This window comes from Drosophila elegans, unplaced genomic scaffold, assembly GCF_018152505.1.
Source record: "Drosophila elegans isolate 14027-0461.03 unplaced genomic scaffold, ASM1815250v1 contig_773, whole genome shotgun sequence".
NCBI classification, from domain to species: Eukaryota; Metazoa; Arthropoda; class Insecta; order Diptera; family Drosophilidae; genus Drosophila; species Drosophila elegans.
Window position 1 is genome coordinate 183,901 of NW_024546126.1, and position 69,006 is coordinate 252,906.

The following is a 69,006-nucleotide window of genomic DNA, read 5'->3' on the forward strand; positions in this document are numbered from 1 at the left end:
CTCAACTCATAAGTTTTTAGTAAATCTTCCTCTAATTCGTCGTTACGTACCTTATCGATTATTTCAGAAACTTCTGGATCTCGCTGTTGTTCGGCGAGTAGCCAGTTGTCGGATACCTCGGTTAAATTTATGCGCTTCTCGACTACCTTTTCTAATTGGGAATCTTTTTCGGCGGATAGAGGATTCCGTGACAGAAAATCAGCATGAGCCACTCTCTTCCCTTTCCTATACTCAAGTCGAAACTGAAAAGCCTGCAAGTATCCCCACCACCGGTGTAACCTTGGCGTCAATATTGCCTTGGAACGGCTCGCAGTCCGTAAAAATCACAAATTCGAGTCCCTAAAAATAATGCCTGAAATTTTTATCATCGTTCACCACTGCAAGAGTTTCTATCTCGTATGAATGTTATTTAGACTCGACTGGAGTTGTGCATTTAATATAATACTCGATTACATACTGCTTTTTATCTATTCGGTGCATCTAAATGACACCATAACCAACCATACTTGCATCTGTATGCAACTCGACAGGGTGTTTGGGATCGAAGATGGTCAATACAGGAAAACTAGTCAAAATTTCTATTACTTTCTGTCTCAGTTGTTCATGTTTGTTTTCCAGGTAAATTCCTTGTATATTTAGGAAGTTAGTAAATATAATGGTTTTAATAACTCTGAAAATGTTGGTACAAACTGCCGGAAGTAGGAAGCCAATCCTATCATATGAACTGCCTTAACTGCGGTACCGTCTGAGGAGGTGGTAGTTCCACAAGTGCTTTTATTTTGCGACCATTTGGTCGTATTTTTCCCGCCCTAACTTTATACCCTAGGTAATTTATTTTCTGTGTGAGAAATGCACAGTTGTTTATGGTAAATGAGAAGCTTCCATTAAGATTTCAAGGGCTTCATCTAATCTTTCCATTGCCTGATCTTTCGTTTCCGCAACTATCAAAACGTCTACAATTTAAGCAATAACATATGTATGGGCTAATGGTCCCAAACCATTAATTATTGCTCGTTGAAACACCGATGGCGCGTTTTTTAACACAAATGACATGGCGAGAAATTTTTACTGTCCCTCGGGCGTTACAAATGCCGTACGCTCGACGGTTTCCGGGTGAACTGGAATTTGATAAAAGCCACTAGCTATGTCTGAGCAAGAAAATAAACCAGCTCGCCTCATACGGGCAATTTGGTCAGCTATAAGTGTTAACGGGTATTTATCTGCCACCGTATTTGTGTTTAGTTCCCTTTAGTCTACGCATAAACGATCTGAACCGTTATTTTTTTTTGACCAGCATCATCGGATTAGCAAAAGGGGAACTACTATGGGTTTATAACTTTTGCCGACAATAATTCGTTAATCATTTCCCTAAAATTAGCCTGTTCTTCTGCACTAAGTCTATATGGGCGACGCTGAACAGTCTTATGTGGATCAATGGGCCGTATGCTGAGCAGCCCTGTTGTTACTCGTGTGTGTGGAATGCCCACTATAAATGATTTTTGAATATTTTCCCAATATTTCACTTAATTTTTCTTTGTCAAACTCACTTAAATCTTTATTAAATCAAAAGTGTTTTCCAGATTTGATTCATAAGACAGATTTGTTTCAAATACAACTCCGAAGCCTTGACCTAAAATATCTCGTCCAATAAGAATATCAAAATTCATAAAAGTATCCATAATAACGTGATACAATATTTCAAGAATATGTTCGTTTACATTAACATTACAAATTATCTGTACTGTGCTCCTCACCGGTTTGTTTCCGATGGCCCTTAAAAACACTGTGCTAGACTGACGCTTTCCTTGTAACTTCGCTGCTAAAGTTTCCTTTACAAGAGAACACTCAGCGCCTGAAACAAAACAAAACAAAATTGACTCACCAAATTGTTTTAAAATTCCCTTTGGTTCTATGGCCACAGAGTTCACTCATTTGAAGCAGGTCCTGTTGTTGACTGCGCGTTGCACAAACAATTCCTGGAATTGTGGCCAGGTCATGTCGTTGAAACAAATTTGCGCCAACCACTGAGAAGCACTTCCTTGCATAGCTTTGCTGAGTGCTTTGACAAGAGTACTGCCTTGTAGAATGTTTTCAGCAAATATTAATGCAACTTTATTGCACCACGGACTTGCATCCGCGCCCGCAATATCAGGGTCAAATTTCGGCAATGATATAGAATTCGTTTGACTTCTGGAATGTTTATTGATTTCACAAGTTCCAACAAGGCACAATTTTGAGCTTCTAATGCAGCTATAACACTTTCATTGTCCTGTGGCAATGCCGATCCCACTTCTGATAACGGAGAAGAAGTATTTTCTTGATCTATTTCTATTTCGATTGAGCAGTCAGTTCCGATCGCGCCAAGAGCCTAATTCAAACCGCCCCCCGCTTCAAATACCAGAAATCATCTTCTTGCAAATTCTTGCTCTCCGGTTCTCTCTCTCTCTTGGGCAACCTCAATCGACAACTACGCCACGAAATCTGCCAAATATCTTTAGCGTTCATCGAATTCACTTCTGAGAACTGCGACATATCATATTCACCCTTTTAAAATCACAAATAAACCAATTAAAATAATCAATTTTTAAATCTAAAATATAAAATAACAAAATTATGTATTAAAGGTTAGATATAAGCGAATAACTCAATTTGTAAACTATAAAATTTCATAATCTTATATGTTAAGTTTAGTAGGGATCTACATAATTTGCTTATTTTGAATCTTGTATTTGTGACTTGTGCATTAATTTATAAGGAAATCCTTGTAGCACCAGGAAATAATTAAGAAATAAATAAATAAAAAATAGATTTTATATTCAAAAGAAACAAAAATTGCGCCATCCTTGCATAAAAACCCCAACTGCTATAGTGGTGGCACTAACTAAATATCGTTAAAAATCAGAATTTTGCGGTATTTTTTCTAAAAATGTTCAGGGCGAATGATTAAGGCTATGGGATTTCTTGTGTAAATAAATGCGCATTAGGCAAAATTCGTTTTAATGCGCCAATGGAATCCGACTGTTGAATTTATAAATTTATACTTGAACAGCTAGTGGAAAGCTAAGGTGGATTTTTAAAATGCTCATCGATATTTTTCAGGAGAATATTGAACAGTTGATGGGAACCCGAAAAAATGTTCATGTCTACATGGAGAAACCCCAGTTCATAATGGAGACTGGGTATGATGTTTCGTATAAGGATGTACGGATGAAAAACCATACGAAGAAATACAGGTAGGTATATTAACGTGCAATAATCTTTAAATATCTCCACCCACACCAAACCAGAATGAAAGCCAAGCGGCTACGTGATGCATAGGAACGAGGTTTCTGCCGTTGGCGAAAACCCGAGAAAGGTAACATTTAAGTAATTGTGAATAAAAATATACATATTCAGGAAGGAAAGCAGGGATGAGAGAGATTTAATATTAAATAACGATAAATTAAATAATATCTGGACCAAGTGCCACAGGCTCCGGACCGGACCACTGCCGGAAGATCTGTAACCTTAACTCTTAACCTAAAAGCCGCACCACACTGGCCCTGGAAGATTTTTAGAAAGTAGATAGTCCTAAAATAATTTTAAAAGGCACCAAAAATAAAAAATTTATACACAATTTTAATGTTAAATTATTTTTTCTTAAATTTATTAAAAAATTTCGTTCGCAATACTTTATATAAGATTTGTCCTTTCACCTTAATATAATTTTATATATTAACTTATTGAAATATTTATACACACATACACATATCTGTCCCACATCTTAATTTATCTGTAGACATATATATACATTCTCCTAGTATTATAAGTACCTATATTATTAAAATTTAGGGAAGCAAAGAAAAAAAATCAGAAATGAACTGAAAGATATTTATACATAAACTAAGAAAAACCATAGGTAAATTTGCGTAGGTATCGCAACAGTTAAGATGTAAAAGAACAACGTGTAAAGTAAATTACACCCACACCTATATGCGAAGGAAGTAAAGAATCTCATATCAATACCATAGAAATCCCGAGATAAAAAGATCTCAATATTTAACCCCTGGTTGGAGCTCCAAGTAGGTAGGGTATTTGAATTGAATAGTTATAAATTAATCAATATTTATATGTTTGTATGTGGGTCGACAAGCGTGTAACAAAAATTTTAATCATATAAAAGGAAAAGTTTTCCGTATAAATTTGGCATCGCAACTGTAGCAAGGGGAAGCAATTAAATAAAATAAATTATCTGAAGTAGTTCAAGACTGACCCTGGAGTAGGCTACCGGAAGCCAACGGAAGGGAGATTTGACGAAGGATGTAAGGATGCTCTCTGGCCGGGGTACAGATCTCAGTCAGATCCAGGAGTCCTTTACAAGAAATTTGTAAATCACCGAAACACCGGACTAGAGAGTTTCATTCAACGAGTGAATGAGTCGAAAGTTCTCATGGACGCCAGGAGAGAGAACGTAATGTCGGAGTTGATTGCGCCGTATCTGGCTCCGGAGTTAAAAATCCCACGGGCTGGACCTTGGGGCGAGGCCAAGGCAGACGAACGACATCACGAGGGTGGGAACGCCGGGTAATCCCACTGGTCACTTCCGCGATTGGGACACGTAAGACGTTTTCCGCGTGCCAGAGGCCAGAAATCCACCGGGACCACCAGCCAAGCCAGGACACTATTTCGCGAGACTGGGGCCGGCAGCAGACGTCACGCGCAAGTCGTTTTCCACGTATCGGAGGTCAAAAATCCACCGAGCTGGACCTTCGGGCGAGGCCAAGCCGGGACACTAATTCGCGAGAGTGGGATCGATGCGTGACGTCACGCGCAAGTCGTTTTCGACGTATGAGGGAAGCTATCGTATCGTAATGCTACGATGAGGGAAGCTAGGATACTAGACCAGATGGGACGGATGTCCGCGTACAGGCACATGCACTACGAGGAGAGAAGCTACTAGTCGACTACGAATAAAAGAATCACAAACGAGGGATTTTACTTTTACTTCTCTTTATTTTTATACCCTTGCAGAGGGTATTATAATTTCAATCAGAAGTTTGCAACGCAGTGAAGGAGACGTTTCCGACCCTATAAAGTATGTATATTCCTGATCAGCATCACTAGTAGAATCGATCTAGCCATGTCCGTGTGTCCGTCCGTCTGTCCGTCCGTTTATATGCAAACTAGTCTCTCAGTTTTGAAGCTATCTGCATGAAACTTTCCCAAAAGTTGTCTTTCTATTGCAGGTAGTATATAAGTCGGAACGAGCCGGATCGGACGACTATAGCATATAGCTCCCATAGGAACAATCGGAAAAATAAATGAAAAAAATATTACTTTGCTGTTTTTCAATTTTTTGTTTACTTCTTCGACATTTAGTAATGGTTAAATATTACCGACTTACGGTTTAAATTTCATCAAAATCGGACGACTATAGCATAAATCTCCCATAGGAACAATCGGATAAATAAATGAAACAAAATTATAACTTTTCTGTTTTTTAATTTTTTGTTTAGTTCTTCGACATATAGCAATGGTTAAATATTTCAGAATTATGGTTTACATTTTATCAAAATCATACGTCTATATCATATAGCTCCCACAGAAATAATTGAGCTACAAATCATCATAGCTTCAATGTTTTTAAACATATACGCAAGTAAATCATAATTTTAATGTTTTCAAAACTGTTTAATTCTTGCAATAGCTGCAAGGGTATATTAACTTCGGCTTGCCGAAGTTTGCTTTATTTCTTGTTTTTTCTAGATTATTTTATTTATCTAATACCCTCCTACGAGTCCGCTAGACCCACCGTCTTTACTTAACGGGGAGGAATATTATATACACTAACCTCAAAACACTGATCAGCTCACTTATTCACTGGTCGCGTGCCGTCGCGCGGTCGAGGCATTACACGGATTACACAGAAAATTACTGCGGGAGATACGTCCGCCCCGTCTTACCATTCCGACACAAGAGAACCTTATTCATTTGTCACGTGCCGTCGCGCGGTCGAGGCGTTACTTGGATTATACGAAAAATTACTGCGGGAGACACGTCCGTCCATTCCGACACCAGAGACCGCTCGCTCGATCGGTGTATGACCGACCACCTTCTCCACGCGGGGTTTCAACTTAATATTTATTATCCATTATGCGTCGCTTACACATATAACCTTAGATACTATTAACTTAATATTTATTATTCATGATAAGTCGCTTACACCTATAACCTTACATACTACTAAAATTTGTATCGTACACCGTCTAGGTGTGTACGTTACACCCCCTTACCCCTCTGGAGTGGCTTCTGCGTAGTATGGTTTGAGCTGGGATATGTTGGCGATCCGCCGCCGTCGATCTCCGGGGCGTTGCAGGCGTACCAAGTTCGGAGATGTGAACTTCGTAACGGTGTAAGGGCCGTCATACTTGGGAGCAAGTTTGGCGGCGAATCCCTCGGCTGCTTTCGATAAGGGATGCTGTCGCAGCCAGACTTGACTGCCGAGCGTGGGTCTCCATTCTCGCCTTCGTAGGTTATAATGTCTCGCCTGGTCTTGAGACGCTCACTGAAGATTCGCTCGTACGATGTCGAAGATTCCTTTGAGGCAAGACGCCTTGTCTTCAGGACCTGTATGCACGACCGCCGATCCGAGGGTGAGTTCATCATACAGCATCGCAGGCAAGCGTGGTCCCCGTCCTTGAGTTAGGAACGCGGGGATATACCCCGTCGAATCCGATATACTGTTATTGATCGCGAGGGATATCTCTGGCAACATATTATCCCACGAACTCTGGTCGCCTTCCGACAGCTGGGATATCGGCGTCTTCACAGTGCGGTTGGTCCTTTCTGTGGGATTCTCCTGTGGGCAATATTGAGACGTGCACTGGATTTATATGCCGAGCTTGGTGAAATAGTCCTTTAGGACCCGGCTTGAGAATTGGGTTCCATTGTCGCATACGAACTTCCGGGGAATGCCCACTCGTGCAAGTATCCGAAACGCTTTCTGCACTTGAGCTGCGGTGGCTTTCCGGAGTGGGATCAGTTCTACCCATTTCGAGAATACGTCGTGAAACACCAGAAGCATATTATTTGCTTGTTTCGACCGGGGTAGTGGGCCTACAAAGTCCGCACAGAGAACGTCGACCCGGGTTAGCATCTTACCTGCCACTTTGGTTTGTTTCGTCTTAAACTTTTGACAAGATTCACAATGGCGAACATGGTGTTTCGCGTCGCGATACATACCGGGCCAGAAATACCTATGGGTCAACGCGTGATCGTTTTTCGGACTCCCAAGTGTCCTGCGGTCGGGGAATCGTGGCACTCACGTAAGACGCGGCCTCTACGGGATGTGGGCACACAGAGCTTCCACGGGAAGTAGTCCTCATCGTCAACTCGGTAGCTTATATTCCTGTAGAGCTGGTCGTTTTCGATCATGTAGTCGGCGAACTTCTCGGGTTCCTCCTGTATTTGGTCTTTCATCCTTTTGATCCAGTCGCAGTGGTCCTCGAGTTCGACAGCGCCTTGCAGTACCTCACAAGGCTGTCGAGAAAGTGCGTCGGCCACGACGTTCAATTTCCCTCGTCGATAGCGTACGTCGAATTGGAATTGCTGCAATTCTAGCGCCCAACGCGCTATTCGGCCAGAAGGACTCTCAATAGAATTAAGCCACTTGAGAGCTAGGTGGTAAGTAACGACCTCGAATCGGTACCCTTCCAGGTAGCACCGCATCTTACTGATTGCCCAGATTATGGCCAGACACCTTTTCTCCGTGGTAGTGTAGTTCTGTTCCGAGGGGGTTAGTCGGCGGCTAGCGTATGCGATGACCTTCTCTTGACTTTCGGAACCCTGTGGTAAAACTACTCCCAAGCCGACGTTACTCGCGTCTGTTTGCAAAATGAACTTCTGGTCGAAATCCGGACAGCCTAATACGGGAGCAGTAGTCAGGCATTTTTTAATTTCTTCCAAGGCGGCTTGTTGTTCTGGTCCACTTCCGTCCTTTCTTTAGTAGCGCAGTCATCGGCTGCACGATAGTCGCGAAACTAAGGACAAATCGTCGATACCACGAGGCCATCCCGATCCATTGACGTAGTTCCTTTAGGCTAGAGGGGGCCTTTAACCCGTTGATCGCAGACACCTTCTCGGGATCAGTCTGAATTCCGTCGTTGCTGATGACGTGGCCGAGGTAAACGAGTTCCTTCTTGAAGAAGCAACACTTCTTTGGATTTATCCTTAAATTAGTCGCCCACAATCTGCGGAAGACTTCCGAGAGATGAGCGAAGTGCTGTTCTTCTGTCGCGCTTATGATAATAATATCGTCTAGGTAAGCGAAGGCGACCGGTTCCATTTCCACGCCGATCACACTATCCAGAGCGCGTTGAAACGTGGCGCTGGCAGAATGCAACCCGAAGGGCATGACCTTCCATTGATACAATCCTCTTCCAGGGACCGTGAACGCTGTATATTGGCGACTATCCTTAGCCATGGGAATTTGCCAATAGCCGTGCTTCAAGTCCAACGTGGAGATATATCGGGCGTGGCGTAATTTCTCCAGAATGTGATTGATTCTCGGGACTGGGTAGGCGTCGGGCACTGAGTGTGCGTTTAACTGACGGTAATCTACACACATGCGCCAATCGCCAGTCTTCTTCTTGACCAATACGATGGGATCGATGACATATTGCACCGCGGGGTTCCGGGGATAATACCTTTGTTTTACGGGCTTATTGTCGCGCATGACGATAGTGTGCTCGGCGACGTGAGACACCCCACGCAGCTTCTCGAATAAGGCCAGTTCCCGATCGATGAAGCTTTGTTGCGCCGGACTCAATAGTGTGCTCTGTCGCTGTTCGTCGTTTTCTACCGTGCCCATCCTAATGGGCGCGCCGGCGTCGATGTTCGGGGCCGTAGCTCGCGTAGGAATAGGACTGGGTGCCTCTGCTTCTTCTGGCCTGGCAGTTCCCAAATGGACCCAAACCTCAACAGGGCGTACCGTTTCCTCCTGGCTGCCCCGCGTCTTTATAAGTACTGGCTGTAAGAGAGGGTCTCCTGCCGCTTGGGATTCATTTTGCAAGTCGAGGGTAGCTCGACCACATCGCACCTGAGTTCCCGCTACTTTGAGAAAGTCCATCCCAAGTATTACGCGATCTAACATGGTGGGCATTACCAACATAGGTAAGAGCACTGTAGTGCCGGCCAACGTAACCGAGGTTCGCCAGAGCTTCGTCTCATCCGGACATGACCGGTCGGCCAACGCTATTCTAGTGACAACATCCTGTAGCTCGCCTGCACTCGCGGCCAGTCGAGTAAAACTTTTACTGACGAAACTCTTCGATGCCCCTGTATCAATGGTGGCGTCCACCCGTTGTCCTCCGACTTCTATCGCTGCTGTGATGAGCCCGCCGTGTAACCTTAACGGGGGGTTTTACTGGGGTCGGGTTGCTGCTCCGGCGGAGGCGTTCTCCGGTTGCCGACACATTTCGACGGCAACATTCTATAGTTAAAACTCCTGGTCGCCCACAGTCCCAACAGAAATCCCGACGTGGGTTGGGGCACTTCCTTTGGAGATGTCCGTTCGCTCCACAGCGATTACAAGCCCGCCGTATGTCCACTCGAGAGGTTTCTTGACCGATCATCTGGTGGATCACGTGTCCTGCCTGCGTTGTATTCACCGGATTCCGGAATGGGTTCGGCGATCGGCGAAGTTGAGGTTCTTCTTGGTTCCTGTCCATGCTTGCTCTTGGCTCGCGTCGAGTTGTCTCGAGTTGTTTGACACTCTCATATTCTGTGGCCATATGGGTCAACTGTGTCAAGGTCACGAATTCACTGCGTTTAATATACAGTCGGTATTCTGGAGCCATGTTTTCGTATGCCCGGTACAATTCTTTCGGCTTGCTGCATCTTGGTTCTGAGCTCGAAGGTCTTGAAAGGCTCTCCTCTCCGCTGCACGTGGGTCCGTATCTCATCTTCCAACCGCTCGAAATATCGAGGTGGTAGGAAGAAGTCGAGGAATTCCCTCCTGAAAGTTCCCCATGAGGCCGACTGTAGGTGGCTCGTGCGAAACCACCGTGCCGCTGGGCCCTCCAAGATCTCGGACATCGCGCGGGGTACCTCCTCTGGATTTATCCTGTACGTCGTCATCTTTTCCTCGAGCGCGGCGATGAGAGTCAACGGATCCGAACTCCCATCTAACCGTAAATTCCATTTGTGCATCTTCTCGGGGAGCAGATGTTGAGTGGGAGCCGTGCTGCTCCGTGTGTCTCGCCCTTGTAGATCGACGGGTAAGCGGACGTCTACCGTTGGCATCCAGGTACCGTGCGTCGATCCTGGGTGAATCCCTCGATGGAGTCCCGATCGGGCTGGAGTCCCGATCGATGTAGCTCCGGAAGTCATGGGAATGGTGAGGGATTCCGTGAGTTGCCCCGTCTCACCGTTCCTGCCTGGAGGATTCGGACTTGGGGCCCGGCTACTATATTGCTCCTGCAACTGAGCCAGTCGGTCCCTGTGTTGAGGAGGTTGGCGAATGCCTTTCTGGTCTCCTCGACGGTACCGTCGGCCTTAAAACCCAACTCCAGGGCGAGAGAGCTGAGTTCGTCTTTTCGACGAGCGTATATCCAGCGGACTCCTATACCTGGATTCTTAATAAAATCGGCTTCTTCGTACTCACCGTCGGATTCCTTGGGGTTACTCATTGTTGGTTGTCCACTTCGATTTAGTTTGGTGTTAACTTCCTTCTCAAGTCTTCTAGGTCCTTCCGGAGATCGGATGTGAACGGTTCGGGTGACTCTACCCTTCTTTATCTTCAGTGGGTCTTTAAGCCACTTGGGTGATTCTCTAGCTAGTCTCGGTGTCCCTGTTCGGGCGCCACTTGTAAGGATGCTCTTTGGCCGGGGTACAGATCTCAGTCAGATCCAGGAGTCCTTTACAAGAAATTTGTAAATCACCGAAACACCGGACTAGAGAGTTTCATTCAACGAGTGAATGAGTGAAATCCACCGGGACCACCAGCCAAGCCAGGACACTATTTCGCGAGACTGGGGCCGGCAGCAGACGTCACGCGCAAGTCGTTTTCGACTTATGGGGGAAGCTATCGTATCGTAATGCTACGATGAGGGAAGCTAGGATACTAGACCAGACGGGCCGGGTGTCCGCGTACAGGTCTCAAATACTACTAAGAGGGAAGCTAGGATACTACACCAGACGGGCCGGGTGTCCGCGTACAGGCCACATGCACTACGAGGAGAGAAGCTACTGATCGACTACGAATAAAAGAATCACAAACGAGGGATTTCACTTTTACTTCTCTTTATTTTTTTTTCTAGATTATTTTATTTATCTAATACCCTCCTACGAGTCCGCTACACCCACCGTCTTTACTTAACGGGGAGGAATATTATATACACTAACCTCAAAACACTGATCAGCTCACTTATTCACTGGTCGCGTGCCGTCGCGCGGTCGAGGCGTTACTCGGATTACACAGAAAATTACTGCGGGAGACACGTCCGCCCCGTCTTACCATTCCGACACAAGAGAGCCTTATTCATTTGTCACGTGCCGTCGCGCGGCCGAGGCGTTACATGGATTATACGAAAAATTACTGCGGGAGACACGTCCGTCCATTCCGACACCTGAGACCGCTCGCTCGATCGGTGTATGACCACCTTCCCCACGCTCCCCTTTTCTCGCTTTCGGGTTTTCTGGTATATTCCTTAATTTCTAGTATTTTCTATTACTCACTAAATATCGGCTGGCGTTGCCACTTGGGTTTGGAACTTAACTACCGCTTAATATTCGGTTTCAACTTATGCGTAGCTTACACCTATAACCTTACATACTATTAACTTAATATTTATTATTCATGACAAGTCACTTACACCTATAACCTTACATACTCCTAAAAATTGTATCGTACACCGTCTAGGTGTGTACGTTACAAGGATGCATGTCAGATCTTAGGTAGGGTGGGGGTGTCGGAATGGATCATATAAACTCAAACTTGTCCAGCGCAAGTAAAGTTTCGAATACCGTCCAACTTGGCTGGTAAGAAACCCACAATGAGCTGGAATGGCTAGCCGGCCTTGCCCTATCGAAAAACCAGGTCCGTAACAATAGATGGCGCCCAAACTAACGACAGTAGTTGGATCCGCTGATCCTCTTACCGTAAGGGACGAAAAGGGTACGAATTGCACGCCGGTGGGAAATATAAATAACCAGCCGAGAGTTAGGATCTCGGAGGGGTCTTGGCGATTCGGGTACGCCGGTGACTGATGGTCAATGAAGGACCAGATGGTTGGTTTATAGTTGGGAAGCAAAGATACCCCAAAGTAAACGTCGGTTTTTTTTTTATGTTTGAGATTGGTACTTATCTGGCGAACGGAAGAGGGTGCCCGGTAAGGGTGGTTCGGCACTGGCAGGGAAAATTTCTTCGGATAGTTAGCTACTATACCGATGCGTGGTGTGCTAGGCGAGCGCCTGGAAAATATAGCAGATTAATAGCCGGAGTCAGATATAGTCCCAATGGGGAAAACTTCCCTTTCTTACCCGTGATGAGGTCAAGATGTGGAGATTCGACTGTGAGTGGCCCGTGAGGAGCAGAGATGTCGGCCACACGATGCACTTACGGCAGTTCCTCGCTTCTGGAACACTTTTTTAGCGATGTAAGCAAGTGGAAAGTGCAGATATTAGAGTGGCGAGCGACCTTGACACCTAGCCTTCTATGGAAGATGGGATGGTCAACAGCGCTCACCGAGAAACTCGTTGGCTCCGGTGAATGTTGAGGATTTCCCTCCCTAATGTATTTGAATTGTGGTTCTTTTTGTTCGAGGTATCATTGTGTGTTGCGGATGCGCAGCCAGTTGAAAACTATTAATATAAAAAGATAAATATTAATAAAACTTCTAATAAAAGATAGAATAGAGAAGGTTTATGAGCAAGTATTTTTTAAGGTCAAAGGGGAAAATGGTAGACAAGACTCCTCCGCCAGGGAATCCTCGGAAGGGGCAACAGGAGGTAGATGATGACAGCTGGAATTTACCAGGAACATCTAATACCTTACCATCCAAAATCACATCGGCTATCAATGTGGCATTAGCCCAGGCTCAGGAGACACAACAAGGAGGAATGATGGAGTCCATAGGCCGATCCTTTCAAGAGGAGATCCGGTCCGATTTTTGGAAATGATGATTGCCGTTACCGAGGCAATGGGCCCATTAAGGCAGCAAGTAGAGTTGCTACAGATCCAGGAGGTCGCAAAGGACAGAGGCGATAGCATAGCAGCCGGCAGGACGAGGAGAAGGACAGGAGAAACACTGGAACTAAGACAAAATATTGCGTCAGCAAGCGGAAAACGAGTCCGAGAGTAGATTTACGAGGTGGGGACGAGTTGAAAAGTGGGAGTTATACTTCGATGGAGACCCAAACCAAAGTGATGGTGGAAGATTTTATTTTCCTTTCGAGTTTCTTCGAAGGCTAAGTCGTTGTTCTTGGGATGAGGTTCTCGACAGTTTTCATCACCTGGTCAGGGGGAAAGCGGACGAGTGGTATTGGCAATATGTCCGTGAGCTACCACCCGTGGTTTGGAAAGATCTGAAAGACCAAATTGTGGCTAGATTCCGAGGCGTCGGTGGTGAGATCGGGCGGCTACGCGCTCTCCATGAACGGCGACAAAGATCTGGGGAATCAGTCGAAGATTATTTAGGAGCTATGCGGAGACTGTCCACCAGACTTACCCAACCCATGTCGGAGTCCGAAATGTTTCGGGTGATTAAGAAGGGACTCGCTGACTCGCTCGGTATGTTTACGCAGTCAGGGTACGAAGCGTGGAGCAGCTTCGCGAGAAATGCTTGGAGGTGGAAGACACTTTTGTCAGGCGAGAGCCCAGGCCAGCATACCGTCCGTCACAGAAGTATTCTTCCTCTGGAATGAGTGTCGAAGAGATAATACCGGAACTGGAATCGCAAGACAAGGAAGAAGCTTTTATTTTAGAGGAGGCTCACCTGTTAACCAAGCCGACGATGTATTGTTGGCCAGTTTGATCACGGATTCCGCGATTGTGAGGACAAGGAACGCAGAATCTTTTGCTACCGCTGTGGAAAACCGGAGCACTTTACTCCGACATGTCCGAATTGTTCGGGAAACGGCCGACCTATCGTGACGAAAGCAGACGAGCAACGCTTGGGCCAAAAACCTGCGTGGAAGTAGAATTTGAGCTTGAAGAAACAGATCAACATAATATAAATCTACAAAATAGATTGGGTGTTAACAATTAAGTTTCCCACCAGCCGAGGAAAGAATGAAAAGATATATTGAAGTACGAAACAGGATTTTCGACGACAGGCAGCTTGAAAGGCTTGAGAGGCTTCGAAAGACCCGTTCACGCTTTAAGAAGAGGCGACAAAGGCGCAAGGAGGTGGCTGAAGCAATCCAACGTGGAACGAAAACGGATCCAAGGGTTTACACTGAGGTGATAAAAATGATCGGAAGTTTGGGGGACTTCTGGATACAGGAGCCTCCGTGAAGACAGGAAGAAGCTTATGGCCAAACTCGGGGTAGATATGGACAGATATGTTTCCGTCGCTCCAGCAGTTCTAGGCGACGAAAACAGCGAATCCAGTCACGCCCAAGTAGCTGAAGTCAAGATGTCCCAGATCAGCCACTATGCGGAAGATAGAAGACGAGAAACGGAGGTAGAAGCTGAGAAGTTGGAAAACGTGAAGAAGGAATTTTTGACTTACGAAGAAGCCGGGCTAGGAACGACTGCAGCAGAACAGCACAATATCCAGTTGATAGAGGGCGCATGTTAGTGACAGTCCGTGGAGCAATAAGACAACGGTCTTGCGAAAGCCAGATAAAAACAGATTCTGGACGCGCGGAAATTTAATCAACTCACCGTAAAGGACGCATCTCCTCTTCGGTGTATCGAAGGCATATTGTCTAGGATCGATCAGACATTCAGCAATTTTGACGATAGGGTTGTTCTTAATCATTAAAATACCTTGGGCCTATCATTGAAGTGTGGAAAGCTGCAAATGGACCCAGAAAGAGTCTTGACTATACAAAGGATTCCTGATCCGCAGAACGTGAAAGAGTTACGAAGCTTCTTAGGTAAAGCAGGGTAAAGCAGATCCATCCATCGCAGCACCGCTAACAGACGCCCTCAAAAAACATAAAAGAAGCAAGTTTTCCTTGACACCTGAGGCCATAAAGCACTTAAAGATGGCGCTGACTACAGCCCCAGTATTAGTCCATGCTGATTTTAAACGCCTCTAACTATGGAGTGGGAGCAGTATTGTTCCAGTAGGACGACGAAAATTCGAAACGTCCTGTAGCTTTCTTCTCTTCCAAGCTTAATAAGCATCAGATTTTGTATTACGTCACGCAGAAAGAATGTCTGTGAGCGGTATTAGCAATTGAAAAGTTTAGCCCTTACGTGGAGCTTATTCCGTTTACCGTGATCACGGACCACGCAAGCCTGAAATGTCTAATGTCCCTCAAGGAGTTAAATGGTGGTCCTTAAGGCTTCAGAGTTTCCACTTTAAAATTTAGCATTGCTGACACCTTGTCACGCTGCATAGCAGAGCTAAGTTTGGATTTATCAGATGCCATTAGATTCCAGACGACGGAATTCGATTGCGTTAAATACCAAGAATTAAAAGAAGAAATTAGTCGAAAAATAGCAACGTTGCCTGACTTACGCGTGGACGGAGGATTTATCTTGAAAAGAACGGCATTCGAACAACTTGACGACCAAGTAGAAGGATCAAATTGGAAACGGTGGATCCGGGCAGGAATAACATCTATACTAATAGCCAACGCGCACGAGGATCACAAAGAAGACACTTCATCGTCTAAAACGCCATTTCTACTGGCCGGTTATGACGACACAAGTGCGGAAGTATGTCCGGTATTGCAGCAAATGCAAGGAATCAAAACCACCAAATTATCGTTGTCAAGTTGGAATTAGTCAAGAAGTAGACACGGAACGGCCTTTCCAGAAGATCTTTATAGATTTTCTTGGAAAATACCCCAGGTCCAAAAGGGGACAAGCCCATATCTTTGTTGTCGAATTCCTGGTAAACGAGGTGTTCTACAAATTTGGAGTACCTAAGGTGATTCATTCCGACAGTGGGAAACAGTTCGTGTCAAAAATATTCCAAGACATGATCACGGCATTCATCACATGCGCACCGCTGTACATTCACCGCAGAGCAATGCAGCCGAGAGGGTAAATCTGACCATTCAAACAAGAAAGGAAGCAAACTTCGGCAAGCCGAAGTTCATATACCCTTGCAGCTATTGCCAAAATTAAATATTCTTGAAAACATTAAAGTTATGATTTACTTGCATTTATGTCTAAAAACATTAAAGCTATGATGACTTGCAGCTCAGTTATTCGATAGTTTCTATGGCAGCTATATGATATCGTTTTCCGATTTTAATAAAATTAAAAGCGTAATTCTAAACTGTCAAATTATTAATTAATCAAAAAGAATTAAAAAAAAAATTACAAAATAAAAAAGTTACATTTTTTTTTAATTTTGTTTTTTTTTATATTTTTATTGTTTCTATGGTCGTCCGATTTTGATTAAAATTAAATCGTAATTCAAAAATATTTTCCATTACCAAATTTTGAAAAACTACAAAAAAATTAAAAAACAGCCAAGTTATAATTTTTTTTCATTTACTTTTCCAATTGTTCCTATGGGAGCTATATGCTATAGTCGTCCGATCCGGCTCGTTCTGACTTATATACAACCTGCAATAGGAAGACAACTTTTGGAAAAGTTTCATGCAGATAGCTTTAATACTGAGAGACTAGTTTGCGTAGAAAAGGACGGACAGACGGACGGACGGACAGACGGACGGACGGACAGACGGACAGACAGTCGGACAGACGGGCAGACGGACGGACGGACAGACGGACGGACGGACAGACGGACATGGATAGATCGACTCTGCTAGTGATGCTGATCAAGAATATATATACTTTATAGGGGTGGAGATGTCACCTTCACTGCGTTGCAAACTTCTGACTGAAATTATAATACCCTCTACAAGGGTATAATGATCATCGAGACTGGGACCTATACTTACCGGCAATAGAAGTGTCGATCCGTTTCCATGATCCATGAGGCCACGGGTGTAACACCGTTATTTGCAGTATTTGGACAGCAGATGTTCCTAAATCTGCTACAAACTGGCAAGAAAACTGCAGTATTTGACAGAACATTAAATAACGACGCTAGATCCAGTAAATAAGCGCCAACTTATCCGCGATCACATCGGGAAAAATCTTCATCGGGCCTATAAACGCAGCAGCCAGCGCTATAACAAACAAGCTCGAGTTTTCCATGCCAAGCCCGGCCATGAAATCTACAGACAAAATGTCACTCAGAGCAATTTTGGAAAGATGTACAATGCCAAGTTTGCTCGAAAATATGTGAAATGCCGAGTCGTACGCCCTATAGGGAAAAAGCCTTTTGGGATTTTCCACGCAAAATACCTAAAAATGTAAATAAAAGCAGTTTGATTATTAAATGTTCATACTATATGCACACTTTTATAGAAAGTTAATCTTTCAATTTTTACAAATAATTCGCTTCGGCCGTCATTCTCGCGAATTTTTTATGGTGTTGCAATTGAAAGCTATCAATAGGGGAATATCGCCCTAGGAGATTGCAGTGTGGCCAGTTTTTCGAAGGTTAGCAGGGCCAGAAAAAGGAGGGGAAGTGTGGAACGTAAAAGGCGCCCCTGGTGGACGATCCGGAAAGAGAACCTTAATCCGCTCTTAGGTTCCACCACCTTCCCAGTGAAGTAATATCCAATTTTCTTAAAAAATGAGCCATCAGTTATTGTGAATATATACATTTTCAGTAAGGAAAGCAGGGACGAGTTTGAACGACGGAAACGGGAAATCGGCAGCCGGAACCGGAAAAGGAAGGTACCGTCAACGAAAAAGTAAGTCCGTTCCAATGAGAGGGAATTAATTAAAAAAAAGGAAAAGATATCCAAAGTTTTTCGGTTAGGGTCCCTAAATATAGATAAATTAAATAATATCTGGACCACGTGCCACCGGCTCCGGACCGAACCACTGCCGGAAGATATGTAACCTTAATCCTAAACCCAAAAGCCATTTAATTCACCGTACCACACTGGCACTGGAAGTTTTTTTTGGATAAATAGAAAAAATTATTATCTTTAGAAATTAGATAGACCTATATTAATTTAAAAAGGCAACATTTAAATGTTAAATTATTCCCTCTTAAATTTATTTAAAATTTCTCCAATAATGTATATAAGATTCGTTCGTCCACCTTAATATAATTTTTTATATTAACTTATTGAAATATTTATACACACATACACATATCTGTCCCGCATGCATACATCTTAATTTATCTGTAGACATATATATATATATATATATACATTCTCCTAATATTATAAGTACCCATAATATTAAAATTTACGGAAGCAAAGAAAAAAAATCAAAAATGAACTGAAAGATATTTATACATAAACTAAGAAAAACCATAGGTAAATTTGCGGAGGAATCGCAACAGTTTAGATGTAAAAGAACAACGTGTAAAGTATATTACACACACACCTATCTGCAAATAAAGTGAAGAATCTCATATCAATACCGTAGAAATGCCGAGATAAAAATATCTCAATATTTAACGCCTGGTTGGAGCTTCAAATAGGTAGGGTAATTGAATTAAATAGCTATGAATTAATGCAGATGCATATGTTCGTATGTGGGTCGACAAGAGTGTAAAAATCCGACTGACCCTGGACTAGGCTGACGGGAGCCAACGGAAGGGAGATTTGAAGAAGGATGCAAGTCAGATATCAGGTAGGTGGGGGTGTCGGAATGCATCATCTAAACTCTAATTTGTCTAGCGCAAGTAAAGTTTCGAGTAACGTCCAATTTGTAACATTATTTGTATACGTTTTGTCTTGTTGTGATTTCGTCGTGAGATGGCTGATCACCTGGGCTGTTGAACGGACTGAGGGCTGGGAAGAACCCCAGGAGATGGACTGGCTAGCCGGTCTTGCCCGATTGAAAAACCAGGTCGGATAACAGGTAATATTCTTTGCAGGCAGAAAAAAAGTAACATGTGGCAACATTATTAGTTGCTAGACTATTCCTTGACTACTTCCGTATCCTCAACATGAAGCAGAACAAATTTTTTAAATATCGTTTCGATGATAGATGCTGTTTAACAGCCGGATTTCATTGGCGCATTAAAACGCATTACGTCTGATTCGGTTTTATTCACAAAGGGCTTCCCATAAGGCTAAATGCCGCATTTAAAATAATTGCGATAAATAAATGTGATTATAAATCATTTTCCCCGAACGTTTCTAGAAAAAATAACGAAAAATACTGATGTTATAGCCTCATTCCATTGCCGCATCAGTGGACTTTTTAAATGTGCCTGATTCCATTGGCGCATTAGCATTTAGCTACTCCGATATGTGAGTGGCACGAACAGTTGATCTGGGCATGTTTACTTTTAAATTGTCGTAAATAAAAACAAAATGAATTAAAAATCATGAATATAAGCGAGTTTACGGAAATCTTTAATGCTGAGCAGGACATCCATAATGCGACCGAGGCATTTGCCAAATTGGACGACAAGGAAGAGGAGCTGATAGTGTTGTTTGACGGGATTGCAAAGGAGACCACCAAAGTTTCGAAAAAAGAGCAAGGATCCCCGTATATGTGGGAGTTATTTCCTGCCAGAGATCCAGCAGTAATGTGTTGTGTTACTGCGACCTGGTTTTGCTGCGTGTACTCTTGTTTTCAGTAATTTGTATGCAAAATGCATATAAAAGCCAGTATTTCTAGTGGTGGCACTAACGAAATATCGTTAAATATCAGTATTTTCCAGTATTTTTTCTTAATACGTTCGCGGCGAAGGACTTTTAGTCGCATTTATATATCGCATTTATTTAAAATGCGGCTTTAGTCTTATGGGATTCCTTGTGTTAATAAATATGCATTAGGCTAAATGCGTTTTAATGCGCCAATGAAATCCGACTATTAAACGATATTTCGTAATGGGCTTTATTTTTATGTAAAGCACGTGCCTCGACTGAGAATAGAAACCGGGACCTTCGCGCTCTTTTACCACTCGTCCACGCTCGTTCTAACTAGTCAACTATTACTTTAAAAAGGCGAATTCGTATTTTAAGCAAAATATTTGTGGTATTTTTTAGAATTGAAAAAGAGTTACACACTCGGAACCTCAGACCGCTAGACCACGGATTTTGAGTACATTTTGCCTCATAATTAGACCATTTTTTCTCAAATTGAGAATATATCAGTTTAAGTATTATTATTAAAATGAGTACAAATATTCTTGAAGTGAGATCTTGGGCAAATCCGTACTAAAATAAGTATATCCTTAAGTTAAGAATTCAAATTCTCAATTTCTGAACGTCAGAATTTTCTCCGTGTACAACTGAAGGAATCAAGGCTAATCCAAATAAGATTCAAGCTATTCAATATTTTAAAATTCCAAACTCTCCGATACTAAAAATTATTCGTTTTAAGGCCTTTGCGGATTTAACGCAAATTTATAAAAGTCTTTGCAAAAATCGCAAAACCAATAACTCTTTGTTAAAAGAAAGGGACCAACAAAATTTTTAGAGATCCACGTTAAAACGAAGCGTTTGAAAAATTAAAAACTTTTAAAAGTAACGACCCAATTCTCACATATCCGGATTTCGGAAAAAAGTTTGATTTAACTCTAGATGCAAGCAATTATGCATTAGGTGCTATGTTATCACAAGAAGGTAAGCCCTTTTGTTTTGCCAGTGGAACTTTAAATGAACATGAGCTAAATTACGTAGCTATTGAAAAATAATTACTAGCTATTGTATGGGCAACCAAATATTTCCGCCACTATCTTTATACCCTTGCAGAGGGTATTATAATTTCAGTCAGAAGTTTGCAAAGCAGCGAAGGAGACATTTCCGACCCTATAAAGTATATATATTCTTGATCAGCATCACTAGGAGAGTCGATCTAGCCATGTCCGTCTGTCCGACCGTCTGTTCATTCCGTTTCTACGCAAACTAGTCTTTCAGTTTTAAAGCTAACTGAAACTTTCCCAAAAGTTGTCTTTCTATTTCTGGTAGTATATAAGTCGGAATGAGCAGGATCGGCCGATTATAGCATATAGCTCCCATAGGAAGAATAGGAAAAATAAATAAAACAAGAAAGAAAGCAAACTTCGACAAGCCGAAGTTCATATACCCTTGCAGCTATTGCAAGAATTAAAAATTTTTGAAAACATTAAAATTATGATTTACTTGCGTATATGTTTAAAAACATTGAAGCTATGATCAATAATCAATAATTAGATAGTTATTATACCCTTGCAGAGGGTATTATAATTTCAGTCAGAAGTTTGCAACGCAGTGAAGGAGACATCTCCGACCCTATAAAGTATATATATTCTTGATCAGCATCACTAGTAGAGTCGATCTAGCCATTTCCGTCTGTCCGTCTGTCCGTCTGTCAGTCTGTCCGTCTGTCAGTCTGTCCGTCTGTCCGTCCGTTTATATGCAAACTAGTCTCTCAGTTTTAAAGCTATCTGCATGAAACTTTCCCAAAAGTTGTCTTTCAATTGCAGGTAGTATATAAGTCGGAACGAGCCGGATCGGACGACTATAGCATATAGCTCCCATAGGAACAATCGGAAAAATAAATGAAAAAAAAATTATAACTTTGCTGCTTTTTAATTTTTTGTTTAGTTCTTCGACTTTTAGTAATGGTTAAATATTTCCGATTTACGGTTTAAATTTCATCAAAATCGGACGACTATAGCATATAGCTCTCATAGGAACAATCGGAAAAATAAATGAAAAAAATTATAACTTTTCTGTTTTTTAATTTTTTGTTTAGTCCTTCGACATTTAGTAATGGTTAAATATTTCCGATTTACGGTTTAAATTATATCAAAATCGAACGACTATAGCATATGGCTCCCATAGGAACAATCGGAAAAAATAAATGAAAAAAAATTATAACTTTGCTGTTTTTTAATTTTTTGTTTAGTCCTTCGACACTTAGTGATGGTTAAATATTTTCCATTTACGGTTTAAATTATATCAAAATCGGACGACTATATCATATAGCTCCCATAGGAACAATCGGAAAAATAAATGAAAAAAAATTATAACTTTGCTGCTTTTTAATTTTTTGTTTAGTTCTTCGACGTTTAGTAATGGTTAAATATTTCCGATTTACGGTTTAAATTTCATCAAAATCGGACGACTATAGCATATAGCTCCCATAGGAACAATCGGAAAAATAATTGAAAAAAAATTATAACTTTTCTGTTTTTTAATTTTTTGTTCAGTTCTTCGACATATAGCAATGGTTAAATATTTCAGAGTAATGGTTTAGATTTTATCAAAATCGGACGTTTATATCATATAGCTCCCATAGAAATAATAAAAATATATAAAATAACTATCAAATAATTGAGCTGCTAATCATCATAGCTTCAATGTTTTTAAACATATACGCAGTAAATCATAATTTTAATGTTTTCAAAAATGTTAAATTCTTGCAATAGCTGCAAGGGTATATGAACTTCGGCTTGCCGAAGTTTGCATTCTTTCTTGTTTTATATATTTTTATTATTTCTATGGGAGCTATATGATATAGTCGTCCGATTTTGATGAAATTTAAACCGCAATTCTAAAATATTTAACCATTACTATATGTCGAAGAACTAAACAAAAAATTAAAAAACAGCAAAGTTATAATTTTTTATCATTTATTTTTCCGATTGTTCCTATGGGAGCTATATGCTATGGTCGTCCGATCCGGCTCGTTCCGACTTATATACTACCTGCAATAGAAAGACAACTTTTGGGAAAGTTTCATGCAGATAGCTTTAAAACTGAGAGACTAGTTTGCATATAAACGGACGGACAGACGGACGGACGGACAGACGGACGGACAGACGGACATGGCTAGATCGACTCTGCTAGTGATGCTGATCAGGAATATATATACTTTATAGGGTCGAAAACGTCTCCTTCTCTGACTGAAATTATAATACCCTCTGCAAGGATATACAAATTTTATTATAACTTTGCTGTTTTTTATATTTTTTTTAATTCTTAGACATATAATAATTATTTAATTTTTCAGAATTACGGTTTAAATTTCATCGAAATCGGACGACTATAACATAAAGCTCCCATGAAAATAATAAAAATATTAAAAAAAATTTTTTTTTTTTAATTAAAATTTTTTTATTTTGTATTTTTTTTAGAAATTCTTTTTGACCAATTAATAATATGCAAGTTCAAAATTACGCTCTTAATTTTATTAAAATCGGTTAACGTATCATATAGCTGCCATAGGAACTTTCGAATTATTGAGCTGCAAATCATCATAGCTTCAATGTTTTTAAACATGTACGCAAGTTATTCATAATTTTAATGTTTTCAAAAACATTTAATTTTTGCAATAGCTGCAAGGGTATATGAACTTCGGCTTGCCAAAGTTTGCTTCCTTTTTTGTTTTGGAAGAAGTTTTACAATATGCTCAGACCAGTGGCGTAGAAAGCTTTTTCATATGGGGTGGGGGGGGGGATATGACTCAGAATAATATTCAGTTTTTTTGTAAGTTTTATTTTACACTGCGATAATAATCCGCGTGCACAGTCGTGTACAGAAATTGGTCACATTTTCCACATTGATAAGTTGCATTATAAACAAGAAAGAAAGCAAACTTCGGCAAGCCGAAGTTCATATACCCTTGCAGCTATTGCAAGAATTAAATACTTTTGAAAACATTAAAATTGCGTTTATGCTGAAAAACATTGAAGCTATGATGACTTGCAGCTCAATAATTCGAAAGTTCCTATGGCATATATAAATATATGTTGAAGAGCTAAAAAAAAAATTAAAAAACAGCTAAGTTATAATTTTTTTTGTATTTATTTTTCCGATTGTTCCTATGAGAGCTATATGCTATAGTCGTCCGATCCGGCTCATTCCGACTTATATACTACCTGCAATAGAAACACAACTTTTGGGAAAGTTTCATGCAGATAGCTTTAAAACTGAGAGACTAGTTTGCATAGAAACGGACGGACAGACGGGCATGGCTAGATCGACTCTACTAGTGATGCCGATCAAGAATATATATACTTTATAGGGTCGAAAACGTCTCCTTCACTGCGTTGCAAACTTCTGACTGAAATTATAATACCATCTGCAAGGGTTTAAAAATTCTCTTATCGAAGAAGAAATTCAAGCTTTTCAGCTTTTCCAGTGGGTGAAAAATCAATTTCAAGATAAAATGATTTTTTCAATATTTCCACTCAATTTATTGAACGTCAACGTCAAAGGTTTTTTGACGGATAAACAAATTCGTGATAATGTCGATCTCTAGTTAGACAAAAAGTAACTTCAAACATAAATTGGAGGTTTTCAGCGAGCAAATTAGGATTCCGAAGTAGCTCAGTTGGTTAGAGCACTCCACGCGAAATTGAGAGGTCCCGGGTTTTCTGGCTCGGATGATAATTATGGTACACACCTCTTTTGCTTTCTTCCAAATATCGAATTTCACTTTCACCAAATGACCTAAAGGTTGTGACCCTTTGTCACCGCTTACAGCAAATGCTACACACGGAACACAAAATGCACCATGATGCAATTCTGAGTAAGCAAGCCAGGAAAATTCATCAAACCATTTGTAACAAAATTTTAATTTTCGAGTTTCGAATTTTTGCAGCAATATAAAAAAGTAATTTTTTGGCGGAACCCAAGCATTTGTTAATAAGTCCAGCCTCTGAGATTCACTAAGTCTGATGCCAATAAAATTTCCGACGTCGTGTTTATTTACATACGTTGTTTAACGTTTTTGTTGCCTTCACTACATGAGCTTTGATCGCCCGTATTTTCACTACCCGATGCAGCATACCGAGGTTTTTCACGGCTGTTTCGACAGATGATTGCGCTTCTTCATTGTCTTCAGATTTTGGAGGTTTGCAAAATGGTTTTACAGGTACTAAAAATCGCTTCATTTTAATAGAATATAAACGAAATGCATACTCGAAACTATTATATGCAGCTGATGCAGCGCCGCAGCACGTAGTAAACTGGGAGGCACTGTGACTGTCTGAAGTATCACTTGGAGGTCGCATGATTGGTCGGTCCGTTAGAAGCACTGGAGTTATCATATTTTCCACGAACCCACCTGATGAACAACAAACCGGCAGGCAGACGCCAAAACTGCTTAAATCCTGGAAAACGCAGCGACCGCTGGCAAGCTAAAAGATTCTAGGAAGAATTTGTCGGTTGACAAGAAGTCAACAGTATTGAACATAACTCGGGCATTCGAAACTTTAATATGCTGTATTGCACAGTCAGAAGAAAAATGTGTTTCTTTTTAAATTTTGAGAATATATCATCTTATAATTCTCAGAGCCAAGGGGGGGGATTGATCCCCCTGATCCCCCTGATCCCCTGATCCCCCTGATCCCCTTGATCCCCCCTATCTACGCTACTGGCTCAGACCATAAGCCGCTGGTTTGGTAACATAACATAAAAGAACCTAATATGAAGTTACAACGTTGGAAAATAAAACTTAGTGAATTTGATTATGAAATAAAATAAAATAAAGGAAAAAAAATCACGTATCAGATGCTTTATCAAGAATTACAAAAAAGGAAAGTAAAAATAACAAAATTAAAGATGTTTTTCAAAATGATGATGAATTAGAAACTACAGCAGCAACGGTGCATAGTGCACAAAAAGTTATGGTAATTGCATACAGATCACTGAACGACCTATTAACGTTTTTAATCACCAATTAATATTTGAAAAAGGAAATAAAGACACTAACGAACTTACTCACTACTTTAACTATTAACAAAATAATTTACAGAGACATGACTGATCGTTTAGCAAAAGATATAATTATAAAATTCATATGTGGACACAATTTTGTTTTGTTCATTAATAATGACGAAGACTTTATCTTTCAACAAGCTTATATGGACTTAATTAAACCAAACACAATACATGAAAATACGATACATTAAGGCAATAAATAAATAAATATTATTTCTAAGACGCACAAAAACTTATTCAAAACATTATAAATAAATGCGAGGTTTATAATTTATGAAAGCAGAGCACAGAAAAGTTGCACTCCCTTTTGAAAAGACTCCTGAAACCCAAAATATTCGTAATAAATATGTTATTGGCTATTATTTTATTGACCAACGCAATTTTTTGACATGTATTGTCATTCATTCAAAATTCATTTCTATTATAGAAACAAAAACCACAGACTGGGTTGAATGTAATAAATCATTACTCAAAATTTTAAAATGATAGGTAAACCAAAAACTATTAGCATGGCTCAAGATCCTGGCCTAGTATCCAAATAATTACAAAACAGAAAGAAAGTATTAATATTGAAATCACTAGTAGTAAAAATGGTATAGCTGATATAGAAAGGGTTCTAAAACAGTTTACGAAAAACTTACAATCATAAATACACTCTCAGATGCTGAATACAAATTAATGAATATAGAAAAGGCAACGTAAGTTTACAATCAACCCATGATGCCACTGGTAAAACCCCTGCTCAAATCTTTCTTTATGGTATGGAACCAATCCAAGTTTATGCAAAAACAAAAAGAAAATAAAATAAATAAAATTAACAAAACCCGCGAAGAAAGCATTGGCAAGAAACTTACAGAGGTCATAATGTAATAAAGCACATAAGTAAATTTAAAAAAGCTAAAGCGCTAAATCATTCTCTAATCATTCCAGGAAAGCTGACAGTACTGACTCTGATTTTGAAAATGATCATGCTAATGGCGTGGACGAAAGTAACATCGACAACAGCTCAACAAATGAGTATTTATTTATTTATTTATTCGCCAATGGATTAATATTTATCTGGCTTATCAGCTAACTTAACTCTAAAACTAATTATTAATTAAAAAACATTCCCTAAGCAATTGCCTAAGCACATCGTTTTTGGATCCCCAACCCAATCGAATACTCGCTGGCAAACAGTTAAACAGTCTTAAAGCTCTTAAAATTGGCTCCTCGCCACACTTTCGTTAAATGGGAAGACGTTACGGAGACTTCTGACTGGGACGTTTATTTGAGTTTAATAGAAAAGGACTATCAATACTACCAATTATTACATCGTTGAGAAAGAGCAGGCTCGCTATCGAACGCCTATCTACAAGAATGCGTGTGTGCCGTAGGCAACATTGCCTAGAGTAAGCTGGCATAGTATTACACCTATAACTTCAAATGATGGTTATTTACTTCTGAAAACAGGGATGTAAACATACCTATAAATTACGAACATAATATGATACAGATTAATCAAACAAAAATATTAGAAACATATCAGGGCTTTATGAAATGCGAAAACCAGTTTAATTACGTATCAGACATTGCCTTATGACTAAAACAACTAAAACATGAAATCAAGGGAATTATTTTTACACAAAGACAAAAATGAGGAACTGCTTATAAACACTTATTTGCAAAATTAACAGAAGACGAAAAAAAGAGTTAGAAGATAATTTAAAAAATTTACAAGTTCCAGTAATTGAAAATAAAGATTTAAATGAAATAGTTACAATAATAAACAGACAATCCGAAGACATAAATACTTGTAAAAGATGAAGAAGAAATGTATGCATTACATATTTTTAGATATTCATTAAATATTTTCCTTGAATATATTGATGATTTACAAATGGGATTGCAATTAACAAGAATAGGAATATATTACAACATGAAGAGTTGAATGACATAGACAAAGAAAAACTTGTATCAATCAAAACTTCAGCTTGGATAAGTAGCCAGACTAAAAACCCTTTTGTTTTAGTTGATATTCCAACTTCATATTAATAAATCCAAAAGTATAGAATTATAAAATAACCAGATAATATTGGCCGACAAATTGACATAGATGACAACTTTGAATAAAAACAATGTTTTTTAAATGGAAAATACAGCAAAAATATTAGACAAAAAATGTATAATCACTGATCAATTTATCTCTTAAATTCTTACGAATCAATAAGCGAATTGTCAACACACAAATTCAACAAGATTGCGAAATATTCAACAAAAGGATACTGGGAAACAACATAACACAATTAGCTCAATGCAATTGTTATGAACCTGGTTAGTCCTGCGTGAGTCGGGCTGCCCCAGCTAGCTCGATTTTCCAGGGCCGTGGTTCCCCTAACCCTGCCCGCTCACACAACAACAGAAAACGTTGAACTCGCGTCCTACGTTTTGCAACACTCTATTCTGCACCGTTGTTTGCGCACTCAGCGCTTGTATTTAAATCACTAGTTGTAGGGCGAGAGCGGGAGTCAATAAAGCTTTCGTCTGTTCGCTCTTGCGAATTCGTCCCGTCTCTCGCCACCGTAGCATAAGTTAGGTTCTAAGAGAAATTATTGAAATATAATTGTTAGTGATCAATCGAACGTCATCGTAGCCACTCCTTTTCGTCGCGCTTTCGACATAGTTTTCATAAAGTTTCGCAAATTAAAATCGCCTCGAACTAATGCGTTCACAAGTTTTCGCGTTATTAATACAAAATAGTATTAAATTTTCATGGTGACCCCGACGTAATTAGCAGTAGAATTCGCGAGTTTTAATTTTTTTCGGTGAAAAACTATAAACATTACCAACATTACCAAAACCAATTTATTCGTGTCGGTTCGGCCAATAAATTAAATTGAACAATATTTCGTCGCTGGAATTTTTCTGCCGTTCCTGAAGTTGCGCCCGATGTTTCGCCAAATTTAATTGCTTAATTTGCTGCTGCCGCCAAATGGAAGTTAAGAAGGAAGTTGCAATTATCAAGTCGGCCATCCAGGTATAGAGTGCCAAAAGTTGGCCCATCTTTCAACTTTTTAAATTCGTGTAAAAATCGGTAGATAGTGAGCATTCTAACCAAGAAATAAAAATTTGCATGTACTAACAACCAAAATTCTACAATAAACATAATATATTTCGAATTATATGTGAATCGCTTTGGCCAAAATACAAGCAAATAAAATACTCGTCGTCGACCCAATTAGTGCGAACTTAATTCCCCCAACTTTCGTCGTAGTGAGCACCAATTTAGGGTATAAATAAAACAGCTGGAAAAAAGTGCAAATTGTGAAAAGTGTAGCTCTCAAAAATTAGCGGCAATAACTTTCGCCGCAGTTTGTCCGAACATTTCCCGCGCTTTTCAGAATTTTCCCGCGCTTTTCCAATTTTTCCGAGCTTTTCATAATTTTGCGCGCATTTTGGCGTCAGGCTTATATAGTCGTTGCCCTTAGTTATCGGTCAGTGTATCATTCTCCGTTAGCATTTGCATAGGAAGAGCCGCGTACACATACACACGCACACCGACACCGCTGCCGCTATTTCGAGTTATCTTTTGTCGTTTTCGTTCACGATCGCTGCAGCAGTGCAATTTTCGGTCTGCCTAAACGTTTGTTCGTTTTTTCGGTACGCTTGAGCTTGAGCGGTAGCTCCCCTACAGTGCGTGCGTGCGGCATATACTGTCGCAGGGTTTATATAAAAAAAATATAAAAACCCTATTTAGATATTTTTCGCTGTAATTCTCTCGGCACTTAGCTCCCTTACACAGTGTGCGATCGGTATATTACTCGTTGATTTTTTATTATATTATTTAACAAATAAATAATTTAATAAAAATAAATATTTAACACCTCTTCGATACCAACCAAATAAATACAAATAAACGAAATGGCAACTAAGGATATCGAAGAGCTTAAACACCAACGGGATGTTTGCATGAAAAGTATTAATCGAACTTATCGCCACTTAAAAGAAGCTAAATTATCAGTAAATCCGGTCGAGCTTGAGTGTCGATTAGAGATTCTAAATACGCACATTGAAAATGCTTCCCTTTTGCAAAACCAAATAGAAGTGAAAGATACAAAAGACGTATACCGCGAAGAGTTGGAAAAGAGGGCCGTAATGACAAAGTCATTGCTGATTTCAATTTTAAATAAGTGCAAACAAAATAATATCGAGAAATCCGCTCCGCCAGCAAATCGCCCGCCTCAATGCCGTCTGCCGAGCGTTGCTCTCCCAACTTTTAGCGGAAAACACTCCGAATTTAAAAATTTTATAAGCCTTTTCGAAACTTTCGTTGACAAAGATGACACTTTACACGATATTGAAAAATTCAATCATTTAATTTCGTGTTTAGCTGGAGACGCTTTAGGAACAGTTAGGGCCTTTCAAGTCACTGCGGAAAATTATCCCAAAGCCTTTGCTAGCCTGAAGCGGGTGTACGATAATCATTGTCTTATTTTTTTTAACAACATATCGACACTTTTTAATTTGCAAAAAATTTCCCAGCCTTCAGCTACAGCCTTGAGAACCCTCATCGACACGGTCACAGCCTTGTAAGACTCCTTGCTGTCTATTGGGGATGATAGACGAATTACTAATGCTATTTTAATACATCTGGTAATGAGCAAGGTCGATGCAGGAACTAAAAGAAAATGGAAAGAACAGTTAGATTATACTTCGCTTCCACTTTGGAGCGAATGTGAGGCGGCCCTCAACAGGCGATACCAACACATGGTAGCAGAAGAGGCTTCCAAGCCCAAAACTGTTCAGCAGACCCAATCTAACCCTAAGAAGAATGGAAATAGTAGTTTTTCGTTTGTCGCTGCCAGGAACGACTCTGTTCAATGCATGTATTGCAACTCAGCTGAACATCAGATTGGAAACTGCGCTTCCTTCGCAGCCCTAACAGTTCAGCAAAGATTCGATTTCGCTAAAAGAGCACCCTTATGCATTAACTGCTTAAGAAAGGGTCACACTGTCAAAAAATGCAAATCGAACAGATGTAGAGTGTGCAATTCCTAACATCACACTTTGCTACACATATATGCCCCAAACACAAATCTCGCGTTGCCACCTCCTTCTCAGCCCACGCTCATGCAGCAGTCTCCATCCACGTCGCATGTTTTGCATGCGAATGCATCGGATCGAGTCATTCTTGCAACTGCTGTTGTGAGCGTCCAAACAAAAAGCGGCGAGTTTGTACCAGCTCGAGCGTTGCTCGACTCTGGTTCACAAATAAACTTTGTAACCGACGAGCTCGCTCAGAGGCTCAAAATAACAAGAGAGGACGTGTGCATGAGCTTGCGAGGCATTGGTAGAACTAATGCCCAAGACACAAAAAAAATACACACGATTGTGAAGTCGCGAGTAGGGAACAGCCAATTGTCGTCCGATTTTTGGATTATGAAAAATATTTCTGGCTATCATCCGGATCACGCGGTGAACACCAGCGGGTGGAGGGTGCCTGAAAATATTCAGTTGGCAGATCCATTCTTCTTCAAGCCCCAAAAAATAGATATGCTTATCGGCGCTGAAACATTCTTTGAACTTTTATCTATTGGCCAGATAAAGCAGGGGCCTGAATTCCCCATCCTACAAAAGACAGTTCTCGGCTGGATAGTGTCAGGCAGATGTGCCTCTGAAAATAATAAAAACGCTGAAAAAATGGTACATCTCAGCTGCCAGGAGGAAGCGTTGGAGTCAATTGACACAACCCTGCAGAAATTTTGGTCTGTGGAGGACTTGCCGCCCAAGGCTAAAGTCCATACTCCTGAGCAACAACTCTGTCAACAACACTTTGAGAAAAATACTCAAAGATTGTCGTCCGGAAGATTTTCGGTTCGTTTGCCGTTTAAATCTGACTCAAATATTCTTGGTTCGTCATACGAAGTTGCGAAACGTAGATTTTTTTCGCTAGAAATTGTCAAAGGACCCTTCGCTGAAGAAGATGTATATTGAATTCATGGAGGAATATGTTTCACTGGGCCACATGTCCTCCACCAATGACAAAATTCCGAATACTCCGCACTATTTCATTCCGCACCAATGCGTTTTACGGCCACAAAGTACTTCAACTAAGTTGAGAGTAGTTTTCGATGCATCGAGCCGTACTTCTACGCAGGTAGCGTTGAATGACATCTTGATGGTAGGCCCGACTATTCAAGAGGAGCTGTACTCGACTCTGCTTCGGCTTAGATTGCATAAGTTTGCCCTTGCGGCCGACGTCAAAAAGATGTATCGCCAAGTGATGGTGGATGAAGCTGATCGTAACTTCCAGCTCATAGTATGGAGACGAGATCCTTCTGAGTCCCTGAAAATCTTTAAGTTGAACACCGTTACATATGGAACTTCGCCAGCCCCGGAGAGATGGCGCAAGCAATTCATCCAAAAGCCGCAAAGGTTATTCAGAATGATTTTTATGTTGACGATTTGTTGACTGGCGCCGGATGCGTTGAGGACCTGCAAAGCCTTCGAGACGAGGTTTCTCAGGTCTTGCAAGAGGCAGGCTTTGAATTGGCAAAGTGGCTTTCAAACTGCCCAGAGTTATCCGCATCTGATAGCGCTGTAATGCCACTTATGGCAGACTCAGACGTAACCAAGACCCTTGGCGTGATTTGGTTACCGGTTAAAGATTACTTTCAATTTCGGTTGGATGACTTTCCTGGATTTTGGCGCGACAAAACGAAATATTTTGTCGGTGACTGCTCGAGTTTTCGACCCACTTGGCCTCTTGTGTCCTTTGGTCACAAAGGCAAAGATGTTGTTGCAGGAACTGTGGCTTCGAAAATTAGATTGGGACGAGTCGCTACCGATGCAGTTGCTCAAGTCGTGGAAGACGTTTAAAGCGACGCTTCTGCAGCTGCCTAAAATTAAGGTATGGCGATTCGTCAACACAGATCCACAAGTCCCGATTCAAATACATGGTTTCGCTGACGCTTCCATGCGAGCGTATGGAGCGTGCATCTACGTTCGGACTCAAACTGCTGAAGGTTTGAAAGTGTCTTTATTGACCGCCAAATCGAAAGTAGCTCCCCTCAAGACGAAAACTTTGCCTCGCCTTGAGCTACGTGCAGCTCACCTTTTAGCAGATCTCTTTAATCGTATCAGGCCATTGCTCAATTCTCCCATTGAGAATGTTTTCCTGTGGACAGACTCCGAGATCACTTTACACTGTATTAAAACCCATCCCTCGTCGTTGTCGGTTTTTGTTTCGAACCGGGTTGCAGAAATTCAGGAGTGGTCGGAGAAAGCAATTTGGAGACACGTTCCCACGAAAGTCAACCCAGCAGATATAGTGTCCCGAGGATGTGACGTAGAGGAGCTTACAACGTCCATTTGGTTCGGTGGACCTTCGTTCTTGCTAGACTCAGAAAATAATTGGTCTGTAAATAAACATTTCGAACTGCCAGCTGATGTAATCGATGGAGCTACGCAAATCGGCAATAGCTCTCGTAGTCAGCCAAATTATGTGCTTCAGAAAATAGAGTCCTTTTCGTCGCACCTGAAGCTTCTGAGAGTTTTCGTGTGGGTTTTTCGTTTCATTCAAAAGTGCAGAAAGGTGTCGAAGCACTTTGAAAAAAGTATTTCGCCAAGAGAACTGGATTTCGCTTTTGATAAAATTGTCGAAGTTGTCCAATTTCACGAGTTCAGGGACGACATAAGTAAAATTCGGAAGAATAAACCGGTAGCAACGAATATTCAAAAGTTAAACCCTTTTCTTCAGGAAAATAAATTAGATTGGTGCTCCTCGTTATTGCTACGAGTTGGTGGTCGGTTATTGAATGCTCCTATCCCGTACGAAGCCAAATTCCCGTTGTTGCTGTCTAAAAGCTCACAGTTCGTCAGATCCTATATACCTGCACGTTACGAACTGTCACGCTGGCCCACGAGCTCTCGTAAGTCGTCTGCGCGAGAAAACCTGGCTAGTTAATGCTCAAGAAGTCTGCCGACGAACAGTTCAGTCGTGCATGCGCTGCTTTCGCTGTAAGCGGCAACTCTTGACGCAAATTATGGGAAACTTGCCAGCAGATAGACTTCGAGCTCTCCGCCCGTTCAATATTTGTGGCGTTGATTTTTGTGGTCCCTTCAGCACAACGTATCGTATCCTGTAGCCTTGTTCGTCCTGTTTGCGTCCAAAGCGGTCCACTTAGAATTAGTGTCTGACCTAACCACTGATGCGTTCTTGTTGGCATTTCAAAGGTTCGTGAGTCGTCGCGTGATTCCGGAGAAGGTGTGGTGCGACAACGCCACCAATTTCGTCGGCGCAGATCGCCACATGAGAGAGTTCCGAGCCCGTCTGGAGGAGCAGGGGGGCGGTATCGAAACATTCGCATCAAAAAAAGGATGCGAGTTTGCGTTCATACCGCCCAGAGCACCGCACTTCGGCGGACTATGGGAGGCAGGTGTGAAGTCTGCAAAGCACCTGTTCCTTCGGACGGTAGGCCAAGACCTCTTGACCGCGGAGGAGCTCGAAACTCTGCTCACCAGCGTGGAGGCCGTGCTCAACTCCAGGCCCCTCGGCGCTCTAAGCAGCGACCCGAACGACGGCGAGGCCCTGACCCCCGGGCATCTGCTCATCGGCGGCCCTCTTCTGGCCCCACCATCAGCTCCCGGACCAGATCAGCCTGACCTGCTTGCGACGATGGCGAGGTGTCTCGTCTCTCAGGCACAGGTTTTGGCAGCGATGGTCCCGGGGTCATCTCCAGCCTCCAACAGCGGTCCAAGTGGCACCAGGGGGAGCCCAACCTCGTCGTGGGAGCGCTCGTCGTCGTCGCAGAAGACAATCTTCCGCCCCAGCAGTGGAGGATCGGACGAGTGGTAGCGGTGCACGCCGGCGCCGATAGCAAGGTTCGCGTGGCGGACGTCAGGACGCAGGACGGCGAATATCGGCGAGCTGTTCACCGACTGGCCCTGTTGCCCGTTCTGGGCTGAAGGACGTCGTCCCTTCAGAGGGGGCGGTGTTTGCGCACTCAGCGCTTGTATTTAAATCACTAGTTGAAGGGCGAGAGCGGGAGCCAATAAAGCTTTCGTCTGTTCGCTCTTGCTTATTCGCCCCGTCTCTCGCCACCGTAGCATAAGTTAGGTTCTAAGAGAAATTATTGAAATATAATTGTTAGTGATCAATCGAACGTCATCGTAGCCACTCCTTTTCGTCGCGCTTTCGACATAGTTTTCACAAAGTTTCGCAAATTAAAATCGTCTCGATTTCACAAGTTTTCGCGTTATTAATACAAAATAGTATTAAATTTTCAACCGTCATATTCGAATTTAAATGTCAATTAACAAACACAAACAAGAAAGGAAGCAAACTTCGGCAAGCCGAAGTTCATATACCCTTGCAGCTATTGCAAAAATTAAATATTTTTTAAAACATTAAAATTATGATTTACTTGCGTATATGTCTAAAAACATTGAAGCTATGATGATTTGCAGCTCAATTATTATATAGTTATTTTATATATTTTTATTATTTCTATGGGAGCTATATGATATACTCGTCCGATTTTGATGAAATTAAAACCGTAATTCTGAAATATTTAACCATTACTATATGTCGAAGAACTAAAAGAAAAAATTTAAAAACAGCGAAGTTATATTTTTTTTGTATTTGTTTTGCGATTGTTCCTATGGGAGCTATATGCTATAGTCGTCCGATCCGGTTCGTTCCGACTTATATACTACCTGCAATATAAAGACAACTTTTGGGAAAGTTTTATGCAGATAGCTTTGAAACTGAGAGACTAGTTTGCGTAGAAACGGACGGACAGACGGACAGACAGACGGACATGGCTAGATCGACTCGCCTAGTGATGCTGATCAAGAATATAGATACTTTATAGGGTCGGAGATGTCTCCTTCACTGCGTTGCAAACTTCTGACTGAAATTATAATACCCTCTGAAAGGGTATACAAAAAATACACAAATATTAGACTTCTCAAACCTACACATATTTGGCAATTCTTTGGGTTCGTCCTGGTGAACTGGAGGTCACCTGCTCTTCCCTCCCTACCATGCAGACTGCCTTGAGCCAAATACTTGCAGCTGCCCCCATCACATTTGTTTAATTTATTTACTCTTTTTTTTTTATTGCACCATTATATACCCCTTTTACTAATAAATTAATTTATCTTTACTCTATGTTCATCTTTCTTATTTTCATTTAATAATTCTTATTTAATAGTTTTCATAACATATCAACCCAGTGTACGTTCTCGGGTTTCCCAAAATTTGTATACTCCTCGACCCTGACCTACCGTAAGAGCACTTAAGGTTGTTTATTCTTTCTTTACCAGGGGGGTTAAACAAAATGTTACGGTATACGCATGAATTTACATAAATAAAAAATATAAAAAAAAGACATACAAATGAACCAAGCACTTGACAAATTTTAAATATAAATAATATGGATATGAGATGTTATTAAACGTTTATGTGTAAGCATAATGCGTGTATATAATATGCATTCAAATATAAATTAAGAGAAATGCTTAAAGAAGATGTAGATATTTTGGTATATGTGTAAATAAAAAATAATCAAAAAAAAAATGATAGTAATCAATAAATAAATAACTATACGAATTTACAACAACAACTACACGGTAAAAATATTTAATTATTCTAAAAATCGAATAACAACAATAAAAAAAAATCTGGCTCTCCCGTTGCCGCCTCTTGGTAAGCGTGACGGTCCTCCACGCCGTAATAATTTTCTGAACTAATCTCTGGCCGTCTTTCTTGTCCAGACCACACAAAAAAAGAATCGCCAGGCCAACTTCGGTGACCTGGCTGATTTTTTAAACTGGTAACTGGGTCTGATCGGCTCTGGAACACTCACTCTCGAACACCGATTACCAAGATTTTCCGCCGCTTCAGGCTTCCCAGTCCTGCTTTTTGTTGCCTGTGGACACTGGCTCGCTGCTGCAGCTCAAAAAAAGTTATGTTGCACCAAGGTACCGGGATTATGTAGTCCGCACGTGCACCCAAAAAAAAACTTTTCTTCGGCGAGCGGAGCGCAGCAGTCTTAACGCCTTGACCGTGAATTTCTCCTATCGCATTCCCGAACTCCGGCTCTCGTGTTTTAAATTTGCCGGGTCAACGGCCTTTTAACATTTGGGGTGACCATAAAAAAAACTGCAGTATTTCTCAGTATAAAATCATCCCTACGCCGACATTCGATATGGCTATCGATAGCCCGGCCACAACACAATTTAGAAATAAGAAACATTAATTTTACTACTTCTCATTGTGAAAGTCTAGTGTGAGTAGTGTAACTGAAAATTCATCAGTAGACCAAATTTCAAGCTCAACCAAAAATCTGATAAATGGAGTGAGAAATTAAATTTTACTACAAACAAGACTCTTTGCAGAGGTTGGAAAGAGAAAATTAAGTCTATATGTTTTTTACTCTATGACTTAAGCAGAATTTTTTAAGGGAGGTTCTTTAACTCTATCAAACTTTTTGAAAATACTTGTCGCTGAATTCGTTTAGCATCGGTTAGCTTATTAAAGGAGTATAGCTAAGTTCGTTAGTAAAATTTTTTTTTATTCAAATATTTGATTTGCGTTATTTAATACTTACCTAAATATAAATACATTTTATTTGAATAGGTTCTGACTTAATAGTAAATTAGTATTTAAACGCATTGTTGTATAAACAGATATACATTTTTCTGTATGAATGTTTTTCCTGCGCAGATTCTTACGTATTTGCCTTTCAGATTCGGTCGCCTCCGTATCATCCCGTTCGTCTTTTAATCCATTTCATTGTCTAAAATTTGGGCAAGGAAATTGTCTATAACACTTAGATGTACTATGCCATATACATATTATTAGTACATATATGTGCGTTAATAACTAAAGGTAATTTGAAGTATATTTTACAAGCTACAAAATAAATTATGTCCAATCGTTTTTTTAACATAAAAAGGGCTGTTGGGGTGCGCCACATGTTTCAAAAAGCCTACAGAGTAGCCTGCTGTTATAATAATGCGATGCTTAGTTATTCAGTACTAATGATGGATTTTCGTTGGTCCACCCCTCAATATCTCTGAGAAAAAGCAGCGTTCCGTGTTGGATTTTGCGCTAGTAAAGGCAACTGGTAGTAATATCCTCCAGAATATGGCTGAGCAGAATTTGCCCCTGTCTCATATTCTGAAAACAAGCCCTGCTCTGCTAGCTTCGCTAAGTTGCCTATCGCCTTTGGATTTGCACCAGTTGGTCTTATCTATAACCCGCCGATGATCACCTCCTGTTGGGCTTCGTCATCCATGTCAGGAATCTCCTGCTTGTGCACTATCATTCCATCGCTACTGGTCTGACGAGGCGCCGTCTGACCGTACTTTTGGTGTATGCCGCGATGACGCTTAAGCGCAAATCGATCAGCAAACGCAGCCGAACAGATCTCGCACTTGTAGGGTTTTTCCCCTGAGTGCACTTTTGCATGGTTTTTAAGGTGGGCAGCCTGAGAAAAAGCCGAACCGCAAATTTCACACTTGTACGGCTTCTCGCCCGTGTGGATGCGCCTGTGGTTCCAAAGCGTAGCGTGGCGAGCAAATCCTTTGTCGCACACCCCGCACACATAGGGCCGTTCGCCGCTGTGCGTGCGTTCATGGTTCTTGAGATGTGGCGACTGTGAGAACTGCATACCGCAGGTTTGACATCTGTATAAAGACAAAAAAATTAAGTAATTTGAATCAAGACCAAAAAATATTGTTATTACTTATAGGGTTTTTCGCCCGTGTGAATACGCGCGTGGTTTTTCAAATAAACGGCCTTCGCAAAGGCCAGTCCACAGATGCTGCATTTGTAGTTTTTTTCGCCGCTGTGAAGCTTTTTGTGCGACCAAAGACTTGAGTAGCGTGAGAAAAGACCACCACAAATATTGCAACTGAAGGGTTTTGACGGATTCCTGCAGGACAAACACCTTGGTTTTGTTAGCGTAGAATTGGTTTGCACTTAGATTTTATACTCACTCAGTTTTGACAGTGACCGATTGCTTTACCGTTCCGCCAGCTCCGCTGTGTCCGGCGTGAGAGTGCTGCCCCACCAGCACCACCCCGGAGCCATTGCACTTCTGGCACTTGGTCATCTGCTGGGAATTTCTTTTTTTTACTGGGTGATGGCCAGACCCAACGCTCGGTTCCCTCTTGGGCGTCGAGCCGCCTGTCTGCGCGGCTACAATTTGTTGCAGCTGTGCCTGGGCCTGGGGAGTAGTTGATATGATCTGCACGGGATGCGCCATTTGACCTGTACAAAATAAAAAGCTTATGACTTTTCAAAAATGTTTGACACCACAATTACCGTCCTGCGCCACGAAAAGTTGTTGCTGCGCCGCCTGTTCTGCCTGCATGCAGGACTCGCAACGCACCTGCTTTGAACCTTTGCGTTTGGACTGCTGCAGTATGGGGCTGCCACAGTTAATGCACTTGCTTGCTTTGGATTCGTGTTGCTGCTGTTGCATCACAGATTGTTGCACAGGCTCCAAAGTATCGGAAGACACTATCTGTATCTGGCCCATCTGGCCATTGCCAATGATGTTCTGCGCCTGGACTAAGCCCTGAGCGCTGACCACAGCAATAGACTCGCTGCCCCCTTGCTGGGTGTTGTGCTGCTGTTGCTGCTCCCCGTCTGTATGCATCCGCTTGTGGGCGTTAAGCAGGGCTAGGTGGGGAAACATATCCGAGCAGACGTCACATTTGAAGCTAATGTTGGATATGGTGTTCTGCAAAGGAAAAGGGCTTTGAGCTCTACCGAATTCTACATGTTTTGTACCATCTAAACTAACTGCTGCAATTGGCTTGTTCTGGTTTACGATCTGGATGCGGCCTTGAGCGTCTACTGTGGCGATTCCTAGTGCTGCGCCCTGGTTGAGCGGCATTCCATTGACTAGAGCATAGTTGTAGCCGCCCACTGGCTGAGCTATGTAGCACGTCTTGTTGTCATCCGTGGTAGCCAACTGGGCGAGATTTACGGTGCCGCCATTACCCTAGAAAAAATCAAACATGAGAAGCGAACTCTCGGAATTGCTTTTACATACATATATAAAATTTAGCACTTACATTTGTCGTGTAGTAGAAGGTCGGTTGCTGCTCCGTTTTTTGACCCTCGATTTTAGGCTGTTTAAGAATGGTGCCATCCGCCGTCTGGTATTGAATTGTGGCAGGTTGTCCATTAATAGCATTTGCGAAGATAATGTTTTTGGTGAGGTCTTCCATATTGAGCGTAATAATGTATTTTAAATTAAAAACGATGTCTTGCTATTTTATGGCAGCTGCGACGCGCTTTTCAACACTGAAACACGATTCTCCAGAATGTGCGAGCGAGCTGCATGTAGTGTAGCCCGTGAAAAAACAACTGATTAAAAATGGCGACGATGAGACAGAAAATATGTATGTATGTGAGATGGAAAACCCGAATTCCCGCAGTACTTTTCTTTTTTTTAGGCCACAACAAATTTGTTTATGTGCTGACTCCTTGGCAAACACGATTTGTGCTTGGCAATTCTTGGGTTTGACAATTACTTTTTACGGAACCAGAGCACACCAAAAATCCGTCTAAGCTGACTATCACAACGCTAAGGCAACGGTTAAAATTGGTGATGCTGATTCAGATGTTTTAACTGCATTAGTTTTAAAAGTTACTCTTGACCCGCGACGTGTTTGTATATGCACTTCTACTTTGTTTAGAATGAAAGCAAACTATTTATTATTGTTTTTTCTTTCTCTAACAAATTTCACCTTTAGAACTTTCTGGCTATTCGTTCTTACGCTTGCTGAAGAGAGATGGAGAGAACAACTTTGAGGGAGAGAGCAGTCGAGCAGGAGTTTTCATTAGAGGTGGAGAAACATTGATGCATCGATGTATTTTAATTTTTTGGAAACATCGATGTTTTGTGGCGGCTATCGATGTAGCGACCATTCAAACAGGCACCCGGTATTGCAAAAGCAGCTGTTCAAAAGATGAAAAAAATAACACAAAATTAAATTTTTCCCGTCAATAAAATGGATAACGCAAATTCCCGTTAATTCATTTTGCACCGCAAGTCAAATGGGGGTCAACACTTCTCTAGTCTTTCAAATTTGCATTGGCATTGGTTCAGTTAGTTACATACATTCAAAGTCACATCTCCAAAAATCCTAATAGAGCCAAGTAAAAATCATCTAAGTACTTCAAAGATACAAGGGATGTTAAAAATTTAGTAAATTTCGTATCAACGATAGTCTCTGTTTTAATATCCTATTTTCACAGAGATCCATCCACCATCCGTTAAAGGGATGGTCCATAAGGTTTGCCGTTCCAAAAACTTCCCAGTTAGTCCGCCGTTAAATTTGACGGACTAATGCCCTCTTTCCACACAGTCCATCGGTTGGAAACGGTTGGAATTTTCAAGAAATATGAAAATCCGATTTCCAGAGAGCATATCCACCTTCCGATTTCAGCTGATCTGAACAACCGTGGCTCGTCAAAACGTGAACAATGTCAACAGGTCAACCATCTTTGTTTATGTTTTGGTGAGCTACAGCAGTTAAGATCAGCTGAAATCGGAAGGTGGAAGGCTGATGTGCTCTGTGGAGGACGAAGTTTCATATTTCTTGAAAATTCTAACCGTTTCCAACGGATGGACTGTGTGGAAAGCGGGCATTAGTCCGTCAAATTTAACGGCGGACTAACTGGAAAGTTTTTGGATCGGCATAACCCTTTGGACCATCCCTTCAACGGATGGTCGAAGGAGGATGGATCTTTGTGGAAATACGCTATAAAAGAATATATCGCCTTGAAATATCGATATGTCGATATAATTGATATTTGTCCCAACCATCTGATTTTCTGAATTGCTGAAAATTCAGCAGCAATATACTGAATTTCGGTCAGCTGTTTCATACCGAATATTTTCAGCAGGCACTGCTGAATCTAGTCAAAAAATCATTAGTAGCCAAAAATAACAAATTCTACTTATTTCAGAGGCAGTGATGGAAACGGACCTACAAAACTGTCGAACAACTCGGGTGAATCACCTGCTTGGCACCAGTGTTCGGGACCAAAGTTGCCAATGTCGATGAAAAAGGTCCCAACATAACATGTTTTGCACAATAAGTACATTAAATGAAGGGGTAATAAGCACAAAAATACTTTTAAACTTAACTTAGATAATTTACACTTCTTAAAAATAAGTCCCAAGAAAATAATTATTTTGTATCATACAATGACAACCCTTGCTTTGTTTCTATAAAATTCGTACGGAAACTGGAACAGGAGCGTCGGATTTGCAAATAATTTTTAAAAAGTCAACTATGTTACTACAACCCAACCTGTTATGCAACAATGTTAACATTTTTAAGTGGTTTAAATTTGTTTGATTTGTTGTATCTTGTCCTTAAATGTGTGTTAATATGAACTGACTCCGGTTTCTACTTGTTTTCTAGGAATAAAATATGCAAAAAATAGAAATATTTTCCGACTTTGGTTTGGAATAACTATATCTTTTAAAAACCCTTAAAATTTTATTTTAAGTTGGTTAAAAAGATCAATCTCTTAAAATAATATTCAGCTTTATTTTGGGCTTCCTAGCTGCACAGGAAAAGAAATGACAGATTTTTGGCCTAAAAATTAGATTGCTGACCCACTGTGCAATGGATGTAGTGGATAAACTTGTGTTTATTAAAAAATAAACAACAAAGATAAGTTTATATGAAATAGTTGACGAATAAATAAATTCCACCGAGGGATTCATTGGCGAAATAGTCTTTTTTTCCAGCTAGTAATTTCCTTTCTTCGGTCCTAAAGACGAGTTTAGTGAACCAGGCGCCATCTATTGGATTATGATCGGATATATGCCGAATTTAAAAAAAAAATTTTGAAGACGCTCAATCCTATTATCGTGATATGCTGCCGTGGGACTCCATAGAAAGACAGCTTATTTCAGTTTTGACGGACATATGTATGTATGCCGAACATTTACTTGGCATAAGAGTTGGGAATAATAATATTTAAATACTTGGCAAAGTTAAATTTGCCATCGAATAATACTTCAAGGACCAACGACTCATCTTGGTGTGACAAACCCTGCATATACATATAAAAAATTCGATATTGAGACATAAAACAGGCTTTTGCTGTACCTGGCAGAAAGTTTTGACAACACCAAACACTGATTAAATTTAAGTCGGATTGTATTAACTTTGCGTCAGCTGGTGATCGAACGGATCTAAAAACTTTAAGATTGTCAGCATTGAGGAGGTATTCTGAATTTTGTTAAGGAATAGTAAATATCATGGATGTAAATTAAGAAAAGGAAAGGGACAAGGGTGTTATGAACCTAGTTTTTCGAAGGGACAAGGCCGGCTAGCCAGTCCTGATGGTAAGGTTCTTCCCAGCCCTCAGTCCGCACAACAGCCCAGCTGATCGGCCATCTCAGTCCGACGAAATCATAACAAGACAAAATGAATACAAAAATAAAATGTAAACAAAAATAAAATAAATAATGTTACTGGAAACTTTACTTGCGATGAACAAATTGGAGTTTAGGTGATGTACTCCGACACCCCCACCCTACCTGAGATCTGGCATACATCCTTCGTTAAATCTCCCTTCCGCTGGCTCCCGTCAGCCTACTCCAGGGTCAGTCTCATTTCCCCTCCCCATAGACGAACATTGCGCACATCATCCTCACGTTATAATGTTATTATTATTAACTATAAATATTCATCTTCACTCCTTGCATTAAATATCTTTAGTTAATTTATTTTCATTTATTTGCTTCCCCTTGCTACAGCTGCGATGACAAATTCATAGGAAAAACACTTCATTTTAATTGATTTAAATTTTTGTCACACGATTGTTGACCCACATACGAACATATAAATATTGATTAATTCATAACTATACAATTAAATTACCCTACCTATTTGGAGCTAGGGGTTAAATATTGAGATGTTTTTATCTCGGGATTTCTAAAGTTATTTATACATATACGATTTTTTTTCTCTCTACATTCGCATATACATATGTAGTTGTGTATGTGATTTACTTTACTCGTTATTTTACATCTCAACTGTTGCGAGACCTCCGCAAATTTACATTAGGTTATGTTTTGCTTATGTAAATGTATATTCTTTTCTTTCCCTTAATTCTAATTATATAAAATTTTATCTTTTACTTATAGGTACTGCTTATAATATTTAGAAATGGTATATATGGATATATGTTAATAAACAATTCACGATATATGCATGTTGGATAGATATGTTTAGGTCTGCATAAATATTTCAATAAATTAACATACAAAATTATACTAAGGTGGACGAACAAATTTTATATAAATTATTGGGGACGAAATTTTAAATAAACTCAAGAAGGAATAATTTAAATAAATTAAATTAAAAATTGCTTTGTAAATCTTTCATTATTGCTGCGTTTATAAATTAAATTATGTCAATATACTTTCTGTAGAGCAATAATTGTTTTATATTCAACAAAAAGAAATAATATTCAAATAAAAAAATCCAGTGCCAGTGTGGTGCGGTGAATTAAACGGCTTTAAGGTATATGAATACGGCAATAAATCTTCCTGCAGTGGTCTGGCCCGGAGCCGGTGGCACGTGGTCCAGATATTGCATAATGTATCTTTATTTATTTTATTTATTTATTTATTTCGCCAACGGTAAACCTACTCGAAATATTTTAGATTCTATTTTCCCCTACTTTTTTAAATTAATTTTTTCTCATTGGAACGGACCTACTTTTTCGGTGCCTTCTTTTTCCGGTCCCGGCTGCTGATTTCGTCCCGTCTTCCTTCCGTCTTCCTGATATATATATGATGATTACCGACTTTTTCTATTTTTTTGGGAAGTAGCCAAGTCGTGTAGTCCCGTTAAAGAGTTTACAAATTACCTCAACTGCACAGTTTGGGAGTTCAATGAGCATCTTAGGAGTTATTAGATCACCATCTGGGTCCTTTTTTGTTTTTAATTGCTCGCTAATGACTTTTGCAAGTTCGTTTGGTTGAAACAGAATTGGCGCCGTCTCAGTTCCAATTTGAATTGACGGCGACGGTAATGTGAGTGAATAATTTGCAGGCTTTGGCTGAAAAACATTTCGAAGGTGTAAAGCAAATGTACAAGCTCTGTCTTTGCCGCTTCTGGCCCAGCTGCCTGAAGAGTCTCTTATGGGAGTTACTCTTTCGGCCGGCGCACTTAGATTTGGGTGGGCCCTTCACAAGGGATGCTTGGTGCTGGTGGGTGAAAGTTTCTCAATGTACTGGCGTTGTGCTTTTTCTTCTTCGTGCCTTAGAGCCCTGGTAAGTCTGCGACCAGCTTCATTAAGGATATGTTTTGAGGATGGCGATCTGCTGGTTTGCCAAGCACGCCTCAAACGTCTTTTCTCCAAAACAAGTTGTTCGATTTCAAGGTTAGTCTTTTGCTGGTGTGTGCCCATTCCTCCCTTGCGGTGTAGAGACTTTGGCTGCTGCGACGAGTACAGACTCCAGTGCATCGGCATAGCGGTCGATGTCCTCCTTGATGTTGAGCTGCGGAGTTAGTTCAATGTGGGAACTAACGTACTTTTTGAACTTCAGCCAGTTAGTTCGATGCGACGTCAGCCTGCAAGGGTGCTCGATAAATTCCGGGCTTTGAAGAAGAGTTATTAGCACTGGTGAGTGGTCCGATGATAGATCCAAAAGCGATTTTGCAGATATTAGATTGCGGGGAATGTTTTTTGTCACAGCAATCAATTAAATCAGGTAGTTTCCTAGGATCTGTATGCCTGTATGTAGGACTGCCTGGTGAAACGTAGTTCAGTTTGTTGCATGTTTTGATGAGTGCATTATATAGTTACCTTCCTTGGGGATCACAAGGCGGGATCCCCAGTGCGTGTACTAGGCGTTGTAATCACCTGCTGCTATAAATCGCTCTCCAAGTAAATTGTAGAAGTCCATGAATTGGTCTTCGGTGACTGTAAAGCGGGGTGGGCAGTAGACAGCGGCAATGGCAAGGTTGCAGTTGCCCAATTGTAATTTTATCGATGTAGCTTGCAGATAATTTTTTGCAAACCGTTGGTGAAAGTGGTGTTTGATGCGGTCTCTTATTAAGATGCCGGTTCCGCCATGTGCTTTATTATCTGGATGATCGGTGCCGTAGAACGTGTATCCCCGTATTTGAAAGTTATATTTGCTGGTGAGATGCGTTTCTGCCAGCAACATAACGTCGATGTGGTTTTCGTTTAGAAATTGATTTATTTCAGGTATATGCCGTGAAACACCGTTGGCGTTCCACAGAGTTATTCGAAGGCTAGGCATAATTTATTTGGACTGCTGAGCTGCAAGCATTTGTAACAAGATATTTTGGTTTTGCATTAGCGTTTGCATGGTGGTTTTCATGAAGGATATAAATTCCATCATATTTTGTTGCAAAGTTATCATCGTAGTTTCCATGTTACTTTGTGTCTGCCCCATGGCCTGCTGTATGTTATCGATTTTCGGGTCTATTTGTGCTGTGCCTGATCTTAGAGCACTGGCGTAGGAAATGCCGTTGGTGGCAATTGATGGCCCAAATGATGACCTGGCTGCTTTTGCAAAGAAAACTTCCGGTGTCGTTTGTGATTTCATGAAGATGTTCTGGCGTTCCGTCGTCGCTCGTTGCATACGACTTTTCATCTCCTTGTAGACTGGACAGCCTCTGTAGTTTTCTGTGTGGTTTCCTTGGCAGTTTATACACTTTTTAGTGAGAGTCTTCCTTGTTGGCAGGGCAGGGTTCGGAGCCGTAACAGTTTCCACAAGCTACACAAACTGACCTGAGGGTGCAGTAAGTCCTGGTGTGTCCGTATTTCTGGCAGTTTGTGCATTGCACTGGCCCGTTCCGTTTGTGCGGCTCTTCTACTGTGATCCTACGGTGCAGAAGGTACTGCAACTTGTAGATTGGGTGCATTGCGTTTTTTTTTTCAAAGTTCTGGTGTCTGGCTCCAGCTCGACCTTGAAAAGTGGTTGCGGCTTCTTGTTTTTGTTTATAATATTTATAACATGCTTTGCGTAAAAACCGTTTTCTTTTAAAGCCTCTATAATTTCGGAGGGGGTCACATCAGGTTCTATTCCCTTGAGCAGAACTTGTAAGCCCTTGCAACTTTTCAGCTGGTACGTGTAGTAATTCTTTTTGACATCGTTTAAGTACTTCGACACTGCTCGGAAATCTTCTTCTGTTTTGGTTTGAAGTTTGGTTTCGCTTATATTCCCTTTCATAAGCGGAATAACATGAAAGTTATCTTTTCCGACAAGCTCAACTATTTTGTTGACTATGACGTTGGAGATCTTCTCCCGAACAAAGATAGGTGGTGGCTTAAGTTTCTTTGGGGCTAGTTCTTCAGACTCTGTTTCAGGCTCCGCCAGAATGGAAAATGGAAAATGGATGGTCTTAAAGTTGTCCTGTAGAGTTTTCGCATATAAAATACTTGTATGCTCTATTATATTTGTGCGTATAATAATAAACGTCTTTTGCTTTATGATATGCCATATAGTTCGGAAGGATTAGTAATTTTGACTTGTTTCTGCGTAGGGGGATGATGTGTATGAATTGGTAATTGTGTTGCTTAAAAGTAGGTATTTTTATTCTAAAATGGATTTTAATTCCACTTATAAGGTATCTAAATCTAACATTTCAAATATGTGTTCGTATCCCATATTACTTAATTGTGAATCATTTATTTCTTGACTTCTGGGCACATTTTTTATTCTGGCTAATAAGATGCTTTCTTCTATATTATTTACATAATTAGATAGCAAGTCTATACTCATGTTGATTCGCGCTGCGTGTTGAATCGTATGTAACATTTGGTGTTCCTCGTTTACAGTCATAGAGATAGTGTTTTTGTAGTTGTTTAGGAAATAATTATTTAATTGCTTCTCTATTGATGTGGTTTGTTATGTTATCAAATCTGGCTTTAATGTCGTTGTTGAATATTTCTTGTTTGATTACATTTAGGGTAAGCTCTCTCTGATTTTCGATTTTACGTCCGTCCGCGTCATCCAATTTTCCTGTAATTACTTTAATAGCTTCGTCTAATCCATTGATAAGTCCACGTATTTGTATTTTCTTTGTTAATAATCTTTCTAACCTGTCTTTTAATTGCATAAGTTTAGTCGCTAGACTTTCAAATGTGTGTCTGTGTCTGACCCTGAATTTCATTTAAACTGATTGATTGCCCTAAGAAAGTTTACAACACCATCAATAAAATCTTGTAAATTAAGTTTGTGTGTGAGGTGTTTGTGAGACTGGACGATCTTTGCCTGTCCAAGGTTTATTTTTAATAAAGGGGTATTATTTTGTAATTGTTGGACCCTTAAGTCCTAAGCTGCGATGAGCTTGAATCTGTAAGATTAAGATTGTTTTAAGCCGGTTTCTTGTTTTGGCGTTGTGTAGTTTCTGATTTCTAGTAGATAATCTTGTTGTCATATATCTGTAAAGAAGGATTTTGTTTAAGAAGTAAAAGTATTTCATTGGTTGGGGTAGTGAAAGTAAGATGTGGGATAATGATTACTGCCGGGAGTTGGCTTAGGATGTTCATACCAATTAGCCCATCGAAGAATTTTTAAAGTCAAATAGCAGAAAAGGGAATTTTCTGTGCTCATTAAATTTCTCAAAGATGGGTAATATTATCATGTGCAGGACCGGGTGTTCTTGTAAAACGGACGTGATTGAGATTGGACTTTCAAGTGTGATCTTTTTCTAGTCCGATACCAATTTAGGGTGGATGGAGCCCTCTGCGCCAGTGTCTACAAGAACTTTTAGGGTATGGTTCTTTTGAAATGATAGCCGGGTACTACGAGTTACGATTATTATTATCGTTGTTTGTTCAGGTTTAGGAAGGTCTATTGAATCGGTTAAAGTCCCTGTTTTGATATTGATTATAGTTCCTGTTTTGATACTGATTAAAGTGCCTATTTTGGTATTGGTTATGATTTGACCGGAAACGGTCATTTTGCCTAATTGGTTGTCTATTTTGTGGCTCTTTTCTTTAATTGCCATATCATATGCTTCTTCCAGTTCTGCAGTTTCTGCAAGATCTGACTATGCCGCCTAGGTTTCCCCTAAGTCCCGCAAGGAATGTCGTTAAGCAAGTCTTTGACTCTAACTCTAACTGGTAGTGGTTCTGTCTCTTCTGTGTCAATTAGTCTGAACAGTGCTAGTTTGATCTTTGTGATCTGGTCATATTAATTTTGCAACTACAATTGTTTGTGTCGTAACTTAATCTCTCTTCATCCCTTCTATCTCTACAATGTCTCAATAAAGCGTCCTTGATTTCGTCCCAATTGAGGTTAGTCCCTGACGCAATAACTGCTTCGTTCGCCTTTCCTATTATCTTTTGCCTGATTGCTTTAAGTAGCATTTGGCCGTAAGGGGTCTGATCCGTGCCTCTGATCATTAAAATTAAATCTTCTACATTGTTAATAAATTCGTTTAGAGAGTAACATCCGGAATCCTCATTGAAGCATACAATTCAGCAGGATTGACGACCACATTGCTGGGGTGACATGGTGACGAATTGTTACTCGAGTCCATGGGTGACATTGAAGGTGTATTGATTGGTCTTAAGAACACAGAATTTGTCTGAAGTGCCTGTTCGCTAGCAGTCTGTTTCTTAGAACCACCTCTAGTAGTTACTTTGTTGGATGGTAATAGACTTCTGACTTTGGAAATCTTAAACATCAATTTAATTTATTGTTACTTTTGGAAAAAAGTATGCTCTTTCTTTCTTTCAGATATTACGAGTATACTTAAGGTTATTGTTTGTTTTTATACTTAAAGTAATTACAGTAGCTTGTTGTGTCGTGTTGAAGCTTAGCTTGTAGTGTAGTGTAGTTCCCCAGGTGTTTTTATCTTGTGGAAATTACAGTGTAACTATTATCCTAAGATCCATCCTGTTTCGTTGCTCGGCTGGGCCAGTTATGGTATGTCTTCGGGGGGTGGTGGTTCAAGGTTCTCTTCAAGGCTAGTGGTCGGTGGCATCCTGTTGCGATGTCAGCAAAAGTAGCGGGGGAACGACTTGAGTGGGTTGTGTTTACAGATTGCAACATAGTTACGTCCAAATGTGTGGACGTATGTGACCGCCCAGTAAGCGTACCATTTCTAGGGTAGCTCTGGGTGGTCGGGGCCGGGGCCTACCGTCTGGTCGGTAACACTTGCACATTGAAGCCAAAGGAACACACCTAAAGCTATAAAGCTATATAGCTCGATACTTAAACCTATATGGATGTACGGCTCTCAGTTATGGGGGAATGCCAGCATAATCAACATAGTCCATCGAGCTCAGTCGAAAATCTTAAGAACAATCATCGGGGCACCGTGGTACGTTTGCAACGAAAACATACACCGTGACTTAAACATTCTACCAGTCAAAGAAGTGATCGCAGAACAGAAGGAAAAGTACTTTACCCAGCTATTTTTGCACCCTAACCACCTGGCGAGAGGTCTAACAAGGTTGAATTTCACTTTCTTTTGAGCACTCGGAAGAAGATGACATTAACGGTCTACGGTGGCAGGCAATTTCAGCAAGTGTAATTTGTATGGATCAGCTGACGTGAAGCTGACCGAATTTCAGTATATTTATGCTGAATTTTCAAACAAAATGTACTAAATATACGGAATGAAAGAGCGTAAGATAGGAACAGCAGAAGTTGACGGAAAAATATTTTGGAATAGAATAGCAGAATAGCATATTACCATCAAAAACACATTATTATTTTTATATATAGATAAGAGCACGCTTCATCATACAACATTTAATTATGCTATACGAATTCCATTATACAATGACCACTTTCGTATTTTTAGGGTTATAGTGGCGCAAATGCACAGCAACAGGATACATTTTTTTTATTATAAATTATCTTATCATTAAATAATATCAAAAAATGTCGATATGTCGATATTTTTTGACTATATACTCTATTCTCAAATATCAAATTGATATTTTTTTATAGCCTGATTCCATTGCCGCATTAGTGACCTTCCAGTGGCGCAATACCACTTAGCTATGCTACTCCGACTTGTGAGTGGCACGAACAGCTGATCTGGGCTTGTTTACTTTTGAATTGTCGCATATAAAAATGAAATTAATTAAAAATCATGAATATGAGCGAGCTTACGAAAATCTTAAATGCTCAGCAGGATATCCATAAAGCGACCGAGGCATTTGTCAACCTGAACGAGAAGGAAGTGGAGCTGATCCTGCGACCAGCTTTAAGTTCTTGCTTTAAGTAATTTGTAAATCATCATAAAATTGGGTTGTCTTTACATATAAAAACCAGCTTAGCTAACTAAATATCATTTAAGATCAGTATTTTTCGGTATTTTTTCTAGAAACGTTCGTGGCAAATGATTTTTAGTCACATTTGTTTATCGCATTTATTTTAAATGCGTCAATTAGCCTTATGGGAAGCCCTGTGTGAATGAATCCGAATTAGGCTTAATGCGATTTATGCACCAATGATATCCAGCTATTAAACAGCATCTGTTATATTTAAAATTTGTTCTGCTCCATGTTGTGGATACGGAAGGAGTCAAGGAATAAGTTTAGCAACTAATAATGTTGAAGCCCCACCGCTTGGCCCCATATTACTTTTTTCTTGCCTGCAAAATATATGATTGCACGCGTAATATACCTACCTGTATTTCTTCGTGATGTTTGTCATTTTCATCCGTACATCCCTATATGAAACATCATACCCAGCCTCCGTTATGGACTGGGGGTAGGCATAGACATTTATTCGGGATCCCATCAACTGTTCAATATTCTCCTGCCAAGTATCGATAAGCATTTCAAAAGTCCACCTTAGCTTGCCACTAGCTGTCCATGTATAATCGACAATAAAATTAAAAACATTGAATTATAAATTTAATCCACTTGCTGCATACTTGTTGCTTCAGCGTCCTACATTTTCAATTGTTCCTCACGTTTTCGTCCTCAATCAGTGTTAAATAGTATTAGAGTGGTGACAGACGCGCGGCCTTTTTTGTGTTATTGTTGATTTTCCCTCCATTTCGCTTGTAAGTTCAAATCCAAAAACACCAAAGATGACATTTTTATTCTTTTCTCCAGACCTGGCAAACATTCATCGAGAGTTCATCTCAGGCGTCTGGCAAGGCTCTGCACAATTCTTATATTTTCCGTCGACCTTAGTACCTTCGTGCAAAAAGGCACTGTCGAAAAGTTTTTCGCCTCTCGCTCTCTCTCATAGGCGGCGAACAGTATTCGTTGATCTGAGTATTAGGCTAAATTTACGTAATTTTAGATTGTTCCGAACATCTGGCAACTTCAGGAATTTTGTATACTACTTGGTGCTATTTTCTCCATTCGAATCGCAAAAAAATATCGACAAGCCAAGCACAATAAAGCCTAGTACTCAGATCGACGAACGTCAGCCTCAAAAGTTTATTCTTTCTAGTGCGGCCGAAGTTTTGGTCTTACAATCTTACTGTCAGTCAAGTGGGCTTGTTGACAAACGGAAAACAATTCAAAATTAACCCGCCAGCTTCCAACTATATTAATCAAACAAACAAAAGTGGCATAAAAATGGATTGGGAATATTTAGTCGTCAATATTGTCTTACTGAAGTAAACTTTGCAGAGGCTTTTGGGCTTTTACGTCCATGCTCTCCAACTCCAACCTCCAAAAACAGATAAAATTTTTTATTCTTTACGTCGGGGCCTGGCGTACGTTCACCCAAAAAAATCTGGCAACGCCTTGCAATTTTCTGGTATGTTATCTGTCGATTTGAGTACCGACGTGAAAAGGGCACTGTCGTGAAAAGGGCACTGTCGAAAAGTGTTTGCGGTGTTCTCTCAGAGGCGGCGAACGGTTTTTGTCGATCTGAATACTAAGCTTAAAGCAAAACTAAATACAATTTTGACATTCGCAAGTGGAAAGTTTTTCCTGTGCTAATGATTTGTCCACTAATGTTGGCCTATGATGCTTGATAAGGTAACCAGTCGTTCCATTAATTCCTGCTGGAATTCCCTAAACTATAATTGTTTTTCCACACTAATTTTAGGTCGTCCAGCCCCGCATGTTAAATGGAATATACAATAGATCCCTATTTTGACATATTATCGAATTGGCATTTGGTTATTTAATTACATTCAAAGGCATTACCCTTAAAACCGCCTACTTGGCCAAAATGCATCTCCACTTCCAAAAAATCGCAAAATGGCCAAGTAATAATCATATAAATACTTCCAAAATACTGCATCGCCACCGAAGTTTTACCAAGTTTCAAATTTTTTTCTACTTGCAAAAACTAGTTAAAGCGACTTTTCTCCGTCTCTTGCTATGGAAGAAAAAGTCGCTGTAGCGGAACTTGGTTGATAAAGCAGAAAAACTGCCTGTCTTTGGATTCTAACTTACCGCTGATTACAAGTGTTGCACTTGGCGAAACTAAGTGTTGTTGGATGTGCTTATGTGATTATGTGTTGTGGCTTAATTCTCTATTGCCTGTACACGGCAAGCTTACGACATTTAAAAATGAATTTCCAAGAAAACGACTGTTTTTATTCGTTCCAATGTGAAAGTCGTAATAAATAAATAAATAAAGCGTGCCTTTTTCATAAGGTTAATGTCATGGATGGAGCGTGGAAAAACGACAGTTGTAAAAACAATTAATTACCGAGAAATCTTTCGGGTTATTCACCCTGTGATAAATGTGTAAATTATTAAAAAAAATAAATTTGTTTCATTGGGTTAATGTAATCAAGCAATTTTAAGCAATTTTCTCATAAACGGTCGGTTTTGTTTTACATAACTTTTTCTCAAAACGTTATTTAGACAATCCCCAATCTGCCTATGTACAAGTGTAGCTCTTTGTTGTTTAATTTTGTATGGTAAAATCCATAGGTTAATTTATTGTTAGCCGATTTTCTCAAAAACTGTTGGTTTCATTTTAAGAAAACATTCTGACAAGTAGCTTGTATTAACGCTTAAACGTCAAGTTTATCATGCATATTTGCATAACGTTTGTGAGGGCAGTAATTGGCAAAATAGTGTAGACTCTATTTTTCAATTGCATATTTCAAATACTTGCAGGCTTTGATTGTGCTCAGATCTTATATACATATATTGTAAGATCGTTCTATATTAATATTTTTTCGCTAACATTTTTTTATATACTCTCTTCCCGCAGAAATAAATCAACCATCCGCTGAACGGATGGTCCGTAAGGTTTTGCCTTCAGTTCTGCTAAGCCGATTTCGGTCACCGATAGCACAATTCTCTAGAAATAGATTGTTATTCAACATTTCCGTCCATGTTAATAGGAAAGGTTTCCTTATATACATAGATGATAAAGCTCGACAAAGTTTAAATAACTTGCTAAAAGTTCCGATAACATAAATTAATTCTTTTATAATAATTTTATCTTTGTCGTGAAGATGGCACTTTCTAACAAGCTATTAACTTCAACAATCCGCAAGTAAACCGATTTTATACGGATTTTTCTGTCTGCGAAAAAGGTTATTTTTCGACTGTTAGACCCCTGTTGCCTTCGTAACATCTACAAATAGCACTTAACAGCCCTAATTGATAGACCCACGTGAGACTCGAGGGAGTCCGGGGGATACTTAAGCTAATGAAGCAAAAACCAACCGTCTTCTTGCGGTACTAAAAGTGAAGTTCTTTATTCTTACTTATTCAACAGCCTTCGTGGTGAAATTACTTGTTTATGAGTACGAAAGCTTTACCACCAACGCACAGTGAATCCGCTTGTATGGAGCCGTGGCCATAAATACTTATGTGCTATCGCTATGAAACTTTCAGTAAAAAACCTATAAAAATATTATAACTATATATATGGGAACATTTAAAAAGTGTATTTATTTAGCCGAATGCTTATTCATTGGTCGTCACAAATTTTGATGTCAGATATTTTTTATGCTGAAGGAGCGATCGTCACGAATTATTTACCTCGTTAAGAGTTGTTTTGTTTGATATCAGAAGTTTTTGTTTGAAATATAGTCAAAGTATCCCAATATTGTGACCATGGTTTTTAAAAAAAAACTTTTACCTATACTTCAGTACTAATTTTGTTTTAACAAACTTCGTTTGGCAAGACTATAAAGCTTAACTAACAAGAAAGGAAGCAAACTTCGGCAAGTCCAAGTTTTTATACTCTTGCAACTATTTTTTATATTATTCCCGATTGTTCCCATGGGAGCTGTATGATATAGTCGTCCGATCCGGCTCGTTCAACTTCTACTAATAGCTCTAAAATTGATGGGCTAGCTTGCGTATAAACGAGCGGACAAACAATCGGACATGATGACTTGATGACTTACGGTATATCTTATTTTATCAACATTGTATATATTAATTATTTATTGTTAATATTAATATGTTGTATTCATCTTTCCGATATAGCTACTTTTAATTTAAAAATTTTGTTTTAGATACTGTTCACACATGAACATGACATTGTATTTAAGATCACATTGTTTACCTAAATCTAAAAATACCAATCTGCTCCCATGGGAGCTGTATGATATAGTCGTCCGATCCGGCTCGTTCAACTTCTACTAATAGCTCTAAAATTGATGGGCTAGCTTGCGTATAAATGAGCGGACAAACAATCGGACATGATGACTTGATGACTTACGGTATATCTTATTTTATCAACATTGTATATATTAAATATTTATTGTTAATATTAATATGTTGTATTCATCTTTCCGATATAGCTACTTTTAATTTAAAAATTTTGTTTTAGATACTGTTCACACATGAACATGACATTGTATTTAAGATCACATTGTTTACCTAAATCTAAAAATACCAATCTGTAAACCAAAACCTTTCATCACTTGATAAGTTCGTGACCTCCTGTGAAGGGTTGTAGTATATATTTAGAGATAAGTGCTGCCTATCACACTTAGAATGATCCCACGCTCGGGTCACAACAGACCCGATTGTAAGAATCTCATGTAACCTTTATAAGCTCCAACTTATTCAAAATAAGAATCAATTTGAAATTATAACTCAACAAATATGGTCGTCTTTTATTAGACAGCTCTAACATTTTGGTCCTTCGAGGCACTCTGTAGTTTTCCCCCACCAATGGTAGGAAACTCAGAGTTTTAAACCAGCACCTTAGAGTTTGATTTGTTGCGGGCGCACTATCAGCTTAAAGTTGCAAAAATAAAAAAAACAAACTTAAATCTTGTTAATAAAAGGCCAAACGGGCACAATTCTGCAAAGTTGGCGTTACCAAGGCCAAATACATTGGTAAATTGTAAAAAAGGAGGTGTTCGGTTAAACGAAAGCAATGCTTAAAAGGACGAACTCTACAGCTCGAACCTAAAGTGGTTGAAAATTTAATACTATTTTGTATTAACAACGCGAAAAACTTTGTGAACGCAGTAGTTCTGGCGATTTTAATTTGCGAAAAATTGTGAAACTATGTCGAAAGCGCGACGAAAAGGAGTGGCTACGATGGTGTTCGATGGATCACTAACAATTATATTTCAATAATTTCTCTTAGAACCTAACTTATGCTACGGTGGCGAGAGACGGGGCGAATTCGCAAGAGCGAACAGACGAAAGCTTTATTGGCTCCCGCTCTCGCCCTACAACTAGTGATTTACATGCAAGCGCTGAGTGCGCAAACACCGCCCCCTCTGAAGGGACGACGTCCTTCAGCCCAGAACGGGCAACAGGGCCAGTCGGTGAACAGCTCGCCGATATTCGCCGTCCTGCGTCCTGACGTCCGCCACGCGAACCTTGCTATCGGCGCCGGCGTGCACCGCTACCACTCGTCCGATCCTCCACTGCTGGGGCGGAAGATTGTCTTCTGCGACGACGACGAGCGCTCCCACGACGAGGTTGGGCTCCCCCTGGTGCCACTTGGACCGCTGTTGGAGGCTGGAGATGTACTCCCGGGACCATCGCTGCCAAAACCTGTGCCTGAGAGACGAGACACCTCGCCATCGTCGCAAGCAGGTCAGGCTGATCTGGTCCGGGAGCGCCGCTGATGGAGGGGCAAGAAGAGGGCCGCCGATGAGCAGGTGCCCGGGGGTCAGGGCCTCGCCGTCGTTCGGGTCGCTGCTTAGGGCGCCGAGGGGCCTGGAGTTGAGCACGGCCTCCACGCTGGTGAGCAGAGTTTCGAGCTCCTCCGCGGTCAAGAGGTCTTGGCCTACCGTCCGAAGGAACAGGTGATTTGCAGACTTCACACCTGCCTCCCATAGTCCGCCGAAGTGCGGTGCTCTGGGCGGTATGAACGCAAACTCGCATCCTTTTTTTGATGCGAATGTTTCGATACCGCCCCCCTGCTCCTCCAGACGGGCTCGGAACTCTCTCATGTGGCGATCTGCGCCGACGAAATTGGTGGCGTTGTCGCACCACACCTTCTCCGGAATCCCGCGACGACTCACGAACCTTTGAAATGCCAACAAGAACGCATCAGTGGTTAGGTCAGACACTAATTCTAAGTGGACCGCTTTGGACGCAAACAGGACGAACAAGGCCACGTACGACTTGTACGGTGGCTTACCACGGATACGATACGTTGTGCTGAAGGGACCACAAAAATCAACGCCACAAATATTGAACGGGCGGAGAGCTCGAAGTCTATCTGCTGGCAAGTTTCCCATAATTTGCGTCAAAAGTTGCGGCTTACAGCGAAAGCAGCGCATGCACGACCGAACTGTTCGTCGGCAGACTTCTTGAGCATTAACTAGCCAGATTTTCTCGCGCAGACGACTTACGAGAGCTCGTGGGCCAGCGTGACAGTTCGTAACGTGCAGGTATGACACATAGGATCTGACGAACTGTGAGCTTTTAGACAGCAACAACGGGAATTTGGCTTCGTACGGGATAGGAGCATTCAATAACCGACCCCCAACTCGTAGCAATGTCGAGGAGCACCAATCCAATTTATTTTCCTGAAGAAAAGGGTTTAACTTTTGAATATTCGTTGCTACCGGTTTATTCTTCCGAATTTTACTTATGTCGTCCCTGAACTCGTGAAATTGGACAACTTCGACAATTTTATCAAAAGCGAAATCCAGTTCTCTTGGCGAAATACTTTTTTCAAAGGGCTTCGACACCTTTCTGCACCTTTGAATAAAACGAAAAACCCACACGAAAACTCTCAGAAGCTTCAGGTGCGACGAAAAGGACTCTATTTTCTGAAGCACATAATTTGGCTCTGGGCTGACTACGAGAGCTATTGCCGATTTGCGTAGCTCCATCGCCATTACATCAGCCGGCAGTTCGAAATGTTTATTTACAGGCCAATTATTTTCTGAGTCTAGCAAGAACGAAGGCCCACCGAACCAAATGGACGTTGTAAGCTCCTCTACGTCACATCCTCGGGACACTATATCTGCTGGGTTGACTTTCGTGGGAACGTGTCTCCAAATTGCTTTCTCCGACCACTCCTGAATTTCTGCAACCCGGTTCGAAACAAAAACCGACAACGACGAGGGATGGGTTTTCATCCAGTGTAAAGTGATCTCGGAGTCTGTCCACAGGAAAACATTCTCAATGGGAGAATTTAGCAATGGCCTGACACGATTATAGAGATCTGCTAAAAGGTGAGCTGCACACAGCTCAAGGCGAGGCAAAGTTTTCGTCTTGAGGGGAGCTACTTTCGATTTGGCGGTCAGTAAAGACACTTTCAAACCTTCAGCAGTTTGAGTCCGAACGTAGATGCACGCTCCATACGCTCGCATGGAAGCGTCAGCGAAACCATGTAATTGAATCGGGACTTGTGGATCTGTGTTGACGGACTATGGGAGGCAGGTGTGAAGTCTGCAAAGCACCTGTTCCTTCGGACGGTAGGCCAAGACCTCTTGACCGCGGAGGAGCTCGGAACTCTGCTCACCAGCGTGGAGGCCGTGCTCAACTCCAGGCCCCTCGGCGCTCTAAGCAGCGACCCGAACGACGGCGAGGCCCTGACCCCCGGGCACCTGCTCATCGGCGGCCCTCTTCTGGCCCCACCATCAGCGGCGCTCCCGGACCAGATCAGCCTGACCTGTTTGCGACGATGGCGAGGTGTCTCGTCTCTCAGGCACAGGTTTTGGCAGCGATGGTCCCGGGAGTACATCTCCAGCCTCCAACAGCGGTCCAAGTGGCACCAGGGGGAGCCCAACCTCGTCGTGGGAGCGCTCGTCGTCGTCGCAGAAGACAATCTTCCGCCCCAGCAGTGGAGGATCGGACGAGTGGTAGCGGTGCACGCCGGCGCCGATAGCAAGGTTCGCGTGGCGGACGTCAGGACGCAGGACGGCGAATATCGGCGAGCTGTTCACCGACTGGCCCTGATGCCCGTTCTGGGCTGAAGGACGTCGTCCCTTCAGAGGGGGCGGTGTTTGCGCACTCAGCGCTTGTATGTAAATCACTAGTTGTAGGGCGAGAGCGGGAGCCAATAAAGCTTTCGTCTGTTCGCTCTTGCGAATTCGCCCCGTCTCTCGCCACCGTAGCATAAGTTAGGTTCTAAGAGAAATTATTGAAATATAATTGTTAATGATCCATCGAACATCATCGTAGCCACTCCCTTTCGTCGCGCTTTCGACATAGTTTCACAATTTTTCGCAAATTAAAATCGCCAGAACTACTGCGTTCACAAAGTTTTTCGCTTTGTTAATACAAAATAGTATTAAATTTTCATGGTGACCCCGACGTGGTGACCCCGACAATAAATTAATTAAATAAACAACCACATCGGAGCAAAAACCAAATAAGCAGTTACATCAAAATAAACAACCACATCGAAGCAACGACCAAATCTCGCAGATAAGCAGAAACATGAAAATAACTACAATATCTCAGACGACATCGAAACTACAATCTCACATCAAAGCAGCAGATAAGTTACCTTAAATTTTTTCTTTTTAAACATTTAAAAATTATTGCATATATATATATGTATAGCTAAATACCATAAGCCAAATATAAGAAAAAATGATGTCCGAAACAATTATAAAGCTCCTTGAAGCACAGGCGAGTCTAACAAAAGAAATTAGAATAATTGATGCAGGTCAATTAACAAGCGAAGCAATTACAAAATTAAAGCGAGATTTGTTGCCAATCATGCAACATTACTAAAATGTAGAGTTGTCGAAAGTGACCCAAACAAATTGGCAGAGCTGTTCGACTAAAACGTGGAACAATTGAAAAATTATTTAATGGAATGTATTCAGGAGCTCAATAAGGCTAGCCGGGAAGACTGCTTACTTAGAGCTAATAAAATAGAATTTTTATGGAACAGAGCAAATGCTAAAATAAAAGAGTTATACAAAAGACATGAAAATAACATATCTTTCGACGAAACCGTCGAAAAACTAGAATTTGACGTCAAAAACATTTTAAACATCCTAGACGAAAGTAATAATTGGGTATTGGTACGGGGTAGAGTTGATGACCTTTCCCTATTGCCAAAAATACAAGTTCCCACCTTTACTGGAGACGGAAAAGTGTGGGACTTATTTTCTGAATTATTTAAAGAAATAATTAATAATAGAGATAACCTAAGCACATCTTTAAAATTTAATTATTTAAAAGCCGCTCTTAAAGCAACGTGTTAGTTCTCTTAGCTCAAGACTAAATGATAAATAGAAAGTTTTTAAAAAAGTGGTAAATACCACTTTTAAGGAAAGTTGACTACTTTGTTATATTTGCGTTACTAAGGAACAAGCATTTCTAGCTACGGCATTGATTAAAGTAAAATCATATAAAGGTGGGTATGAGAATCTAAGCGCATTAATTGATAGTGGATCACAATGCACAATTATTTCAGAGAAGCTCTAAATATTAAATTTATCTCGTAAACAGATTATCACCGACAAAGTTAATTTAAGTATAAAAGTGCGCGTCAATACAGAAAGTCTCCTTAAGTAGGTTAAATATTATTATAGGAGTAGATTTATATTCCTATATTGTAAAAGGTGGAGTAGTTAATATAGACGGACTCCAAAGCGCAAGCAATAGCGCAATTTTATAAATTAGAGAGAAATTTAAATAGAAATATGAAACTTAAAGAAAATTATATAAAATTCATGCATGTATAATTCATGAATATATAAACTTGGCACACATGATAGAAACCAAGAAAGAAGGAAAATATTATTTACCCCATCAAGGTGTTGTAAGAGAATCCAGCCTTACCACAAAATTAAGGGTAGCTTTCGATGCCTCAGGGAAAACTAAAAACATCAAAAGTCTAAATGACAAAAAGATATCTTTGATATCATCGTCAAATGGCGTAAATGGCCATTTGTATAATCGGCGGACATTGAAAAAATGTACCGGCAAATAAACGTGGATGAAGAAGATCAATTATATTTGCACATTATTTGGAGAGGCTCTTTAAACAAAATACTAAAAAATTAAAAAACTAACAACGGTTACTTACAGTACAGCATCGGCAGCCTGTTTAGTGCTTGCCGAAATTTCAAATCAATGCGAAAATTTGTCAATAAAAGAAATAATTAAAAATGATTTTAAATGGCTGACCTTATGATAGGTGCTATTTCCATACAGGAAGCCAAAAAACAGGTTGAAAATATAACCATTGAATTAGAAAAGAAAAGTTTTAATCTAAGAAAATGGATTTATAATATCTCAGAAACATTGGAAAGCAAAGAATAAAATAAAATATCAAAGATTCAATGAATCCATTAAAACACTGGGTCTTCAATGGGAACCGATTAAAGGAGAATTAAATTTTAGTAGTGAACCCTGTAGTAAAGTTAATAAGCGAATAGTGTTATCGACACTTGCAAAAATGTATGACCCCTTAGCCTGGTTGTCTCCAGCGACAATATTTGAAAAATTATTTATGCAACAGCTTTGGTTAACAGAGCAAAAATGGGATCAGAACTTGTCAGATGCAGATGCCATTAAATGGAAATGCTTTAAAGAAAATTTAACATCTCTTGAAAATATAAGAATCCCATTATAAATTGTCAGTTCAAATTCACGGATTTTCTGATGCGTCCGTTAAAACATATGCAGCTGTTGTATATGCTAAGATGGGAACCTCTTCGATGATCATAGCTAGCAAAAGCAAAGTTAATCTTAAGAAAAAATGGAAAAAAATCTTTCTAAGTTAGAACTTTGTGCTGCACTTCTTTTCTCGAAGTTAATAGAAAGAGTGAGGCCAGAAATTTGGGAGTCAAGCGAAGGCATATGCCTGGAGTGATTCAACAATCACACTTGCATGGATTAAACATGGGAATAATAAAGACAAATTTATTCGACGGCGAACCGACGAAATAAGAAAAATTAAGGAGAACGAGAAATGATCGATCAGAAGATAACCCAGCAGACGTAGCATCAGGGGGAATAACACCGGAAAATTACTAGAATGTGAAATTTGGGGTAACGGACATCAATGGTTGACCAAGTTGGAAAAATATTGGCTAATAGAAGATGAATCAGATATTATAATATAATATACTACCTTAACAGAGAGACTGAGCCACTTAATACTATCAATAATAGAAGAGTACTCTTGTATGCGAAAATTGGAAAGGGTTATTGCATATATCCTAAGATTTTTTGAAATTAAATTAAAAAATAAATCTTTTCCCGCATATCTAACAGTAAATGAAATAAAGTTAGCAAGCGTATTAATAATTAAGAATCAACAAAAAATTCAGATTTTTGGACAAAGACGTCCTTTTAAGAGTAGGAGGTAGATTACAGAACTCCAGCGCCGAATTTCATACAAAACGACCTATAATTTTAAATAAGTGTTATTTAACTTTACTAATTATCAAAAATTGACATAAAGAATTGAATGAATATTTACAGAAAGTACTTTGAAAATTTAATTCTGTTTTGTATTAACAACGCGAAAACTTGTGACTGCAGTTGTGAGGACGCTTAAGGCGCCTCACATCTTCCCCACTTGAAAACACAGCATCTCAGCCATTGAAGACAGTATTATGTTAAGTTCTCATTGCATGTTAAGTATCCAAATAGATTTAAGCTTAAAACCTAAGTTATCCTTGTTTCAAATATAAGCACGCGAGGTTGCCAGAGTTAATCAGCAAGATCGGTCAGTTGGCCAGTCGGGTCGAAAGTCGATAGTATCGATAAGTTATCGCAATCACCCGTGCGAGCGTGCTGTTAAGCGCAAGCGTGCTGTTAAAGGCAAGCTTAGTGCTGATGGAGCAAGCGTGCTGTTAAGCGCGAGCGTGCTGTTATAGGCAAGCTTAGTGCTGATAGCGCGAGCGTGCTGTAAAGCGCAAAACAAGCGTGTCGACGTGGAACAGCGATCCGCTAAGATCGCTCTCTTTCTTTTGCGGCAGCCGAACAGAACGGACCACCAGGAAACTCAGCGGAAGGATCCAGCAGACGGCGACATCAGACCAAGCTCCGGAGTGAGATAAGCAGCAGAGATCAGAGACAGACAGTACTGAGTGCGAAGGTTAGGGAGATTAAAAGAAATAAATAAAAGGAAGATAAACTTGTGAAATTAAAAACCCCAAGTGCTGGTAGTAAAATTTAGTGAACTTCGCGGAGTGTTTTTTTCGGTTTGACCAGGTTGCCGTATTGCGTCTCCGAGGTCTGTTTTCACTACGCAACGCGGACACCAAAGCTACCCACGTGCTACTCCAGGTCGGGCAATACTCTCCGACCTCTCCGAGGTCTGTTTTCTCTACGCAATACGAACGCTTACCAGCCCGGAGAAAAGCGCGGGAAACTATCGCTAGCTTTCCCTACTCACGTCCAGGTTAGGGACAGGCTAGTAAAATTTAGTGAATTTCACGGAGGAGCTTTTCGGGCCAGTGAGGCTTCTGAGTTGCGTCTCCGAGGTTTGTTTTCTCTACGCAACATGGACGCCAAAGCTGCCCGCGTGCCCATTAACGCTCCATTAACAAGCTCCCGTATTTCGTATCCGAGGTATACTCTCCGCAATCCGAACGCTTGCTGGACGGGCAAATTTCCGTTGATTTCACCGCTCCCTCCCCTTCGCTCCGCGTAGGGCCCTGTCGAAATCTCCGCAACTTAAATATACGCCGGTCCCGTTTTCGTATTGCGTCTACGCAACACGGACGACGAGGCCGGCCACGTGATCCCGATAACAAAATCCCACTCCCACCTCATCATCCAACAGCATCCGCGCGACGCCCACTCAGAGGCTCTACAGCAGCGGACACCCAGCCGCACCGTTCACCGGGTCGACCAATGAAAACGGACCTGGAACGGAAAGCGTCGGAGGACGCAGAAGAAAAACCAGCTTCGTCAACCGCCGGACAGATCGAGAAGGGGAGCTTCTCCGAATCCGACGACGCATCCGCGACCCAAGCCATGTGGGTCAGGTGGATTTCCTACCGGCGAAAGGACGAACTCCAAGCTCTACTCAAGGAGTTTGGTTTGAACACCCACGGCCAGGTGGACGAACTGCTACCCCGGCTCGCATCGTTCATCGGAGGGTCCAACCACAGTCCGGCGCTCCGGGAACGCTTCGCCGCAATGGAGGCTATCTACCCGAAGGCTCCTACATCAAAAGTAGTGACCAACCGGTCCACCTCACCGATGCCCGGCGCAGGTGGCACCCTGCGAACCCACCAGTCCTATACTGCTGGGACTGCTGCCGCCAGTCGGGAAACAGCCGGGTTCCTCGCACACACAGGGAGCAGGCAGCGACCCACCCAGCGCTCCCCCACCATTAAATCCACCTCTCCGTTTGACGGGAGGCCGGATAATCGCCACGGTTTCCATCGAGGGACAACTCTTCTTGGCAACAATCGACACGGGAGCCTCCAGAAGCTTTGTCAGCGAAGCGGTCGCTAATCGACTCGATTCGGGTCGAAACATCAAAGAGGTTCGCACCCAAATATCCCTGGCGGACGGATCCCCGAAGGAAGTCACCAAGGCCCTGCACGCACAAGTGCGCCTAGATCAACAACATGTTCCCATGACCCTCCTGGTCCTGCCAATGATATTGGACGAGGTGATCCTCGGGATTGACTTCCTCTGCAGCCTCCGGGCAACCCTAATCTGCGGTCAAGTGTGTCTCCAGCTAGCCCCGCCTGCCACACGAAGAGCCGACCCAGGCCCAGCCATCCGAGCGGCGCCCACAGCGGCGATCGCCCACCTTTCGGACCCACCACCCATCACATCACGTCGACCGCGGGTAGAACCCAGCCCCAATTCCATCGGAGCACTCGCCACTACCGTTCCTCCCCGACACTACCACGGAAATCACAACAGCCGATGTCACCATCAAGGAAAACAAGTACAGCCTCGAGCCAGTACCGGATGCCGCCGTGGCATAGAAAAGGAGGCCCACAGGGGATCAGGAAGTACCAGCTACCCGCCCAACCGGACACAGAGATCGCTCAGAGGCGCAATCCGTTCCGGAAGCCTTGCCCTCACGGACACCTGGCCACAGTCGCCGAATCCCCGCCGGGAACGCTAGTGTCTGAAGAACCTCTCGACGCAGTAACCCTCCGGTTCCTTCAAGAGGAGCGGTACTATCCCAAGAACCCGGCCATGCAGCGTATCATCAACGAGCAGATGGACGAACTGCTGCAGGGCGGACGAATCGAACCCTCTCGAAGTCCGCACAGCGCACCGATGGTGCTGGTCCGAAAGAAGACAGGGGACATGCGGATGTTGACTATCGTTCACTCAACGCACACTCCATACCCGACGCGTACCCGCTTCCGCGCATCAACCATATCCTGGACCGTCTACGGAACGCCCGGTTCATCTCCACATTGGACTTCAAAAACGGGTATTGGCAGATTCCCATGGCGGAAGCCAGTCGAGAATGCACAGTCACTCCGCCCCAGCGACTTTCCAACGAGCCCTGGACAGCGTCATCGGCCCCGATATGATGCCCCACGCCTTCGCTTATTTAGACGACATTATCGTCATGCGCGCAATCTGAGGGAAATCTTCCGGTGCCTTCGAGAAGTTCTTTCAAAGAAGATTAGTGTATTTGGGTCACCTGATCAGCGAGGAAGGCATCAGGACAGACCCCGACAAAATAGCGGCAATCCGGGGCTTCATCCACCGACTAACGTCAAGGAACTTCGCCGCCATCTCGGAGTCGCATCTTGGTACAGACGTTTTGTCCAAGACTTTGCCTCTCTAGTGCAACCAATTCTAAGGAAGGGAGTAAAGTGGACCTGGGAAGAACCCCAACAGCAGGCATTCGATTCACTTAAGGCGCGACTGACATCCGCCCCGGTATTTGCCTGAGTATAATTTCCAAGTTTGAGTATAAGTTCCAGCTTTAGACGGACGCCAGCGACAAAGGACTCGGCGCGGTCCTCACCCAGAACATTGAGGGCGACGAACGAGTAAACGCCTACGTGAGCCGTCGACTCGAGCGGGCGGAGGAGAACTACTCGGCCACGGAAAAGGAGTGCCTCGCCATTGTGTGGGCCACCCGAAAGTTACGTTGCTACCTGGAGGGTTATAAGTTCGACGTGATCACGGATCACCTGGCTGTCAAATGGTTGAATTCCATTAACAATCCCACGGGACGGATAGCCCGGTGGGCATTGGAACTCCAACAGTACCAGTTCGACGTACTTTACCGGAAGGGTAAGTACAACGTGGTCGCCAACGCCCTCTCCCGGCAACCACTCGGAAGACTCCAGTTACTGGGTACGAAAGATGCAGGAGCAGGTCCAAAGACGTCCCGAAAAATTTCCGGACTACTTCCTGGATAATGGACAGCTCTATAGACACATAGGTCATCCCATAGGCGTCAGGGTATGCAACTCCTGCAAGCTGTGCGTACCCCGAGAACAGCGTCAACGCGTTTTAAGAGAATGCCACGACCATCCCTCCGCCGGGCACCCGGGCATCCTGAAGACGCTCAGGAGGATCGCCCAGCGTTATTTCTGGCCTGAACTTCATCGGGACGTGCCAACAGTACAAGGTTAGTCAGCGTAAACCAGCCGGCAAGATGCTCACTCGCCAACCTACGGAGCCGTTCGCGCTCGTCGGAACCGACTTCGTTGGACCCCTTCCCCGGACCCGGCCGGTTTTCATCGATATATTCTCCAAGTGGGTAGAGCTCATCCCATTGCTCCCCAACTGGAGTTCGGATTCCGAGAAAGGATCCTCTCTCGCTTTGGAGCCCCCAGGAGGTTGATTTGCGACAACGGCACGCAATTCACCAGCCGAAGCTTCCGGGCGTTCTGCCGGAACAACGGTATTCAACTGGAGTACACCGCTCCGTACTCCCCCAGCAAAATCCGACGGAGCGCGCCAACCGTAATATCAAGACAATGATAGCACAATATGTGAATCAGGATCATCGGACATGCCCGAGATCTCCCTCGCCATAAACACCAGCATCTCAGATAGCACGGGGTTTAGTCCGGCATATCTAGTACAAGGTCGGGAGCCTAGGTTGCCAGGTGCCCTCTTCGATGCGGTCGCACCCGACTTTCATGCCACGCCATTGGACCCAGCGGAACGAGCCAAAGGGCTTCAGGAAGCGTTCCGCACCGCCCTGGAAACCATTCAGATAGCTTCTCAGGAACAAAGTCGACACTACAACCTAAGGCGAAGCGGGTGGCGACCCCAAATAGGTTCACAGGTGCTAGTCCGTCTTCACCATCTCTCCAAGGCCAGCGAGGGCTTTAACGCAAAATTTGCACCGAAGTACGCGGGCCCGTTTAAGGTGGTGAAATTTCTATCAACAAATGTCGTGCGGCTACAGCAGGTAGAGGGCCGGAAGAGGCGTACAGCTGGCATAGGCGACCTGAAGGAATATCATCCGCGCGAAGAACAACACGACGACTCTACAGAAGACCCCAGACGGAGCGGTTCTCAACCCACACTTGATGACGTACCCGATACAAATCTACCAGGGTATACGTAAGCGGCGAACAAGTTACCTTTAAGCGGGAAAAATTGTATCGAATAGGCTAGTTAAAGATAGTTGGATCTTCGCACTCAAGCTAGGCAAGTTAGGTAACGTAGTACTAGGATAACTATTTGGACGCCTACAGCAATGCCTCTGGGAGGCCAGCGGAACCCCCCAGCGAGCCCAACATCCACTGACGTCTCGGACGTCGGAGCAGACGATCGGTTTTGGAGAGACGGCCCTCGAGCCCCAATCGAACGCGCCATAGCGGAGGCGAACCAGGCCTGGGAGGATTACGCTGGCGACATCGCCCCAGCTCCGGAGGACTCCGAGCCCGAGAGTGGCCTCAGCTCAGTCGCCCCTGACTTAGAAGTCCCAGAGGAGCACGAACCCGAAATGAATGAAATGAAATTAAAAACCCCAAGTGCTGGTAGTAAAATTTAGTGAATTTCGCGGAGTGTTTATTTCAGTTTGGCCAGGTTGCTGTATTGCGTCTCCGAGGTCTGTTTTCACTACGCAACGCGGACACCAAAGCTATCCACGTGCTACTCCAGGTCGGGCAAGTTCTCGTGTTGCGTCTCCGAGGTCTGTTTTCTCTACCCAACACGAACGCTTACCAGACAAGAGAAAATCGAGGGAAACTACCGCCGGCCTTTTCTACTCACGTCCACGCTAGGCGCAGGCTAATAAAATTTAGTGAACTTCAGGGAGTGCTTTTTCGGGTTGGCCAGGTTGCCGCATTGCGTTTCCGAGGTCTATTTCTCTACGCAACGCGGACACCAAAGCTACCCACGTGCTTCTCCAGGTCGGGCAAGTTCTCGTGTTGCGTCTCCGAGGTTTGTTTTCTCTACGCAATACGAACGCTTACCAGACCGGAGAAAAGCGCGGGAAACTATCTCCGGGTTTCCCTTCTCACGTCCAGGTTAGGGACATGCTAGTAAAATTTAGTGAATTTCACGGAGGGGCTTTTCGGGACAGTGAGGCTTCTGAGTTGCGTCTCCGAGGTTTGTTTTCTCTACGCAACACGGGCGCCAAAGCTGCCCGCGTGCCCATTTACGTCGGACAAGCTCCCGTATTTCGTAACCGAGGTTTACTCTGCGCAATCCGAACGCTTGCCGGACGGGCAAATTCCCGTCGATTTCCCCGCGCCCTCCCCTTCGTTCCGCGTAGGGCCTAGTCGAAATCTCCGCAATTTAAATCTACGCCGGTCTCGTTTTCGTATTGCGTCTCCGAGATTTTGTTTTCTCTACGCAACACGGACGACGAGGCCGGCCACGTGATCCCGATAACAAAATCCCGGCGGCAACTCCCA

The 69,006-nt window shown here is 41.7% G+C and overlaps 1 protein-coding gene and 2 long non-coding RNA genes across 7 annotated transcripts; 2 read left to right on the forward strand and 1 right to left on the reverse strand.

The window, feature by feature from the left end:
• Positions 1–37,692: 37,692 nt before the first annotated feature.
• LOC108137945 (zinc finger protein 429) lies at positions 37,693–40,711 on the reverse strand. Of its 5 annotated transcripts, none has more exons than XM_041710128.1 (7): positions 40,621–40,711; positions 39,943–40,207; positions 39,669–39,869; positions 39,185–39,605; positions 38,857–39,130; positions 38,604–38,807; positions 37,693–38,544 (listed from the first exon to the last, which is right to left on the reverse strand). In XM_041710128.1, the coding sequence occupies exons 2-7, from the start codon at positions 40,096–40,098 to the stop codon at positions 38,109–38,111; spliced, it is 1,692 nt and encodes a 563-aa protein (XP_041566062.1). In that variant the 5' UTR covers positions 40,099–40,207; positions 40,621–40,711; the 3' UTR covers positions 37,693–38,108. The 5 variants fall into 5 exon arrangements, with proteins under 5 accessions (XP_041566062.1, XP_017115403.1, XP_017115396.1 ...); XM_017259914.2 differs by having other exon boundaries at positions 40,651–40,668; XM_017259907.2 differs by having other exon boundaries at positions 40,405–40,657.
• LOC121467821 lies at positions 40,427–40,908 on the forward strand. The gene is made up of 2 exons (XR_005977846.1): positions 40,427–40,540; positions 40,627–40,908. It is a non-coding gene; the product is annotated as an uncharacterized LOC121467821 (long non-coding RNA).
• Positions 40,909–41,683: 775 nt separating this feature from the next.
• Positions 41,684–42,327, forward strand: LOC108137966. The gene is made up of 2 exons (XR_001774071.1): positions 41,684–41,750; positions 41,846–42,327. It is a non-coding gene; the product is annotated as an uncharacterized LOC108137966 (long non-coding RNA).
• The last annotated feature ends 26,679 nt before the right edge of the window (positions 42,328–69,006 follow it).

Bases quoted from the DNA above. Each gene is read 5' to 3' on its own strand.
- LOC108137945 (XM_041710128.1), bottom strand. From the start codon at position 40,098: ATGGAAGACCTCACCAAAAACATTATCTTCGCAAATGCTATTAATGGA. The intron at 39,131-39,184 runs GTAATTGTGGTG...TATTTTGTACAG, and splicing joins ACTTTTCGTGGCGCAGGACG to GTCAAATGGCGCATCCCGTG. The intron at 38,545-38,603 runs GTAATAACAATA...GTCTTTATACAG, and splicing joins ACGGGCGAAAAACCCTATAA to ATGTCAAACCTGCGGTATGC.